This window comes from Thamnophis elegans, chromosome 1 (genome assembly GCF_009769535.1).
Source record: "Thamnophis elegans isolate rThaEle1 chromosome 1, rThaEle1.pri, whole genome shotgun sequence".
Taxonomy (NCBI): Eukaryota; Metazoa; Chordata; class Lepidosauria; order Squamata; family Colubridae; genus Thamnophis; species Thamnophis elegans.
In genome coordinates this window covers 146847349-146919437 of record NC_045541.1, presented here as the reverse complement: position 1 = coordinate 146919437, position 72089 = coordinate 146847349, and positions in this window count along the sequence as shown.

The window sequence follows — 72089 nt, the reverse complement described above, 5'->3', positions numbered from 1 at the left end:
TCATCCTCTAGTCCTTCTTTTCAGAACTAGTGGTTAAAACACAGAAACCAGGAGACCTAGTCCCATTTTAGGTGTGAAAGCCAGCTAGATGATGTTGGGGCAATCATCTCTCTCAGCCCAGTTTACCTCACAGGTTTGGGGAAAATAGATAGAGGAAGGAGTTTTAGTTTCCTCCAGTCCTTCTTTTCATTAAACTAGACATATCTAATTCCTGCAACCATTCTTCATATGTTTTAGCCTTCAATCCCCTAATATCTTTGTGGATTATACACACTTTGGAATCAGTTATCTAACATTTGATTTGAGAGTCTTGGTGGTGCAGTGGTTAAAAGCCAATATTGCAGGCAAACTCTGCCTACAACCTGTAGTTCAATCCTCATGGGGGTCAAGGTTGACTCAACCTTCCATCCTCCTGAGGTCAAAATAATGAGGACCCAGATTCTATAACATATATTCTACATTGCACAGAGAGTACTCTAAAGTAGTATGGGGAAGTATATAAGTATTTAATTGCATTAAATGCAATTGCTATTTAATGAAAAAAACAGCTTTTTCTTGCCAATCATGTTTAAAGTTGATTCTATGATTAGATCACAATACCATGTTGTTTATTAAATGCAATTATTTTCCCAAAACATTTCTTTGCTATGATTGTTATTCTTTTGTGTCCTTTTAGCAGAAGACAAGCAGTATGCTTAATAAATGTTTTTCACATGTTACATTTGTGAAACAGTCTGATATCTTTGTCCACTCCTCTGTTGTCTCTTTCATGAAATCTGTTCCTTTAAATCTAAGAAGAAAGAAAATGCAATTATTATGAATCTAGTGTTCACATCTTTGCTTTTTTTGGAAATGAGAAATATGAATCAAAACACTTCAGCTTATTTCTTAAAAATTATCCGATGACACTTCTTTCAAAACAAACGTGTAAATATTTGGATATTTGGCTTCACTAACTTGATTAAGTCAAAAAAGTACAAGATTCTTAACTTTTTAAGTAGTGTAAAAAGAATGAATATAACCGCAAGAATGTGGTTAGTCAGCAGGCCGAGGACAGACAAAATAGTAGTTGTTCATTTAGTACATAATTATCCTGGATTCATTATTGGAGGAATGCTGAGATAGTATAAGCGATGTATTCAAAGATTATTAAAAGCACAGAAGACACTAGTTTTCTTTTGCTATAAAACCACCATATTCATTGGCAATCTATTTGATACCTAAATGGATATATTAGGATGATTATTTTTCCTGGAGCAATGGCTTCCCCAGTTTTTGAGAGTGGTGCTTCAAGCTGCATTTCCAAAAACGTTGAAAAGGTTAGGTCAAATGCTATATTTCAGTAATGGCAAACGTTTTAGACACTGAGTGCCCAGTGGTGGATTGCTAAATTTTTTACTACTGGTTCAGGTGTGTGTGCAACGCTTCTGTGCTTCTGTGCATGCGCAGAAGCATTCAGATAGGTAGGCAGACCCTCCTGCTGCTGCTACTACCAGTTCGCTCGATCCGGGCCAAACCAGGAGCAACCCACTTCTGCGAGTGCCCAAACTGTGTGTGCATGCATGCCCAAACTGAAAGGTGTGCATGTGCATGCGTGGGCATGTGCAAATGTGCACAGCAGAGTCCCGAAGACCAGCTGGCCACTGAGGCAAGGCATCTCAACACTGGCTGTGCAGCAAGAGATAGATCATTTGCATGGAAACAGAAGCTCCCAAAAGAAATACCATGGAGATCAGACCTGGGGTGATGGTGCACATGCCAGCAGAGAGGGCTCTGCGTGCCACCTCTGACACATGTGCCATAGGTTCGCCATCACAGCTATATTTCATCTGATTAAAACTAAATGTTGTTAATGTGATTAATTGTTGTCATGCATATAATGTTTTTCCCTTTCAGTCCCATTAAAAATAGCACCTTTTGGAGGTTCCTCAGGGCCATACTCAAAACATTTAATTGGTATAATGTGCAGTTTTGATTTTTTGAGAAATGATTTCATGGTTCCTATTGCAATAGCCAAGGAGAGAGAAGAGTATCTGCCACACTACAGTGTTTCTTCCAAAACTCCATCTAAGCAGTTCCTTAATATACACAATTCACTTTTACTGCTGGCTGCATAACATTTGGCAGATTGTCCAATATTTCTAAACTTTTTCTGTATAAAGAAACTGCCTGGATTGTTTACAGATTTGTTCTGTTGCCAGAGTTGTATCCACAATCTCTGACATTGAAAGTAACTGCAGTTTATAAAGGAATGTTGTTAAGGGGAGGAAGAGGTTCAGCTGTAGGACCACTCTGTTTTCTTTTCGAGGGGTGCACCCTGGAGAAATATGTAACGAGAAGAACAGAGTATTTTTTTTTGAACTGTTAGAATTGCAAAGAAATCATAAAAAGGCAAAGCTTCCCCTTGCACACATGTGCTAGTTGTTCCCGTCTCTAAGGGGTGGTGCTCATCTCCCATTTCAAAGCCAAAGAGCCAGTGCTGTCCAAAGACGTCTCCGTGGTCATGTGGCCGGCATGACTAAATGTTGAAAGTGCACGGAACGCTCTTACCTTCCCACCAAAGGTGTTCCTATTTTTCTCCTTGCATTTTTACATGCTTTCGAACTGCTAGGTTGGCAGAAGCTGGGACAAATAACAGGAGCTCACTCCATTATGCAGCGCTAGGGATTTGAACCACTGAACTGCTGACCTTTCTGATCAACAAGCTTAGTGTCTTAGCCACTGAGCCACCGCACCCCATTTAAAAGAATCATACTTTTTCTATTAATGTTCTGCATTCTTAGACAAAGAAAAAGCACTGTTTGGTGTCATGAGAATGATGGAGTTGGGAGAAGACAGCTTTGGAGCTGCCTTAAAGCAGAGGTGTCAAACTCGCGGCCCATGGGCCGGATGCTTCACGTGCTGGCCCTGCCTCTGCACAGTTTAGCAAAGGGGAAAAAAAGTCCCGATACATCAGTAAGGGATCAGATCATCAGCAGAAAGTGCAGAACAAGGATTTTCTAGCGTTGAATAAAATGGTAAAATATTGTTCACTTAAGGTTATGGTTATACAAATGTCATAACATTTGTATAATGAATTGGCATAATGCATGTTTTTAAATGCATTTTTGTTTACTTATGAAAAAAATGTAAAAGAACTAGTGGTTAGAACACAGGGAGTGATAACTATGGTAGATAAGAGCTGTGGTGGTGCAGTGATTAGAACTGTAATTATTGCAGGCTAATTCTGCCGACTGCCAGCAGTTCAATTCTCACCAGCTCAAAGTTGACTCAGCCTTCCATCCTTCCGAGTTTGGGTCTTGTTTAGGATGGCTCAAGTCCTCTTGGGAAGACGTTCATGTACAGAATAGCTTGGTGGAATATGCAGGAATCACTTGGGTTCATTTTCAATTGGAGCGAGCTTTGATATAGGTCCTATGGAGTGCCCTGTTATCTGGAAGGAGTTTGAAACTGTTGAGCCTCTCAACACTGTGAACTTAGTCATCAGTTTATTAAGCTCATACCTCTCCTTGTTAGTGAAGGCTCCCTGAAAGATAAAATGTGATTGATTCTGATGGTGGCAAATTCTTCCTTGAGAGAGGGAGTGGTTCCATTACCTCTTAAAGAAATGGTGCAATCAGCATACATCCTAGTTCAATATGAATTCTATAACACCCTTGCGTACTTTTTTTCATACATCAACTTTGCTGTTTCTGTTTTATCCAATTCACAATCTGCCCAAGCAATTTCATTATCCTTCTATTTTAATCATTAAATACAACTTTGGGGGAATCTCAATCAAATCACTGTGTTTTCTAGATTTGGCTTATTTACGTTCTCAATGAATTCTGAATAAGAAGCAAAACTAATCTGTTGCTGTTTTTATCTGTCAATCAATGTAAAGTTTTAATGTTTTGGCCCACTTTATATGTACATGTGTGTTAGCCTTTTGCGTTTACCTCATAAGTGTAGCACCACCTTCTATTTAAATCCCAAATCTCTTTGATGAGATGGAAATCCTCCAAAGATTCAAATCATGCCAGAGATTCAAAAGTTTCCCTGTGCTCCATCTTGGCTTAAGATTGCTTTCAGGGAAGGAGCACACCTCACTGACAGTGGATGTCTCTTTTGCAAATGTTCCAGGTTCAGCCCTTAGCATTTTCAATCACAAGGACCTCAGGTAGCAGATGATGATAAGGACGAATTCTGCTGGAGACCATCTTCCAGGCCAAATAAACAGTGTTATAAGAGTAGGTGGATAAACAGCCACACTTGTAAAAGGCTGACTCCTGTACTTGGTTTTTTTCCATGTTACCTAATGTGCCCCCATCTGCTGCTTCTTGTTTATATCCTCCCTATGGTTATTTTCCATCTTACTTTTTCACAAATGATTTAACATTTATCACTGTCCATCTAGCATTCTTTGTCCAGTTCTTTCTTTCTTTCTTTCTTTCTTTCTTTCTTTCTTTCTTTCTCTCTCTCTCTCTCTTTCTTCCTTCCCTCCTTCCTTTCCCTTCCCTTCCCTTCCCTTCCCTTCCCTTCCCTTTCCAAATAAGGAATTTTGCAGACTAAAGGAGGACTCCATGAACTGGCCCATACAGAGCTCTCGACCAATAGTTACTATTGTTCTCTGAAAGTACATTTAAGGTTTTGGGAACAAATAATAAAACAAACAGCTGAACAATTTTAAGCCTGGCCTCATTCCTACTTACAATTATTTTTAAGCTATCCCACCATTAGCCTGACTCTGACTCTTTGGTAAGAAACATTACATAAAATAGAAGGCTATGCTTCTATAAAAAAGGCATTGTTTTCAAATGCCACATGGCTTCTGTTCTGTATCCAGCTGTCATTTCTCCTTGTAATTTATGAGTAAGCAAATATAGTTTAATTCAGTCCCCTAAATGTTGCCCAATTGCTTCCTGTTGCACACTTTGAATTGCAGCTATGCTAAAACTAAGCAAGTTTTAAAGAAAATATAACAATACAGAACAGTAATTAACTATATTCCTATTTTTTCCCAATTTCAGAATACTTCAAAAAAGGAAAGGTACAATAGCCTATACCAATTGTTTTAATGCATCTTCTTAAATTGCTCAAGACTATTCTTAATGGAGAAGCTGTTGTTTTGGAAGGTCCCCATGCACTAATCTGAAAGACTATGTATTTGCGTTACCGTATTTCTTAAAGGAACAAAAGTTATTATCTCAGGAAAACTGATATAATATTCAAGCAGAATAAATGTATTCTAGGGTATAGGCAATTAGATTCAGATTTTAAAAGAGCATTGGCTCATTGTTATCATTGGAACTTAGGCATAATGAAAACTTTTAAGACCCAACTTTCTTAACACATTAGAAAGGATTTAATGCTCAACAAATAGCCCTTCTGATATTTATATCAGAGCTGTGGTGGCACAATGGTTAGAATGCAGTACTGCAGACTACTTCTGCTGACTGCTGGCTGCCTGTAATTTGGCAGTTCAAATCTCATCAAGCTCATGGTTGGCTCATACCTCCATCTTTCCAAGGTGGGTAAAATGAGGACCCAAATTGTTGGGGGCAATAAGCTGGGTCTATAAACCACTTTACAGAGTCAGTATATTATGTAGTATAAGTCTAAGTGTTATTGCTATTGCTATATGGTAGACTAGATCATATCTCCTTTGCAGATGGAAACATTAACCAACTCAAGTTGATTAGAAATAGGATAGGAAATCACCAAATAATCCCAGGCTCAATATTGCAATGGCCAACCACTTCCATATGGATGGAGGGAAAACAACATGGATTGATCCACATGATCACTTGGTGTTCAGCTTGCCTCAGTGGAATATTTTCTTCACCAACTGTTAATTATCTCTACTCCAGTAGAATAAGTTCCAAATATTTATTAGCACTCTAATCTCTATTTTTGTCCTTCAATTTACTTTAAAAAGGTTAAACGACATAAAACCTGATATGTTTTTTAGAACATAAATAAATCCAGCCATTGTTTGTCTTCTCATTCAAATAACTGCTAGGCATAAGTTGAAAAGAGTGGTTTAAATGGCAAATTATCTTATTTTCCCAAAAGTAACCACAGAATTTTACCTTAAGACATAAGAAGAATTAAAATACACTTTGACATTTGTCAGCTAATAGCAGGATATCATTTCATCAAATCTCCAATTGCTCAAGATAGAAAGGTTTCACCCTCAGCTTCTAAGTCACAAAAATCTTGAAAGCTGGGGATAAAATGCATCTGCTTCAAGTGAGTCAAAAAATGATTAAAAAGTGTGCCACTACAGCAGGGGTGGGTTTCTTGCCCCGTTCCAACCGGTTCAGTTGGAACGGGGCCGGCGGCATCCTTGTGCACGCACGCAGTGCACGCATGCGTACTAGCGTCTGTGTGATGCTCCAGCTGCTCCTGGAGGATCGCGCAGGTGCTGTATGCGTCCTGCGCATGCGTGGAAGTGCAGAACTCGTCAAAACCGGGTAAGAAACGCGGGAGGGCGGGTGGACACTTCGGCGTTCCCGGAAGTTACTTACTTCCGGGTTCGCCGACCAACCTGAAACCTGAAACCCACCCCTGCACTACAGCCCAAAAAATGTAGGAAGTCAAGATGTAAGGGCAGTCTGGCAGCAACATTAATTACCAGGGTTGATTCAGCTGGTCTGGTTGGCTATGCGAGTATTCCCTTCCTCCCTCACCACTCCATGCGCATCCCTCACGAAGCTGCACATTCAGTGGAAGAGGATGACCATCCCAGACTGAAGGAGCATGCTGATTTTTGGTCAAGGGTGTCCGATAGCAAGTAGGATGTCAGAGAAAGAAAAATAGTAATAATAAACTACTATTTCAATAACCTGTTTACAAGGCAAATGTTATAACCATCTTGCTGTAACAACATTTATTGTGAAGATTGAAAAGCATCTGAGATCATGGCAAGCAATGATTCAATTAAAGGAACATACTTGTCTCTGTAAGGGTCTGGCTGCAACAAACTGAAGCACACTATTTACAGAATAACAGAGTTGGAAGGGAGTGTGGAGCTCTACTAGTCCAACTTGCTGCTCAGTCAGAGACCCTATACCAGATGTGTTAAACTCAAGGCCCGGGGGCCAGTGCTTAGATCTGTCCAGTGACGGACCGGCCTGAAGTGCCTCTACCAGCAAAAATGGAGCTCGGGAAGGCTGCAGGTGGCTCTTGCAAGCTCCATTTTTCCTGGCAGAGGGTTGCAGGAGGCTGTCACAGCTGAAAATGGAGATCAGGAACCCGTTTTCACTGGCAGAGTACTTGGGCCACCATAGCTGTCCTCTACACGAGTGATGTCAAGCTGGCCATACCCACCCAGCCATGTCCACCCTGGCTCCCTAAGGTCAAACACAATCCTGATGTGGCCCTCAATGAAATCGAGTTTGACACCCCTGCCCTATAACATTTCAGACAAATAGTTGTTCAATCTCTTCTTAAAAAACCTCTAGTATTGAAGCACCCATAACTTATGAGGCACATTGTTCCACTGATTAATTATTCTAACTGTCAGGAAATTTCTCCTCAGTTTTAGGTTGGTACTCTTTTTGATTAGTTTCCATCCATTGCTTCTTGTCCTGCCTTCACGTACTTTGGAGAATAGCTTGACTCCCTCTTCTTTATTCCCCTTAGATATTGGAAGACTGCTGTCAGATGTTATCCCTACTCTTTCTTTGCATTAAATAGCCCTTCTTTTCATTAATCTAAAAAAAGACAAGTGACTGAAGTGTCATAACATGCAAAAAATTTGAATACATAAGAAATATCTGAGCATTAATATGACAGTATTTGCGGGAGAAGGAACCTGAAAGTTTGAACTAATTCTGAAGAATGCAAGAATTATTTACTACTATACACATGAATATAATTAAAAATCACAATAATTAAATGTAGAAAGGGTAATTCTACTGGAGAAGATAAAACAAACAAACAAAATAAGACAAAACACCAGTCCCTTCTCTTTCCCTGAATATCCAAACATAAGTGTTAAAACAATTCACCAATACTTAAAATATGGCTTCTAACATCCTGGTAAGACCTTTTTTCCCCTACCTGCATTCTTTCTACTGGAAACCAGTCCAACCCAGGTCTAGGTTTTGCCATAACCATCAGAAAAACAGAAATCTATTTTAAAATTCTACAAAAATTAAAGCTAGTCAGAGTGGAGCATGTTTTCCGTTTTGGAGTTTGAGGTTTTTATGTGGGCCATGTAGTAAAAAAGGACAACTTTTTAAAACTGAAAAACATTAGAACCAGATGCCTCCTCAAAGTGCTTGCCTAGAGCAGGGAGGGGGAAAGAGGGAGAAGGATATTACAACTCCAGCCACTGTGAAAACATCGTGAGATGTCAATTTCATAAAATAAAGAAATCTGACTTTCTTCCTAATCAAAGGGGCAATAAAATTATATTTGGGGATAATGTTCTCTAACCCTGTCAGAAAACTCAACTTCTTCCCATTTTGAGAGCTGTAAAGAAATATATTGAGAACCAAGCCACATATTTAATAACAGAGCATAGATGAATATATGAAACATATTCATTTTTAAATGAATGTAGCTTGAATCCAAACACTGTAATGCTTAGAGAAAATCACATTACTGTCAATGGATAATTAATTGATGATGTGCTACTAAGTCATTGTCATCTCATAATGACCACATAGATTTTCTTCATGACAATCTGTCCCTAATCTGTTTTTTTAGATCTTTCAAAGAACATCCATGACCACAATAACTGAATATACCTTGCTGCTGGTTGTCCTCTTCTTCTTTTTCCTTCACCCTTTACAGGATTAGAGCTTTCTTTAGGGAACTAGCTCTTTGCATAATGCTTCCAAAGTAGGATGATTTGACTCTGATCATTTGTGACTTGAGTTAAGAATTCTGGATTGATTTGTTTGATGATCCATTTATATGTTCTCTTAATATTCTAAGGAATATTGTCCAACATCACAATTGAAAAGCATAATTACTTCTCCTATCTTGCTTCTTCAAATTCTGTTTCCATAGAGCAGGGGTAGGTTCCTGCCAGTTCTAACCTCTTCTATAGAAGAGATTCCAGAAACCTACAGTGCCATTTAGAACCAGTTCCAGCTCCCTCCCTCCGCCCGTCCGCACATCATGAAGATGAAGAGCGAGAGGAGGAATTCTGGGAGTGGAAGTCCACAAGTCTTAAAGCTGTCAAGTTTGAACACCCCTGGTTTTTTTTCTAAAGGGTTAGGGGTGCAAGGGTCTTGTAACTTGACAGCTTTAAGACTTGCGTGCTTCAAATGCCAGAGTTTCTGAGCCAACATTTTGGTTGCTAAGCAAGAGCATTGTTAAGTGAGTTTCACCACATTTTACAAGTTGGCCACGCCCAGCCAATCATATGGATGGCAAGCCACTCCCATCCAGTCACATGGCTGGCAAGCCACTCCCACAAAGCAGGCCACACCTACAGAAAAGGTTCTAAACATTTTTGAAACCCATCACTACCGTAGAGTGTCACAGGGAATTCCATGGTTTGCATCATCCTGATCTCTCTAATGGATCAGCACAAATTAATTGCTGATTAATTGCTACCCCAGTGAATTCACTAGGCAAAGTGGAAGGCTTCTGTTTAATTAAGCAGTAAGCCAAGTGAGTCAGAGACAAGGCCACACAGAGCCCATGCCACGTTTAGATAAGACTCCAAGGAGCTACATATGTTGATAAGAAATTGGAAAAAAAATATTGCAGTAAAAGAGGAAAAATATTAGAATCAGAGCTAAAGAATACTGCAGTGATCCCTTGGGAAGATAAATTTTCTCCTTCAGTAGATATGAATTAGATGAGGATAATAGAAAAAACTATTGAAACTAAGAGAAGGAGATACAGATATCAACTGCTGAAAGTTGCCCTATCTGGGAGATGAGTGGCATATGAATTGAATGAATGAATGAATGAATAAATAAAATGTATTTATTAATAAACAAATAAATAAATAAAATTTATTTGTTAATAAATACATATTAACCATCACCTGAGAACAACTGAAAGTCTGATGAATTCAGCTCTTGCTGTAATAACTAATTAGGGACTCCTCTCCTCTCTCCTCCCCTTTCCCCTTCCGTTTCCCCTCTTGTCCGCCACCTCCACTTCCTCTCTCTCCCCTCCCTTTTCCCAGGCCTCATTTCTATATTTTTCCTTTTCCTTCCTTCTCCAGTTCCTCTTATCATACTTGTAAATAAATACAAAATTATGCATATGCCCACATATATAATATGACACAGAAAAACAACACAGCCTAGTTCGGATGTATACATGCACATGGTGAGAAAAACATATCTTGCAAGTTTACCAGATAGATGGCATAGGGAACAAGGCTGTCACAGAATCTGGTACTCTTGCTAGAAATACTTCAAAACCTCCTCCGAGAGGGGAGCAACAGATGCAGACCATAAAGTGTGTGTGTGTATGATATCTAACAATACTTTGAGCTCTAAGCACATAGTGCTTATAAGCAGTATCCTGAATAACAGGAAGTGAGCTTCCTATAATCTTCTTGGCTCTCCTTACCACTCTCTGTATGGACTTTCTATCTGATGCACTGCTGCCACCAAACCAAACAGGGATGCAGTTGGTTAAAATGCTCTCAATCGTGCCTTTGTAAGGAGAAAGATGTTCCTGACATAGGAAATGCAGGCGCTGGTTTGCACGCTTCACTAAGGATGACTTGTGGAGGGACCAGTTCAGATTATTAGTTATCTGCACCTCCCAGATACATAATACTGTTGACCAGTTCTACAGCTGCATCCTTAATACTGAGTGGAGTATGATCTCTTCTGCTTTATTAACATTTAGAACCAGGTTACTTTTATTGCACCAGTCCACCAGTGCCCTGGGGGCAGGAATTCTCAAGGTTAATCTCAGCTGGAATCTAGAACCTTAAATTGACAGAATGGGGAAGCAAGACGCAAGGATGTGCTTCTATAGCTCTTTTACATATTTTGGGATGAGGAGGGATTTTAAATTCCTGCTTAATGTCCTTCAAATAATTATGGAAATCAGATTAACCACGTTTACTTTTAATTATATTCAGACTTCAATGAAATATTGTTGTCATGGTTCTGTCCAAAGATGGTATTCTGCTGGTTCGCCCTGGGCGAACTGGTAGTGGCAGTAGTGGGAGGCTCTCCCACCTGCCCAGATGTCATCACGGAGGCAGAAGCACACACTCCCGGTTCCAAACTGGTAGTAAAGGCAAGAAGATTTCATGCCTGGTTCTGTCTCTTACTTTGTGGACAAGATAGCCCTTAGCCAGGGAAAAGTGAGGCTTTTCTGTCCTTGATTTTCTATAGAAACTGAAGGTCAGTATAAGGAGTTGTGGGAATCTCTTCCCTCTTGAAACACAGAAAGAGGTTCTGTTCTCCTTCAGTGTCAGCAGATATGGAGAAGTTTGTTTTGAAAAGTGGCTCAGAACAACCTAGGAAGGTTTCTCTTGGAAGCTGTTCAGCAGTGTAGGTGGGGAGGAGCGTTGGAAGGTTCTTTTGAAGATCTACAAATGGAGCTCTTGAGCATCCTTTTTGCCTGTGTCCTTTGAAATTCCCATAATCAGCAAACCACAAGTGGGCAGCCAATGACTGACAGATTGAGAGAAATGTTTGTATGCTTGTACCTGGTCCTATTTGCAGTTTTGTAGAAGAAAAACAGTTTTATCTCTTTAATCCAGTTTTTGGCACCTAAGCCATGAAAAATGTACGTAGGACACTGTTCAATTGATTGCTTTGCTTTTTTTCCATAGCCTCTAGCCTTGAAGTTTAAGACCGGAGTGGGAGAAGATGCTCACATTTTAAAGGAAAAAAAAATATCCACCACTGGAATAGACCAATAGAGCTGCATCTCAAACGATTTGCCACAAATGTAATGAGAAAAATGTGTTCTTATTCATTTCAATTGATTCTCCTGATTAAAAGAGATTGGCACAGCAAATAAAATTTCAAGATAAATCAAATGACACATTGTATTTGCATTTAAATGGAGTAACCCACATCCCACTATGAATTAAGTTTGCAACAGTTCCCTACCACCACCAAATATCAATCTTTCATAGTTTCAAAATGATGCTTAGACCTATGTAGTTGTTAATGGTGATCTAGATAAATAAGCCTAATAGAAGGTATCTAAACTTTTTAAAAAATAGAATAGAATAGAATTCTTTATTGGCCAAGTGTGATTGGATACACAAGGAATTTATCTTTGGTGTATATGCTCTCAGTATACATAAATAAAAATAAAATAGAATACATTAATCAAGAACCACAAGATACAACACTTAGTAATAGTCATACATTACTAATAAGCATTCAAATTATACTAAGAAACAAATAAAACAATATAAAATTTGAAAAAATACAAGCAACATGGTTATGGTTATAAGTGGGAAGAGATAGGTACTAGGAAGGAAGATAATAATATTAATAACAACAACAACAGTTGAAAAGAAAAAAGTATGGTTCATTGACATTGCAATATCTGGGGATGCAGAAATTGAAGATAAACAGCAAGAAAAAATCACAAAGTACCGGGACTTGCAAATTAAAGTTGAGCGACTGTGGAAAAAGAAATTGTGTGTTGTCATGATTGTAATTGGAGCCCTTGGAGCAATACCTAAAGGGCTACCTCACTATTTGGAAATTTTAAATTTATCAGACTTGTACATTCTGATTCTACAAAAAAACATCCTATTTGGAACAGCTTATATCCTCCAACGTTACCTTAACAGTTCCTAGGTCCTTGGTTAGGACTCGAACTGTTGAGCTAACAACCAGCCCCAAAGGCTGTGAATCTCATCAAAGATTAACATAATAATAATAATAATAATAATAATAATAATAATAATAATAATAATAATAATGCAAAGAAAATGAAGCCTACAAATACTTAGGCATTCTGCAGTTGGATAACATCAAGCATGGAGAAGTAAAAACTATTGTCAGGCGAGAGTACACCAACAGAGTTAGGAAAATTTTGAAATCTAAATTGAATGGTGGAAATACAATCAAGGCCATAAATACCTGGGCAATACCAGTTATAAGATACACAGCTGGTATAGTTAACTGGACACAAGCTGATTTGGACCTTTTGGACCGAAAAACCAGGAAACTAATGACAATGCACTACAGTTTACATCCACGTGGTGATACTGATAGACTGTACCTGCCCCGAAAATCAGGTGGCAGAGGATTATTACAAGTGAAGCAAACAGTTGAAGAAGAAAAACATGCACTGGCTGATTATTTAAAAGAAAGTCAAGAACATCTATTAATTGAAGTAAAGAACAAAAATCTACTGAAGGCCCAACAGATAAAACAAGAATACAGAAAAGATGTGATAAAATCAAGAATGGAGAGTTGGCAGAACAAAGCACTGCATGGCCAATTTCTGGGAAAAATAAAAGATAAAGTGGACAGTGAACAAACTTGGTTATGGTTAACAACAGGTACATTAAAGAAAGAAACAGAGTCACTAATCCTGGCTGCGCAAGAACAAGCTATCCGCACAAATGCCATTAAGGCCAAAATCGAAAAATCCTCTGATGATGCCAAATGCAGACTTTGCAAAGAAGCTGATGAAACTGTTGATCACATACTCAGCTGCTGTAAAAAAATCACGCAGACTGATTATAAATTGCGGCACAATTCAGTAGCAGAAATGATCCACTGGAATTTGTGCAAAAATTATAATATTAAAACAACAACAAACTGGTGGGAACATAAGCCTGAAAAGGTCACCGAAAATCAGATGGTCAAGATCTTGTGGGATTTTTGCATACAAACGGACCAAATGCTGGCACATAATACACCAGACATCACACTGGTTGAGAAAAATAAGGTTACAATCATAGACATCGCAATAGCAGGGTCGCCGAGAAGGAATATGAAAAAATTGCAAAATACCAGGACTTAAAAATCGAAATTCAACGATTATAGCACAAACCAGTAGTGGTCATTCCAGTGGTAATCGGCACACTGGGTGCTATTCCAAAAGCACTGGAATTACATTTGAAATAGTTAAAAATTGACAAAATCACCATCAGTCAAATGTAAAAAGCCGCACTGCTCGGATCTGCATGCATATTACGAAAATATGTTACGATGTCCTAGGCCCCTTGGTGGGGCTTGACTAATTAATGTCAAATCCGGCGAAACAACTGGCCACTGTGATACAATTCTGTTGTTGCGATAATAATAATACAGTCTTAGTAGATAATATCACAGTGCTGTAGGAATTAGTTGTTTAGCAGAGTGATGGCATTTGGGAAAAAGCTGTCCTTGTGTCTAGTTGTTCTGGGATGCAGTGTCCTAAAGTGTCATTTTGAGGGTAGAAGTTGAAACAATTTATATCAAGGATTTGAGGACTATTTTCATAGTCCTCTTCTTGACTTGTGCAGTATGCAGGTCTTTGATGGAAAACAGGTTGGTAGCAATTGTTTTTTCTGCAGTTCTAATTATCCGTCAAAGTCTGTGTCTGTCTTATTTGGTTGCAGAGCCAAACCAGACAGTTATAGAGGTGCAGATGACGGACTCAATAATTCCTCTTTAGAACAGACTCATCAGCTCTTTGCTCAGTTTGAACTTTCTGAGTTGGCGCGGAAAGAACATTATTTTGCTGTGCTTTTTTATGACATTTTTGATGTTAGGTATCCATTTTAAGTCTTGAGATATAAAAGTTGGATGTATTCAGAAATTAGGAACAAAGAATGCAAAATAAATCCCAACCCAAACAATAACAGAAAAATAAAGATAAGGAAACACAATAATATAATATTAAAAAAACCTGTTGTTTTTAAAGATGGCATTAAAACTTTACCACACATTAAAACACAATTTTTTATGTTTTATAATGCATACCATGCAGAATCACTTATCAAGTTGGAAATCAAACAAATACTGTAAATAAAGAAATAAAATAAATAAAAAAAATATTGGCCAGACTTTCCACAATGTTGGTTCATAAGCAGAGAATGAGCTCATATCATCAATGCAAAACTGTCAATCCAGGTGACACTGCCTTTCTGTTGCAATAGAATAATCTTTGCTTCTCTCCATGCTCAAGAAATCAAAAACATTTTAAAATGTTAATCTAAATAAAATTGGACAATAATGAAACAGAGCTATGTTGCGGTGGCGCAGTGGTTAGAATGCAATATTGCAGACTAATTCTGCCAACTGCCATGAGTTTGATTCTGAATGGCTCAAGGTTAACTCAGCCTTTCATCCTTCCAAGGTCAGAAAATGAGGACCTATATTGTTGAGGGCAATATGCTGACTCTGTAAACCACTTAGAGGGGGATGGAAAGCACTATGAAGTGGTATATAAGTCTAAGTCTATTGCTATTGCTATTAAGCATACTCTTCCTCATGTTGTTTCTTACACAATTAATCCCATTTTAAGATAATACAAAATATAATTTTTAAGACTCATAACCATTGATTTGTTAATCAACAGGATTACAGTTCATTATTCCAAAGCTCATGCAAATAACCAGTATGAACTTTATTTATACTCTTTGTACATCATTCAAGATATCTGCATTAAACTGGAATCAAAAGTGTTTTAACTGAAGGTATAGTCAGCCTGCAGTTCTACACAGTCCAAATTCCTTTTGTATATTTCAAAGGGTTTGAAAATTTGAATAGCAATATATTAGCCTAAGATTTTCGTTCATAATGAGTTCCTGTTAGTCCATGATTACCAAAAAAGTATTTACCTATGATTTTCAAATAGAGATTATTCCAAATTTTTCAAAACTTTATCGCAAACATAATGAATAGTTATATTGTATGTCTAGGATGGGAAACTGAATACATTATTGACATGTAATTTTACTGTAGTTTATAGTCTTGATTTGCCAGTTTGATTGTTGAGGTTTTATTTTCTTGCGTTATATTCTTTGTAAATGGTTTTAATTATTCAATAAGAATAATTTTATTTTAAATTTTGGTGATAAAATTCATTTAACGCTATCTTGCCTTTTCAATCAAGATAAATATTCTTTTTTTGTGTGACAAAAATGGGGTCATTGTTAATTAAAATCATGAATGCAAAAGGACATTCCAAATTATCAAAAGCTGTTTCTTTATGAAGAAAAACTATAGCCCCTGTTTAAATTTTCTGATTCATATGGCATCCAAAATGAGATTGTTTCTGATGCATCTCTTCAGGACAAGACCAGTTTCACTAAGATAAATTAAATCAGTTTCAGGGCTATTTAGCCTTGTTGCATGTGTAGCTATGCAGAGTTTATAATCTATATTCAATAAAAGGATAAACTTGTATAATTCTGTACAAATTGGATTATTCTCCCTCCTAGCAATAAGAGCCTTCTGCCACAAAGGAGAAAGTATTTGACGCTACTGTTTCTCATTCTTTATCTGAATTTACAGTTTTGTCACATTTTTAAAAAAATCATAGAAGAAAAAAGCTATTTCCTAGAACATATATAATTTTAATTGTGGTATTCTTTATTTTCTTTCAGCTCCTCTTATTGGTTTTTTCAGAGCTCACTTTAAAAAAAAATGTACTTTTCATTATCTATGTTGTATTTAACTACTCTGAAATATTTTTCAGAGTTGATATCTGTTTTCTGACTAATTGAGAATAATATTTACCAGATTGATTTATCATCTTTTCTGGAGTTGAGGCATACCTCTTTTCATCCCAAATTGAAGCAATAATTCTTTTTTTTCTAGTTCTTTTTTCAGTTAATAGGCCAACAATTTATCTGGTTTATTACCTGTCAAAATATTTCTGTTTAATGAAATCCATCTTTTTATACTTCCATTAAATCCAGTTGACTTTAAATCACTTTTATCTTCTGTTCTAGATCCAGTACCAGAATCTGTTTGCATCTTGAGTCTAACAAGTTTAAATTTGTCCAGCAAAGTTTTATTTTTATTTCATTTTTTTTGCATGGCTTTCTTTTTCATTTGCTGCCAAAGAAATGAATAATCTTCTTTACTGGAACACTTTATTGGACACCCATACTGTGAATAAAGAACTATCAAAAGGTAAATTAGTTTGGAAGAAGCTCTTTAACTCAGATTGGTACTTTGATATTTTCTTGCAACAGTAATCAACCACTCAATATTCAAGGATTGTGACCTTGAGAACATATGCAAAATCTGATGCAAGATTGTGACATTACAACCATTGTAAATAAAAGTAGTTTTAGTCTTTCTGTGGAAATGACCTCATGGTCTGTTCTAGCTAGTGGGGATAACATTGGTCCTCCTCCTCCTCCTCCTTTCTATAATTCACAAAATTAAGAGATGTTTCTCTGAGCACCAAAATATTGACTTAAAATATTTTTCTTCCCTGATCACACTATACTGGATCTTTCATAAGGTCATCTTCCTTACTCTCTTCACCATCTTTTTGAGCCAGACATTCCTGTTGGCCATATTACAATTGTTGGATTATGATTTATATTATAAGTGCTGGAAGTTCCATGATTAAAAGTTTAATTAATAATAAGCTGGACATCTAACACTTGAACTGTTTTATCAATGAAGGAATAATAGGGATACTGTTTTTAAAGGGGATATTTTAATGAATCTGTGAGAAAAAAAGCAATGATGCTCTCTAGAATATTTTGGAGGAGTTTACCAGAATTTCCTTTCTATGAGCAAGATTTAGGAGGGAAATAAAATCTCCATTCACATCCCTAAGAATCAAAACATTTCTCTCTGTAATTTGTGATTGAAGTGATTGTGATTGAAAACATAATTTAAGTAATTGTGATTTTCCTCTTGTTTAGTAGGAAACCACAGTAATAATAATCTTGCTACTTCATGCGGAATCTTTTCTTTTCAGTATAGTGTTTTTTATACTTGGCCGTCGAGATCAGCATATGTGGGACTGATTGGGGTAGACTGTAGGTGACTTAAAATATAATTTTATCATATTTTATTTATCTATATATTAAGTTATTGTATTTTATTCCATTTTAAATAGTGTATTTATTTCAATTCCATTTTAAATTGTTTTTATTGGATTTTAGTAATAATTTGTGTTTGGAACTTTGCACTTTGATATGGCCCATGGGTTAATCAATAAAGTAAACTAATACTTGGCTGTTGAATTCCACAAAGAAACCAAAATCAGTATATATGCTAAGTGATGGAGTTGAAAATTAGGAAAGTTCAGAACCTTATCATTATAAAATAAGCATAATTTGGACAAAGAAAGCCTCTCTTCTATTAAATATTTCTTAATAACTTAATCTGCTCTAAATATCTTAAAGGGATTAGCAATACTTTTAAATATGTATATTGATCTTGAAGTAATGTTTGTTTATACAACATTATTCCTTCCCTGAAAACTCACTGGAAAATATCACTAACAATAAGTGATCATTTACCATATTGTTGTACCACATCTATACATTTTGACATAAAGTACTGACAATTATTTGTAAAGCATTACATATATTAGCATATAATAACTCTTGATGTTCAAATTTAGCTGTTTTTAATACCCAAAGCATCCTTTCATTTATTGATCAAACCAAATATAACAGGAAATAAAGAATATCCTTTATCAGTTGCGTAAACTATCTTAATATGTGAAGAAATAATTCCATTTGCAATAATCCAGGCTGAAAGGTTAGAATAACAGATCCAGTTAATGAGAAAAGAAAGAAATACAAATTTAGCAAAAATTTAGCTCCCAAAATTTAAACTTACAGCATACCAGACCTCACATAGCAGACCAATGTCCAGACTCTTAGTCTTGCTGAATATACAGGTATTGTTGAGTACCTTTATACCTCTCCAGACCTGGCTGAAAATGATGGGAGTATATTCTGTCACTTGGAGATCCTCATATTCCTTCTAATGGTTAATATTAACAATACTGGACAGCTGAGATCCACGATATTAAACCAGTGTGGAAGGTTTTAGAAGAAAAACTTCTAAATGTGAACATTTAAAAAATAAAGGGTCTAACTTTCAGTATATACATCCATACACATCAGTGGTGGGATTCAAAAATGTTTACTACCAGTTCTGTGGGCGTGGCTTGGTAGGTGTGACATGGCTTGGTGGGTGTGGCTTGGTGGGTGTATCAGGGGAAGGATACTGTAAAATCTCCATTCCCACCCCAGGCCAGGGGAAGGTTACTGCAAAATCCCCATTTCCTCCTGATCAGCTGGGACTCCGGATAGAGGTGTGTTCCAAAATCCCAGTGCTACCAGTTTGCTCGTGCTCATGGGCACGCTCATGTACAGAAGTGTCCAGGCAGATGGGCGGAGCCTCCTGTCGCCACCACTACCAGTTCTCCCGAATTGGGCCAAACTGGGGGCAACCAACCTCTGACTCCAGAATCAAAGAATAAATGGGGCCGGGGCCGATCAGAGGTGGTATTTACCAGTTCTCTGAACTACTTAAAATTTCTGCTACCGGTTCTCCAAAATTGGTCAGAACCTGCCGAATACCACCTCTGATACACATCCACATCCACATAGAAATACACACAAATGGGGTTCCCCAAACCTGGGCCTATCACCCAAGGTCAACATCAGGAAGTTGAAACCAGCCAAAGGTGACAGCCTATTCAGATAAACATTCCTTTCAGGATCCCCAAAATCACACCTATTAATAAACAAAAGATCCCTTTCTCCAGGCGGCTGTCATCTCCAGCTGCAATATTAATTAAGTAGGAAGCTATTTGATAAGGTTAGTCAGTGGAGAAAACTCACAAAATCAGCGGAGTGCACACATTTTGTTGTGTACTCTTAATAGATGCATACATTTATTACAGATAGCAATAGCAATAGCAGTAGACTTATATACCGCTTCATAGGCCTTTCAGGCCTCTCTAAGCGGTTTACAGAGAGTCAGCATATTGCCCCCAACAATCTGGGTCCTCATTTTACCCACCTCGGAAGGATGGAAGGCTGAGTCAACCCTGAGCCGGTGAGATTTGAACCGCTGACCTGCTGATCTAGCAGTAGCCTGCAGTGCTGCTTTTAACCACTGCGCCACCTTGGCTCTTTAACAGAGATTAACAGAGTTGGAAGAGATCTCTTAGTCAAACCTGCCATCCAAGCAGGAGACTATACAGCATTTCTGACAGATGGCAGTCCAGTCTCTTCTTGAAAGCTTCCAGTGATGAAGCTCCCACAACTTCCGAAGGCAAGCTGTTACATTGGTTGATTGCTCTCACTGTCAGAAAACCTCTCCTTATTTCCAGGTTGAATCTCTTCTTGTTCAGTTTCCATTAATTATTCCTTGTGTGGCCTTTGGGTGCTTTGGAAAATAGCTTGACCCCCTCCTCTCTGTGGCAGCCCCTCAAATATTGGAACACTGCTATCATGTCTCCCCTGGTCCTTCACTATAGTAGCCATGCCCACTTCCTGCAACCGTTCATCATATGTTTTAGCCTCCAGTCCCCTAATCATCTTGGTTGCTCTTACTTGTATACATAGTTAGCAGAATTCTGTACTTTCGTTCTCATGCTGATTATTCATTGTATTCAAGAATACACACCACCTATCTAGTATGTTTCTTTCTTTTGAAAGGAGACATCAGTGAAGTGGAACCTGAAAGGATGGGTGGTCTTCCATATGTTTATGTGTGCGTGAGAGAGAGAGAAAAAAAGAAACAATCCCATAGTTCAAGCTCACAAATCATTCGAGGAAATTCAACTAACTGACCACAGAAGACCAAAAACTTGCCTCCGAGTCTTTCACATTCATGTTTTTAGTGTCAAGGGATGTGGTCAGATATGATTAGTGGAGCAAGACCAACATTTGCTTTTTCATCTAGCTTTCCATTTTGACTCAGATTTAGACTGAAGATTTAATGTTGTGAACCAAATACTTGACTAAAATTCTGCCTGCCTAAACAGCATCCTCAGCCACTAAATTGGACTCACTAAAAACCTATGGTGCTAATCTTTCCCTATGCTTTGAATGTATCCTTCATGGTACATAGAAATGATGCCTGTTCCTTATTTACCACTCATCCCTTCCACAATAATGTGTAAAATAAATAAATAAAGTAAAGTAATTACAAGTTTCACCAAAGAGACTAGCAGTAAAGGAACAACTGTGGAGCCATAATTCAGTAAAATCTGAAGCACCATCTATTTCCATCCCTGCTTTAGGAGGTGATGGGCCAGTCAACTGGCAATGTTTTCCTTGGGAAAAAAAGAAAGATAGAGTTTCAGATATAAGCAGCTATCATGTATCAATTTGCAAAATTCCAAACCTTTTGTTTTTATACTTCTTTTAGCTTACAGTGAAATTGTTGAGAGCGGCAATATTCTTTCATGCTACCTGAGGTGATAAATGGAAATTAGTGATTAGAATACCAGAACATCTGGGGAGATGTATTATAAATAGATACTTGGCTGCAAGTTGTTGTATGCTCAATAGAATCATGGAAAGAAAGATACATTTTGGAATACTAACATAGACTAATTCTGTGATGTTTGGAAACTACAGTAAATATGTATTTAAAATCAATCCTCACTCCCAACATATCCAAAACAGATTTTGCCTCAACCAGATCAGAAACTATTTTGCCATTCAAAGATAGAATTTGGGTTTTATCCCAAACAGTTGGAAAGTTCTTTCTCATTGTTGTTATGATAAATATGCATGTTTCATTCCAAACCTTCTTTGCCTTTCTGTGAAACCACAGTGGATTCATGCCTACAAGCCAAAACTGAGGTCTGGCTTCAAACTATCAAATTGCCCTTGCCAAGTGGCCTCCTAAAAACATACTCAGCCTAATTTATAAAGCCATTTTTGGATAAGGGAGTATTAAAAAGATAAGCTTTTTTAATGTGGTTGTCATGCCTGCAAGCCATCTTTTTCTTTTTGGACTTCAGGCCTGCCACACTTTCTATTATGGGAAAATGGGAGGGGGGATTATATGGAGTTGGGTAATATGTAGCCATAATAACATCCTTCTTAGAAAGTCAAGGTCATCTTTGTCTCTGCACCTGGCCTGAACTGGATGGGTGGAATCTGTCTTCATGGCAGTGGAAGATTGGACCATGTGATGAACATGTGGGTGTTGGGGCAGAATTTTGAACTTTCAACTGGGTGGGAAACTTGGAAGCTTTCAGATTCGGGTTTTCCCAGATGTGCCAACATGGCTCTTTTAATAAATTGGAACTTTGAGGAACTCTTGCCTTGGATTCTTATTTTATTTTGGATGCTATTTGGACCCTGACAGTGATATGATGTAAAAACAAACAAACAGCCAGGTGGCTCATTGATGACCACAACTGAGGTTGAAAGCACTACAGGACATATACATAAGATAAGTTGTAACTATATAATGTTCAATGACAGAACCGTGTTGATTGTTAGATTTTGTCCAGTCAGGTCAGAGGTGGGTTCCTACCAGTTCACACCTATTCGATAGAACCGGTTCGTCAAATCTACCGAACCGGTTAGAAGAGGTTCCACCAGTGGATCCGGAAAGCATGCCACACCTACAGAAGAGGTTCCAAAAATTTTTGAAACCCACCACTAGCAAGGATCTTGTAACTTGACAGCTTTAAGACTTGCATGCTTCAATGCCAGAGTTTCTGAATAGCTACTTGGACCAACCTAAGTACTAATTCATAATTTCATATCCGGTCACATGGGTGGCAAGCCACTCCCATCCGGTCACTTGCGTGGCAAGCCACTCCCAGAAAGGAGGCCACACCCACAGAGTAGGTTCCAACAATTTTTGAAACCCACCACTGAGTCAGGTATACAACTTAACAAAACATTACAATACTGTGAGTATTTAATACAAATCCTTAGTAATAGCAGTATTTTACACAAGAGTCTGAAAATGACATACCTGTAGTGCTTTTCTTTGGTTTTATACTCTCCACACACAGAGCTTGCTTCTGAATTCATTTATTTTAGTTAGTGTTTTGGGCCTCTTTTGATGTGATCTATCACTTTTCAGTATTTCCGAGTCATGGTGCAAACATATTGTTCTATGTAATGTAGAACTTTCTGCAATCGTTCAGGGATGGCTCACTGCCCCATTTAGTCAGGTCTCACTTCCTGCAATGTTATATATGAAGCGAATTTGTTTAACTAAACATTCTGATTTGTATAAACAACATGATTGAGACATATTTCCATAAAGTTGGTTTTGTTTTTACTGCTCTGTATTCCCAGTTAATTTTCATTAATGTGCCTGTTTCAGAAAATGGTAATTGATGGGGGTTGGAGATATGAGAATTTCATGCCTCTGCTTCTCCTCTCATTTGATAGCTTATTTAGACTTCTGAATAACTGCCTGCTTCCAAAGGGATACTTTTTCCTCAACAGTTTTCCTGCTTCTGTGCTGGTTGCCTTTGCATCACCCCGCTAGGTAAGGTGAGACATACGTGTTCATTCTGGATACGTCATGCAAAGATGAGAAGCATTTGCTGACTAAATAAAGTTCTTAGAAAGTTCAGAGTCTCTTTTACTGTGCTTACATTTTGTAATCTGTTTTGGTGAGGACTGATAGCAGTATAGCTTATGCTTTGCAAATAAGCTTTTAAAATGACATAAGTGCAATTATCCATGAACAGTCATCCTTGCTACAAGCATCACACTGATATGAGCTTGCTCTACTGAGTAGAAGAATGCAGTTCAACTAAGGTAATGAGGTTCATTCCTTTTCCCAGCAATCAGCTTGAATCTCAGCTGTCATCTAAGTACCTCTAACCCATCACATTACCAAAATAGCAAACTTCTTAATCCTCGACTGCCCAGAACAAAGGTTTAATTCACTCAGCAGGACTGAAAAAGGATCTCATGAATCTGCCAGTGGCATAAGTGTTATTTTTGTGAGAAAACAGGGAAACAGGAATCTGCTGATATATGATAGATTAAAGAGTTTATTGTTTTGAGGTTAATCCTCCACGTTTAGGGACAACTAAATGAAAGACTCTTTCTCCAAATGGCATCAACTACCACAGCATGTGGACCTCATTTGTAATCCATATCAAAGATGTCCTTAAATGAGAAGTAAACTGCTTTGTGAGTCACAACTCAATTGGTCAATGGTGACCTGGGAGAATAGTAATGATAATTCTCAGTGTAAAGTGAAACATTCTTCTCTCTTACAAGTTGATGGTAAATTGATGGAAGATTTGGCCACCAAATCTTGTCTGTTCCTCCTCTACTAAATTTTTATTGTTTTAGTGAGCCTATAAACTGCTAATGTATGCATCTAATGTAAAACATTTTAACTGTACTAAGCAGGCTACTGGAGCTTAGATTGTTGAGTCATCCTACTTTGCTTTTTTGAAAATAAGAATTGCCATTAGCCCATAATCCCCTAAGATGTGATCTTATTTATCTGTAGTTGTGGATAGTGAGGCCATCAAACTCCCATTAGTTTGATTTCTATTACGCTTAGAGGAATTTAACCACTGCCAGGGGATTTTCTGGGTCTTCACTGAGCAGTTAAATGCTTGCCTTATGCAGTCATTACTGATGACCAGGTTGTCAGATCTTACGCAGCATAGTTTTCTTTCTTTATTTTTATTATTTATTACAATTTTGTCCTGCCTTTATTACTTTATAAGTAACTCAAGGGAGTGAACCTACCTAATATTCTTTCTTCCTCCTATTTTCCCCACAGCCACAATCCTATAAGGTAGATTGGGATGAGAGAGTGTGACTTGTCCAAAGTCATCCAGCCAATTTTTCATGCCTCAAGTGGGACTAGAACTCATTTTCTCCTAGTTCACAGGTCAGCACTTTAACCACTAAACCAAACTGGCTCTCAGTATACTTCCAAAACACTTCAGGACCAGAGAAGACTCATGCCACAAATATAATTAGCAACTTTTGAATGGCTTAAAATAGTAAATAACAAGCAGAGGAAGATAGAAACAGTCAAAATCATGACAAAAGTTAGATGGGAGAATAGCCATTTGTCTCTGCTATGATCCTATTCTGGATCAAGTTTTTCCAGTTTGAATTTGCAAAAAACTGTAATTGATGTAGGAAGGGTGCTTTCTTCAAATGGAAAGGTCAGAAGTGGGGGAACTCTTCTGTAAAGTGGGTCTACCCTAGTTGCAAAGGATTGAAAACTCCTCATTATTGCTGCCAAATTCCAAATTCTGGCAGCATTCCCATTTTTTATTTCAGCTTTTGCAAATAGTTAAGGTACTTAAATGCATAAAAATTAAGGTCCATTTTGACAGATTTTGGGGTTTTTCTTTCCTGTTGTCATTTCAAAAGTAGTAAAGGTTTACATCAGTGGTTCCCAAACTTGGTAACTTTAAGACTTGTGGACTTCAACTCCCAGAATTCTCCAGCCAGCTCTGCTCTGCTGGCTTAAAGTTGCCAAGTTTGGGAACCACTGGTTTACATTAATCAATCAGAATAGAACTAGAAGGGACCTATACCATTTCAGACAGGTGGTTGTCCACTGATGAAGCACCCACAACTTCTGAAGGAAAGCTGTTTCACTTGTTAATTGTCCTCACTGTTAGGAAGTTTCTCCTTAATTCCAGGTCTCCCTCCTTGATTTGTTTCCATCCATTGTTTCTTGTCTTGCCTTCTGGTGCTTTGGAAAATAAGTTGACCCACTCTTCTTTGTAGCAGCCTCTCAAATACTGGAATACTGCTATCATGTCACCCCTAGTCCTTCTTTTCTCTAGTCTGGCATACCCAATTCCTGCAAACATTCTTCATATTTTTTGTCTCCAGATCCTTAATCATCTTAGTTGCTCTTCTTCACAATTTTTCCCAAAGTCGCAACATCTTTTTTTGGTAATGTGGTGACCAAAACTGGATGCAGCATTCCAAGTGTGGTCTTATTAAGGATTTATAAAATGGTACTAATACTTTACATGGTTTTGATTCTGTGCCTCTGTTTATACAATCAAGGATTGTATTAGTTTTTTAAAAAGAAATTATTTTATTGTCATGTTATATTATTAAAATTATTGTGCATTGGGCTTATTTTATTAAAATATTTTATTAAAATAAGACCAAGACATTTCCTCCCCAAAGAAAAAAGTCTAAAGTTATTTTGTCATTTGAAGACAGTTTTTCTTCCAAACATCAAATTTATTGTTGATCTGCCAATTGCAAGGACATTCTTTGCAAGGATAATGTTTAAACCATTTGTTAAAATTCATAAATATTAGCCTTGACAGTCTAATTGTGTCATCTCTTCTACTTTGGAAACAAATTAACTGGGATGAGTCTTGAAAAATGAAAGAAAAGAGACTGAACATGGTCTTGGAACACTCTACTCACTAGATTAATGCCAACTGTTACCATCACAGACAACTGTGTTTTTCTTTAAAATCCCACAATCATTTTGTGTTCTATGGAGAAACCTGTCTGGCTGCCATTTTTGATAATTAGCAATGAGTGTGGCTCCAGCTATCCCATTTTGAACTCTTGCATTTCCTCACTACATGTCAGAATTTTGTAATAATCCACTGGTGATCTTTCAAAAAGACTGACAATTGCTAGAACACTGAAACAAATCAACTTCTGGGTGTCCTCAAGTTGTATTGGGGCAAAACCGCTTAGAAGCCGATGACTGGAATGATCATAGGAATTGCTTTAGGCAAAGGTATGCAAACCCCCTCAAAAAGTTTATTTCTTTATTCTGTATCCTACCTTTCAGAGGTGGAATTCAGCCAGTTCAGACAAGTTCTAGTGAACTTGTAGCAGAAATTTTGAGTAGTTTGGAGAACCGGCAAATAGGCTGGCCCCACCCACGAAGCCTCCCAGCCTCCCAGCTGATCTTCTTTTGTTGCCCTGAACAGGAGAGCAGAGCTGGAAAGCAGGTTAGTGGGGTGGGGAGAAAATGGGGATTTTGTAGTAACCTTCCACCAGGAGTGGGGAGGGAATGGGGATTTTGCAGTATCCTTCCCCTGCCAGACCCACAAAGCCACACTCACACAGAACCAGTAGTAAAACATTTTGAATCCCACCAGTGCTACCTTTATTGTTTTTATAAATAACTCAAGTTGGCGAACATATCAAATCCAGCTTCTCTCATTTTCTCCTCTCATTTTCCTCGCAGCAACAAATCTGTGAGTTGAGTTGGGCTGAGAGAGAGTGACAGGCCCAAAATCACCAGCTGGCTTTCATAGCTAAGAGTGGCCTTTAATTCATAGTCTTCTGCTTTCGAGGCTGGTGCCTTAACCACTAGACAAAAAATAAAGGGGTTTTTCTTGTTCTCATAAAAAGAAAGCTAATGGCTATTATTATAATTGCTAGTATTAGTAGCAGCAGTCATATTATTCTATCCGGCATGAGGTATTTAGAAGCTATTGTCTTGGTGTCAAAATATTATATACAACAGCCTTGATTTGGGAGCTCACAACTTTAACCTTCATAAGAGAAAACAGGAGGAATAAAATGGGACTTTTCAGGAAGCTGAGGAATGTCACCCAGAAGGTTGTGATAAAAAAAAAGACAGGTTCTTTTCAAATCATGTTCTTAAAGCATTCCAGCTGCCACATGCTGTGCTACTTGTTGATACCATCTTCAAAGACTAACTCAGGTATAGTGCAATGCAATTAGCAGTTATTGCTCTATTGGTTTAATGTGAACTGTTATGCTGAAGAAAGCTGGAGGGAAACATTAAAGAATAAAAAAAACTAAGGGCATTTGAGTATTTCAAAAATGTTTATTGTTACACTACATACCTCCTACTACTCAGTGCAGTAGGACTTCATGCTATTAAATATTACAGGTTTCCTTTTCTGTGATAGACAGTAGAAAGTAGTAGGATTCCCAGAAGAGAAGGAATACATTCCAGAGGAATAAGAGGCAACTTAGTTCAGAAACTTTGTGTGTGAGAAAGAGGTGAAGACAGCCCCTCCTTAATAGTTCCCTAAGTATATGGTCCTTGTGGGTACAGGCAGTCCTTAACTTATGAGCAGAGGTGGTATTCAGCAGGTTCTGACCAGTTCTGGAGAACCGGTAGCAGAAATTTTGGATAGTTCGGAGTACTGGTAAATACCACCTTTGACTGGCTCCGCCCCCATCTATTCTCCCAAGTTCCAGCTGAGGAAATGGGGATTTTGCAGTAACCGTCCCCTGGAGTGGAGAAGGAATGGAGATTTTACAGTATCCTGCCCCTGCCACACCCACCAAGCCATGCCCACCAACCGAGGCCATGCCCACCAAGCCACAACCACAGAACCAGTAGTAAAAAATTTTGAATCCCACCACTGCTTACGAGCACAATTGAGCCCAAAATTTCTGTTGCTAAACAAGAGAGTTGTTAAGTGAATTTTGCCCCATTTTACAAGCTTTCTTGCCACAATTGTTAAATGAATTATTGCAGTTAGTAACATGGTTGTTAAATGAATCTGGCTTCCCCATTGGCTGAGCTTGTCAGAAGGTTGAAAAAGGTGATCACATAACCCTGGGACACTACAACTGTCATAAATATGAATCAATTGCCAAGCATCTGAAGTTTGATCACATGACCATAGGGATGATGCAATGGTTGTAAGGGTGAAAAATGATAATAAGTCCCCTTTTTCGGTGCTGTTGTAACTTTGAACGGTCACTAAATGAACTGTTGTAAGTTGAGGACTATCTGTAGTATGTTGCTTTAGTTAGGCAAGATTTTGTTCATAGGTATGAAACATTAAAGACATCTGCTTGTAAGAATCATTACATGCCTTTAGTTTCTGGACCCTGATTTTTTCCAACTCTTGTATGTTTTGTTTTGTTTTGTTTTATTTCTCAAGGCAAGCCATTCTGATCTTGGTACTAAGCTGTTCATTTATCTTAGTTAGAAGAAAACCAGAAGTTCTTTAAATATTCCCTTTCCAATGGAAATGGAAGCAGTAGTAACAAAAGTCCATACCATGATGGATCCTCCCTACATTACTTCCCACTTGATCCTACTTGTGGGTGCAGTGGGTGGGAAGATGCCATACCGATAATCTTTGGAAAGTATAGGCTGGGAGAGACTGGGTAAGAGTGCCTACTCTGAAAGAAGGAAGGAAAAATATATGACAAGCATAAAGTAAAATTGATGAACTTAAAAACACTTAGACACAGAGAGTATATTATGCTGCAATATAATTTGCTGAAATAAGGCACCTGGAAATTATCTAGTTTTCACAAATGTAACATGATTTTCCCTAAGGCTGGCTAAGTCGCAATTTTCTTGCATTTTGCAAAACAGTGTAATTTGCAGAGGAGATAGGGAATAATATGATCTGTATAAAAGATGCTGAAATGTTATTTCTCTTAATAGACTTATTTATGTAAAAGAACTTGGAGATCTGTATTCAGGTTGGCCAAGTCATTTTGTAGAAGGTGGGAGTATCTGAGCACTGAAAGCAATGCCTCCAAGTGGGAGCTAACAATAGCTTAAAATCTAAGCAGCCTTTTTTCATCCAAAATTTAGAAAGCCTTATAAATAGGTTTTCTGTCTGCCTCTCTAGAAAGGATGTAATAAAATGGCCAGAACCATAGATAGATAGAGATCTTGTGCAATGTGAAACATTAACTTTAGAAATCCCAGCAGGATATTACGGACCAACAATGGATTAATGGACACAGGGAAGACTTAATTTGAACCAGTACTTAACTTGTTTTCAGTCATATTTCAGAAACTCTGCTCTGGAAACATGTGGAGCAATAGGAGAAGATGGAGATGAAAATAAATTAGCCATTAGCCTTCATCCATTATCTAGTTTCCTACCCCATACCAGGTTTTCCAATAATAAAAGCAGATCTTTAACCCTTGTAGAATCTGAAATGAATTAACCCTATAAGCACTTTTCTTTTTTATCTTGCCTATGAGGAAAAAGGACTGCTTCCATTTTTCAGTGTTAGTCCATAAAGCCATAGTTATGTCAGCTTATGAGCAGGGCCAATTATTTCTTCATGGAAGGCTTCTAAGTCTTTCGATCTACATTTTCTGAAACAGGCTGTGGCCCTTAGAAAATACTTTTTGTGTCTTTTGCTTCCAGAAAATATGGGAGATAATCTTCAGTAAAATTTGTAGGAAAAAAGAAATTGAAGCATCCAAATAAAACGTCTTTGTCAATTGGCATGTTTCTCCGGTCAACCAAAAAAACTGTAAGTCAACTATGTCAAGTTGAGGAAATTTAGCTCAATGCTTCTATTTGTCCTCAATCCCAAAGGTGCTTTTTCAAGAGGCAACTGGACTTCCTTGTTTTTCTCTAAAAATGTTTTGCTTCTCATCCAAGAAGCTTCTTCAGCTTTTGGATGAGAAGCAAAACATTTGCAAAGAAAAACAAGGAAGTCCAGTTGCCTCTTGAAAAGCACCTTTGGGACAACCATGACCTGGATGACTGAGAATCTCCATAGACATTTGCCTTCAGTCACACATGAATTTAACCTGTACTGTGATTTTTTTTTGAGATGAAAGACATGTGGATATTTTCCTTCATATTTTCTTTTCTCTTTATGATAAATTGTGCAATCTGGAGCACCATCACCATCCTAATTATCACCATTGATTAAAGTGGCAAGAAAAATGGACTGAAAAGCAGCATAACTCCTATTATTGTTTTCAAATATTACTTCAAAGATTTACAACAAATTGCAAATTCTCCAAATATTTCTTGCTTCCTCTTTTGCTCACCAATTTTCAGTAATTTGAGGTATCACAGTATAAATTAATATATTTTTAAGTAAAACATGTGGTCAAAACAGATTTTTATTCAAAGGAAAGCTGATACAGAACCAACATTTCCATCAGGATGTTGGGCACGACTGGGCCTGTAATAATGTGAAAGCAGATGCCATGAAGGTTTGTTATTTACTTTCATGACAATGAGGCAAAAAGTGTCACAGACTCCTGATTAGAAGAAAACTGTGCAGTAAACAGATTCTTATGACATGTATCTGAAGATAATTTTAGTTTTGATCAGCACCTGAATGGAAGATCGCCTAAAGCCCTATATCCCATCCCACAAATGAAAGACATTCTTAAAATCAGACACATCAAGTTTATTAAGAAAGTAAATAAATTATTAACAATATCATAATTTTCATTGCTCAAAGATGGAACAGGTTTATTAGGGTTGATTCCTGTCAGCTCAACAGAAATAACACTTAAAAGATTTTTTGAACTAAAACTTGAACCTGGATTTATTTTGCCTTTCTGTCTCTTTTTCCCTCTTGCACTGGATACTTAAACTTTGTCAGTTGCTCTCTAAAATATTCCATATGCATATTACAGCAAAAAGGCATCACAGTCATGTAGATAAGAAAGCATCAATAAAACCGGTAGACAGTATGCATGAACCAACAAAATTAAATTAGCTGTAGCCCCATATAACCCTTCAAAACTGAGCTTTTGCAGAACAAAACAGAGGAGATTTCTTTTTGTAGGGCCAAATAGTAACTCTTTCTCTTTACTCGTATAAACAAAGGAGGCATTCTGAGGTTACTTTTGCAATGTTGAAGTGTTAAGGAGCATTCTTTCATGCTCCTTATGAATAATAAAAAAGGCCAGTCTACATGGGAGGAAACCTTGATGTGGTTTCCTCCTATACCAATCGTATCTCAAGGGGAAAATCATTTTTCATAATACTAAAAGTCATGATCATCTAATGAAAGACCAAAGGAAGTACTTCAAATGACAGATTGTTAAATGGTGAGTGAGATGTATTATTACAAATGTGTTGCACAGAAATATTTGTCTGATGTTTTTCTACCACTTCTCATTAAATTTGATGAGAGGGGAACTGATGTCAAAATGTCTTTCAAAGGGAAAGAGAATTTCAACAAACCATAGGCACGGATGCATTTATTGACTAGATTTGTAAGGCCACCCAACTCCAACATGGTGACTCCTAAATAACAGAAAATAAATACATTAAATAAATATAAATCATTACTAGTGTGTGTTGTTCTTACCCTTCTTTAATTAAAAAAATAGCCAAAGGAGACATGGACCTCCTTATCTTTCACATTTAATGTGTTTGCTCACTGTCTAATGGTGCTTCAATTAAATCTTAAAGGAAAGCATCAAGAAAGAATTGCTTCCAGTAGGTGGTGTTTCTCAACCTGGACTGGTTTATGAGGTGTGAACTTCAACTTCCAGAATTCCCCAGCGTGGGGAATTCTGGGAGTTGAAGTCCACACCTTAGAATTGGTCCAGGCTGAGAAACACTGCAGTAGGCTATTTCTGATTGAGAAATATGGGCAGACAGGCATGCTTCAGAGCAGTGAAACATACCGAATACCCTATTTCCCTGAAAATAAGACCTCCCCGGATAATAAGCCCAATCTGGCTTTTGAGTGCATGCACTAAAATAAGCCCTCCCCTGAAAATAAGCCTTCCCAAAAAATATTGCAACACAGCAACAGTCCTGAGGTGACTACACTCGCTGCCTCCTGCTCCTCAAAAATAATTAGTCCTCCCCAAAAATAAAGCCAAGCACTTATTTCGGGGGTCAAAAGAAATTGAGGAAACACAGTAGAAAACAATAATGGCAGTGGCAGCAACAGCATCCTTCCCTAATTCCAAGAATACCTGTATTGTAAAACTCTAACAAAATAAATCCAAAAGAAACTCTCAAGTATAAGATGTAAAAAAGAAACAAACAGCAGCTTCTTTCACAGTGGAGGCAAAGTGCAGATTTTGGCACAATATGGTCTAATCAATGCAACTCTCTCTTCATAGAGAAAGGTCTGAGGAAGTCAAAGTTGGTATAACTACAACTATGAAGCTATGATGGCTTTACACTGGGATCAGAGGCAATATGTTCTTGAACAAAATCTGCAAGTAAATATATCAGAGTGAGCGTAACATAAAACTGTTCTGCTTTAGATGTTAATCCCAGAGCTGAGCAGAGAAATATGCCTTTCTCTGCTCTGATGGAACTGAAAAAAGTCAAATGTGGAAGTTTCCTTCCTCAAAATTACCCCTGAATGAAAACACCAGCTCTTTAATCCTATTGGAAATTTTGAGGATTTCATTTCCATTTTGCTTGCTGCACTAAACTGGTCAAGATTTGGTGAACTCTGATAACCAGAGTCCTCCTTTTTTAGCTCAGTCTGCCCCCTTGTGGGTTTGAGCACAGTCTGAAGGATAGACAGGTCTTGCATGCTGGAAGGGTAGATATGAAAAGATGAACAAACGGTATCAAAACTTGCACACTGGAGCAGGATACATGAAAAGATGAATAAATGACATTATAGCTCTTAGGCATATATCTTTGTTGCTTATAATTGTTTATAAGATGGTTATCTGGCAAGGAACAGTCTATGGAGGAAAGGTGGTTCAGAAATAAGTGCTAAGATAAGCCTCCTCCCATTTTTTTCCTTATGCATGTTACTTGTGTTCAACCTGCTTGCAATATTCAAATGCTTTGAGAATATAGCAGTTTTAACCCCATGTCTTCACTTCACTTGTACCCCGTCTGTGGAGATTAGACTTGCAGTTGCCTTTCTCCACTGTTCAGTGATATCACTAGCTGTTAGCTGTTTAGTTTAGCTTAGTTTATTTGTCTTGTATGCCGCTCACTCCCGGAGGACTCCGGGCGGCTTACAATAGACAAGGGAAGGTGGATAAATAGACACAGACAACACTTTAAAAAAATGCAACATTCACAGTTTCTATGGGGCTGGATGTTTCACAAGCCCCCCGGCCTGCTGGAGCAGCCAGGACTTGGTGGCTTTGCGGAAGGCCGGGAGGGTAGTAAGGGTTCAGTGATATCACTAGCTGTTAGCTATTGGTAGGTGTTATTTCAAAGGTATGATTCCAGGGTTTGTGCATCAGTTATACCTCCTCCTGCAGTGTTTCTCAGCCTTGGCGACTTTAATATGGACTTCAGCTCCCAGAATTATCCAGCCAGCCTATACATGTTAAAGTTGCTTAGACTGAGAATCAGTTCTGTTATGTGCAAAAGGGAAACTCATGATTGAGAACCAAACAATGAAAAGGAAATTTATCTGAAGGTCCAGAAAAGATGAAAAATATTTTGCAAGTGGATAAAATCTATTTTCCCGTTTCCTGCCACTCTTTTTTTTTATCATTGTCACCCAGAATGTTTCATGCTACGTATATACAACTATGCTGTTTACTCCAGTAAACCTATAAACGAGGTGGCGCAGTGGTTAAATGCAGCACTGCAGGCTACTGCTAGATCAGCAGTTCAGCGGTTCAAATCTCACCGGCTCAGGGTTGACTCAGCCTTCCATCCTTCCGAGGTGGGTAAAATGAGGACCCGGATTGTTGGAGGCAATATGCTGACTCTCTGTAAACCACTTAGAGAGGGCTGAAAGCCCTATGAAGCGGTATATAAGTCTACTGCTATTGCTATTGCTATTGCTATATTTCAAAATCATTGCTGCTTATGGCAAAAAACTAGAAGAACTGGGTGCATGATATACTCTGCTGAATTTGATTGCCATTACATTTTAGTTTGTCACATTTGATACTTTTCTGGGCAAGGATTCACACACTAGGTGCCTGACAGGTGTATAACAAAGTATAAAGTGTGTGCTCATTACCTATTTTATTCTCTTTCTCTCTCATCCATTGATCCTATATAGGCAGTGTAACAAACACACATATCTGTTTAGAACCCACTTATACTTGTCTTCAGTATTTAGTCTATGACATTTTATATATTACAGCTAATATATCAGTTACTTGTGTAGATAATTGCCAAGTGATTCCAAACAGCTTTCATAGTGTCCATTATGTGATAGTTGATAGATAATGGCATAAGTATTAGCAATTCCTACACAGTGGCTTACCTGTTAGTTGATTGAAGTGCTTTTAGCCTAATTTCTTACATAAAATACACAAGGTATTTGAGTATTTTATGTAGTACTCAAGAACACTTCAGTACATGTGGCTGATTTATACATTAATGAATACAGTAGTTTGGGCAGCCTTATAAATCAGTTGGGTTTGCATGTTTGCATGTTTTATCTTCCACTGAAACTGTGCAGTTTCTTCAGTTTCATTCACAAAAGAATACCATGCAACATATTGAATCCTATATGATAACAGAAGAATCTAACTACTGCTTGTGAGAATCAATTGCTGATAGACAGAACTTTTTAAGAAATTAAGTATGTTAACTGGGATGTAGATTTTTTTTTCACCATTTCATTGACCAATCTTTGTTGACATTTTCCTTAACATGTTTTGATTATACTCTATTTTTAATGTATTCTATGGTATATCCTTCCTCCACTGTATTTATGCTCCAATCCACTCATCCAATATGGCTACATTTATTACATAAAGCTGTTTGTTTTAAAAACATGTTTATTATTATTATTATTATGCAAATGACTTTGATGATTTTATATAAAAGCAGCTTACAAACACTGTTAATGGATATACCTTAAATATGTAAAAGGATAGTCTAAAAATATCATGTAAAATTCTCACAATGGATATCTGTAAAGGGTTATGCTTGATGCTGAACTTTACCTGGGATTGTACAGTAGCTGGGTAAACCCCCTCCCCCAAATGCACAGCAGTTGCAGACATGAACTACCTGAAAGGCTCCTGCACCAAAAGCATCTTTTTGTGTTAGAAACTGAAGAAACTGCACAGTTTCAGTGGAAGATAAAACATGCAAACATGCAAACCCAACTGATTTATAAGGCTGCCCAAACTACTGTATTCATTAATGTATAAATCAGCCACATGTACTGAAGTGTTCTTGAGTACTACATAAAATACTCAAATACCTTGTGTATTTTATGTAAGAAATTAGGCTAAAAGCACTTCAATCAACTAACAGGTAAGCCACTGTGTAGGAATTGCTAATACTTATGCCATTATCTATCAACTATCACATAATGGACACTATGAAAGCTGTTTGGAATCACTTGGCAATTATCTACACAAGTAACTGATATATTAGCTGTAATATATAAAATGTCATAGACTAAATACTGAAGACAAGTATAACTGGGTTCTAAACAGAACAAAACAAATCTAGTTCAAAATAATTGGAGAATATGTAGAAGCCAGACAGCATTTGACCTTGGAAATTTTTCCAATGAGAATTTGTTTTTTCAATGTTTTTTTTTTTAAACAAGCTCTACATTTAATTCATGTGTACCAATATTTTTCATGGTGTTTAATGTTCTTTTATAAATCATTTTCTACTTTTTCTGGAAAGATCTTACCAAAACCATGAATCAAATATTACTGCTGTGAGATGTTGTTTAACTCAAGGGAGACATAAAAAGAAGTTACATTTGCACTGCAACATATTTTTGCAGCAACAACATTAATGTGGATTTCATCTTTTTACCAAAGCAAACAGCCCTTTGGAGGCTTGTGTCATACATGCACGATCTCTACTTTATGATACAAATTGAGCTATACGTGGGAGACATGCAAACTTCATGGCAGTTCTGTTCCATGACCCACAGATGAGTGTCCATAAAATGAAATGAGCAAGACACGTACAGTTTTGGTTTGACTTTTTTTCCTTAATTCAAATGCCAAAATGTCTTCAGCCAGCAGTAGTAGAAAAGTAAGATGCTGATGGCATCAGTTCTCAAATGCGGTTAGAAAAACTGCCCAGAATTTTACTTTGCATGTATAAGAAATGGAGAAATTGGAAGGGAACTGGGGAAGGAGGAAGAGGAGGAGGAGGAAGAGATAATAAGGATTGCTTATTTAAATAGAAAGGCATTAGCAACTGTACTCAAATAAGCGGATGTGAACAGATTCACAGAATGAGAGAAAGGCTTATTTAATGTATAAATGACATTAAAGATAGGGAGCACTATCTGCTTCACTTTTAGGTTTAGGTAAGCCTGATAGTTTGGACTAACAGCTAAGCTCATCAGTACTCTTCCATATGATTAGGATATTGCAGAAATGCTTGTATGGTAGCTTATAGACAAACAGATGCTCATTAATAGACTTCTTGCCATTCAGAGTCTACCTGCAGACCCATTTAGCATCCCTGCAGAATTATTAGGACTGTGTAAGGCAGCACCACTGCCGGATCAACTCCGATTGCTGGTGCAATCCGCTTGGAGGAAGAGTCTTAGTAAGGTAAACTGAAGTATTCAGCTTCTATACTTCCAGATGAAAGTATTAAAATGATCCATTTTGCTTCATCTGTTTTATTTTGGCATATATTTAATCCATCTATCTACCAACTTACCTATCATCCAATTTATTCATTTGATCTATAGAGTTGCGCAACCCAGAAAGTGTGACTCTGGGCAGGGTACTGTAAAAAAAACAAACCCAAAACAATTACATAACATTAAACACACATTCAATATATGATATATAAAATGATAACACATTAATGAAGAAACTGCCAAAAGGGGACTTCACTCTATTGGACCTGAAACCTTGTGGGAAAAGCCAAGTCTTAACAGCTTTCCTAAATATGTGGGACTTGTTGTATACCAGAAAGTAGCCACCCAAAAGGCACACCTCCTAGGTCATATAAGATAAAGTTTAAAAGAAGGAATCTGGAGCATGCCCTTTCAATGAGAGCACATTGGACAGGCAGGTGTTCCTGGAAGCAGGTGGTCCCACAAATAATCCAGTCCATTATGTGTTTTGTTTTCTGTGTATTTTGCTGAAAATCCTGTTCCAACAGAGATGTTTCAAGCAGAACCACTGTTGGAAAAGTGCTGGAAGCTGAACACCATCCCCTCGTAATCACCTAATGATCTTTTCAAAGCATTCACATGTGAGCATATGGATTCTTTGAATGTGAGAGTAGGCAGAAAAGAGAGAGAGGTCGGATTCACACATTATATAAGCTGAAACTGGTAAATGCTGACTGACATTCTATCATATGACCTCACAAACATACAAACTATGCCTGAAGAAAATAAACTTTCCCTAGGGGAGAAAGAGTGGAATGAGTGTTTCACAGAGAAGGGAAAGTACATTGAAGTGGGCTAAGGAATTGGCAGAAAGGATCCGAGCTGGTGAAGGTAACTGGTGAGAAAAGTTGAACTTAAACATCACGGATGCTGAAGAAATATCAATATCAATAGCACTTAGACCAGGGATGTCAAACTCACATCATTACGGAGGCGTCACATGATGTATCGGGACTTTTTCCCATTTCACTAAACCAGACATGGGCATGGCCAGCATGTGATACATCTGGCCCATGGGCTGGGAGTTTGACAACCCTGACTTAGACTTATATACCCATCCACGGTGCTTTACAGCCTTCTATATGCGGTTTACAGAGTCAGCCTATTGCCTAGTAGTGGGTTCCTACTGGTTCGGCTTGTTTCAGGCCCCCAAACTGGTTCTCCGGGTGGTGCCATAGGCACTGCCATCTTGTTTTTAAGTTCTGCACATGCACAGAATAATTTTAATTGCACTGCTCATGTGCTCGCGCGGGCGCAGCATGCACCAAGCATACTTGCACAGCAGCATGCATCAAGCACACACAAACATGGAGTGCACACACAAGTGAACTAGTAGTACTGCCTGCCAGAACCCACCCCTGCTATTGCCCCCAACAATCTGGGTTCTCATTTTACCCATCTCGTAAGGATGGAAGGCTGAGTCACCCTGAGCCTGGTTAGATTCGATCTGCCAAATTACAGGCAGTCGGCAGTTAGCAGAAGTAGGTAGGATAGTGGGTGATGGAAATAACAGAAAAGGGGTTTTATTTATTTAATTAAGTTAACAAAGCCAAGCTCAGAGAAACCAATGCTTTTCTATCTTGAAATGTAAAATATGGGGGAAAAATTGGACTTTCACAATTCACTGCATCTTATATTTTGTTTGCCTGGTTCTGAGATCCCTTTACCTCTGATATCAGGTTTATTTAAACTATGGTTTGTTGAACAAGCTACATATCATACAAAGATCTATTCGCTATGACCTCAATATCTTTTCTGTGCTTAGAAAAAGCTCAGCTCCTATACCCCAAATTGGGATTTGTTTTACCCTGATGTGGATCAATTTAGGCTTACTTAAATCGAATTGCATTTGCCATTTGATTGACCATTCATTAGTTTCAGGAAAGCTTTCTGGAGCTTTTTCCAGCCACTTTCAGTTTTTGACACTGTGAATAATTTAACACTGTTTGCAAATTTGACAGCTCAGTGCTTATCCCCAATTCAAGACTGTTTGTCATTAAATTTAAAAGGACAATTCCAATGTCACAACCTTGAGGGAATCCACTTCTTACTTCCTTTCTTTGGAATAATTGCCCATTTATTCCTGCACTTTGCTTTCTGTTTTTTTTTTTAAACAGTTAGCATTCACTGAAAGGACAGGTTATCCTACCTAATGACCACTAAGTTCCCTCAAGAGCTTTGCCAAAAAAGTTTTGGAAATCCAAGTACAAAGTATCAACAAAATCATGTTCTCCCATCTGCTTCCTCTCACACTTGAAGATTTCTAAAAGGTTGGTAAATTCTACCCTTACAAAATTTATCCTCATTTTCTTTCATCGAGGTTTATTTTTCTATGTGCCTGGTTATTTTTCTTTTATTTCCATTGCTACCAGTTTGCCTGGAACAGATGTTGAGCTGACTGGCATCCAATTTCCTGCATCTCCCCTGGGCCTGTTTTTAAAAACTGATGTCACATTGGCTACCTTCCAGTGTTCTTGTACTGAAGGCTAAGTTACATAATTTGCTAGGAAGTCAACAATTTCATATTTGAGTTCCTTAAGGATTATTAGAGGGATGCTATCACAGCTCATAAATGCTTAGTATGTAGTCTCACAAAATGATCTAGAATATCATCTCTTGTTGCTTCCACCTGGAGGGCACATTTGGCAAGGTTAAGCTAAGTGAATAAATCAAGAAAATAAATAATAAATAAGAATTCTCAATTTTTAAAATTAAGAATAACAGATAGTAACTCTATGTTTGTGTAGGAAATCCATGGCCCTTACTCTTTGACTACTACTTCCCATCAGTCCTTGTCTGCATGTTAATGAGGAAGAGGAGAATGGACTTTCCCACCAGTAGTATAAGTGTCCAAATGACAAAGTTAATCCTTGGCTCAATTTCCATCTTTCAATTTCCATCTTTCTAATAGGTGTGGGAAAGAATGTACATCATCTTGAGTGACTTAAAAGTATGTTGTGGTAAGAGTAAGCAAGTAAGTAATTTAAACAAATAATTGCTGCTGAACTGATGGAATAAGCATTTTAAATCTTTCAGTAGGAAGAAAAGAACTCCAACAGCTAAGGAATATGTTGTGCAACTATATATATATTTTTCTTTCAACAGTGACAATTATTCTGTTTGGCAATGGGGAAACACCAGAACAATTAACTTTAAAGTAAAGGCACCAAAACGGTAGTGGAAACATTGGATAGCCACTAGATAGCAGCAAAGAAATGGCATTTTCTGAATGTCTTTAATACCTTTTAGTGGTCATCCAGAGTTTTGCAGCTTAGCAACTCTATTATAAAGGCCAATATTTTCCATTCTGTTTTCATTCCCATTGATAACCAGCAGTCAGTGCTCTTTTAAAGAATACCAGTAAAAAACCCTGTCCTTGGCAACAAAGTAATTATCATTAAAAGGTCAGCAAAGATTCCCTAGAAACTTTGTGTTCATGTCAACATGAATTTATTATTTTTAACTGGTAAATAAAAGAGAGATATATGTAGCAATTTATATTTTGAAGACATCAGACATCCCAAAACATTTCAACGTTAAAACCTCAGTAATTAGTGGAGCTAGTATAAATTTATGGCACACCAAAAGCAACTTCTTTTGAATGTCATGAATACATTGATTTTATCCTGATGTAATTCCGACTTTGAAATGCCACTAAGGCATCCAGTAGCAACAGCAGAACAGAGTAAAAGGAAAATAATCTTATAAGGTTCATCAGCATGGTTCCATGAAAAGTCTCTTCCTTTCTGCCACAAAATATTAATAGGAAAGACAGCGCTCATTCACTGGAACTAAGTCCAGAATCTATTTGAACTATGACCATGAGCTGTGATGCGGACCAAATGATGCATATGATGCCACCCTGATGGTCACCTTCCTCTTCCTGCCCTGGCTCTTCTGTTATCTAGATCAGTGCTGGGATTCAAATTTTTTACGACCAGTTCTGTGGGCATTGCTTTGTGGGTGTGGCAGGGGAAAGATATTGCAAAATCCCCATTCCCTCCCCACCCCGTGAATCAGCTTTCCATCTCTGTTCTCCTGTTCAGGGCAACAAAAGAAGTTCAGGTGGGAATCTGGGAGGCAGCAGGGGTGGGGACAGCCTATTTGCCGGTTCAAAATTTCTGCTACTGGTTCTCCAGAACCTGTCAGAACTGGCTGAATACCACCTCTGATCTAGATGCCTGGTGCCATGGCAAAGTAGAATGCCAGGTGAGATGTCATGTTAAGTATCTGGTGTATATGGATTATTTTTAAGTAAAGTAAATATAGGGGCTCAATTCACATCTGGAAGTTTCATTCTTGCCCCTATACCAACTGAAAAAAAGGGAGCCACAAGGAATGTTTAATCCAACATATAATTTGTTCCTGATTCTACTAAAAATACAGACTCCAGCCACACACAGGAAGTGGTAATCCACAGGCTTCTTGTGGCACTCCGGCCCTTGTTTGCAGCCCATAAGCTTCCTGATGAGTTACAGAAACACATCTGCAAAATGTTAGGCTTCAGCCTGTTTTTAAAAATAAAAACATAAATCAGATATGTTAAAACTCTTCAGTTTGCCCACCTGCAGGGGGATCCATAGATCAAAAAGGATGGGCTTTCAGAGCTTCAGAGGTCTTTTAAATGGAGCCTTTCCTCAACACGTTTAAAAACTTTTATTTTCACCCACACGGACATGTTTAAAAAAGGAAAAAATGATATTCCATACTTCAGTGACATTTCTTTTCTTTTTGTCTCACTTTTCCTTTAAATTAACATATTTAAGTTTTATATACTGTTATGAAGAGAGATATTATATACCAGTGTTGGTGAACCTTTTTGGCACCGAGTACTGAAATGGGAGTGCACGCATAGGCGCGGAGGAGCACTGGAAACCAGCAGAGCAGTTCCCCGGCGCTCATGTGTACGCTGGGAAGCTGAGCTTCCGGTTTCTGGCATGCACATGTGTGCTGGTCATTTGGTCTTCTGGTTTGGACATGAAGACCAGCTGGTTGGCACGCATGTGTGCACCAGGACCCAGAAGAGGAACGGACGACAGCTGGCATGCCTGGAGAGATGGTTCTGCATGCCACTTCCAGCACGTGTGCCATAAGGTTTGCAATCACGGTTATAGATTATTATGAAGAGGAATCTAAATCCTGTTATGAAGACTTTCTAAACAGATGTTTCCAGCCCTTGGCAAAATCATGCTTTCTCTTCTTTTTAATGATTCAATCAGGAAATCCATTACCAAGATCCAAGAAGATTTCATTTATATATTAGAAAAATGAAAAAAAAAATCATTTTTCCAACAACCCATTTTTTTTGCAGGAATATTTCTCTACCCTTGAGACTGGCTGCAGTTAAAGTTGTTGCAAACCAGATGCCTTTTGTTGCTTTGTTCAATGGGGAAGTCTTGTCATTAAGTAACTGAAGCAACTATCTTAGGGAGCATATTTGCTGCGGCTGGGCTGGGCAGTGGGCTGGGAACGGGGCTACTATTTTGGAGACAAATCTGCATATCATTTGCTTCCTTTGCTGGTTCGTTGCTCCAAGGGCAGTAGAAAATGCTACTTCTTCTGCAATGTTGACAACAAGCCTCATTCATTTCAATGCACTAAATGGGAACCAAATGCTCACCATATGCAAGGAAATGGTTTGGGCTCTTGGTGGGATCAGTAATTCCTCCTCTTATAAACAATTAGCACATTGAAGGGTTTATGTCTTTAAAAGACAAACACACAGAGGAGAATTTCAAGTGAATGATATTTGCTCTAAATGTGATCACTCCCCTAATGTTAAATTGCTACTCTCCCTCTCTGGCTTAATATTATAGTCTTTTTAAAAATAATCCCCCAAACTTTGAAAGGGAGGAGGATAGCAAGGAGACAGGTAGGAAATGATGCTTGGTACATTAATGTATATCATAAATGAGAATTTGGAAGAGAAGAGTTAGGAAAATCAACAGCATTGTATTCATCATACAGTTGGATATAATTAAAAAAAAAAACTTTCAGTTTGGCCGTAAGTGGCCCACATCTCTGTGCATTTGCGAAATCACACACATAGTAAGTGATTTTTTTTTCTTTAAAGAGTCACGGGGTGGACTCTGTCCAGGGTTGATCTCAATTCCTTGTACCAGGTATGAATTGTTTGTTATTTTGCAGGAAAAATAAAATCTTTTTGGAACAAGCTGTCTGTTTCCTGTGAAGGGATAGACAAATATTTTGAGAGGGCAAATGCCAATTTTCCACAGCTTCAATACTTGGCCAGCATTACTAATAGAGGTATTGAACAAACCTGGCACTTTTGTACTGATGACCTTCTTATATTGGTTTCTCCTTCCCTTGGCAGTTGAGTGAAGGCCACTGAAGTAGTTCACGCTGGAAAAAAAAAAGACACCCAGGAAGAGTGTCACTTGTGTTACATCCAAGGTTGTTTTCTCTGAAATGGCTCAAGCATGCTTCCAGGAAGTGTCTCGATCTAACAGGATTTATCCAACATAGATGTGTACATAGATGTGTATCAGAGCCCTCAAAGAAACAATCTTAACCAGACATATGGGTGGAAACTAATGAAGGAGAGAAACAACTTAGAACTGAGGAGAAATTTCCTGACAGTTAGAACAATTAATCAGTGGACCAACTTGCCTCCAGAAGTTGTAAATGCTCCAACACTGGAACTTTTAAAGAAGAGATTCGATAACCATTTGTCTGAAGTGGTGTAGGGTTTCCTGCCTGAGCAGTGGGTTGGACTAGAAGACCTCCAAGGTCCCTTCCAACTTTATTATTCTATTTTATATATAGGAAGCTTTCTTCAGGAGGAGCTAGCAGCATACTAGACATGAGATTCTCTCCTCTACCTGCTATTAATATTTTTCATATTTTTGTTTTTTTTAAATAGGGAATTGGTGTAGTGCATAACAAAGCTTTCCTCCAGCATCCTTTTTCTTTTAAGGAATATTCTGTAGTCCACCCTTAGGGTTCTTCCTTACTTGCCTCTAACCACTGCTTCTTTTCCACCAGGAAATTTCAACTTGTCATTAACTGGCCCGGTTTTAAAATAACATTTTTTATTTTTCCCCATGCATCATCCCACCTCCCATCCCATGGGTAGGATTTTACTTGCTTGATGGTCGATAAGACCAGGGGTTGAGATCTGTCCAACAGCTGCTCTTGGCCAATTTAAGCTGCTGCGAGTATGTCCCTTCTCTTCCGGTCACTGGGCGCTTCATTCTGTGGCCAGTTTGACTTGACTTAATAGAGCAAACACTTGCCTTGTAGAGAAGCCTTAGTTCATTGAGTGCCTGATCAGCATTTTCCATAGCATCTGAGCAATCTCATGTGAGATCTTTACTAAGATAGGCTTAGCACACTTTTAAAGATGGGTTTAAGCAGGTATACCATGCCCTCATAATAGGTTGCACACAATGTTAATTTACTTTGGGATAGACAGAGGTTTTGCCAGATGTCCTTTGATAGTTTGGTCACATGTATGTGTTTCATCAAGGTTTTTTTTCTGCTTCCACTGACAAAGGTTGCAATTGCAGAGTGCCAGTTGGAAGTAGCCAACTTTTATGAATCCAACAGGTACTCTGCTTCTTCTATGGCATACTTAACAAATCTTTGAACTACTTCACCATCAATGGGCCTTTGCTGCTGCTGTCCTTGAAGGCCAATATAGGAAGATTCCCTAAATAGATAATGACCCTGTGAGTCTGGACATGTGAAAAAAACCACATGTATTTCTTCAGTATTTTAATTTTTTTAAAAAAATTGGTACCTTACCCTCTTTATCCTGGCCCTTGCTTGTAGTAAAGATTGATTTGTTTTGAAAAAGGCTTTTACATGGCTGCATTTTTTTACTGCTGTTATTTTATTATTATCGTTAGATTAATATATTAGGCCTCCTCCGAGTTCCATCTGCCAGTCAGTGTCGACTGGCAACCACACGGAGGAGAGCCTTTTCAGTAGTAGCTCCGACCCTTTGGAACGATCTCCCCGTGGAGATTCGTACCCTCACCACCGTCCAGACCTTCCGCACAGCCCTTAAGACCTGGCTAGCCCGTCAGGCCTGGGGATAAAGATAATCTGTCCCCACCCAAATGATGAATGAATGTTGTTTACTATTTTACTTTTATGTATTGTTTTGCGTTTATTGTCTTGTACCCTCCCTTCCTTATTTTATGTAAGCCGCACTGAGTCCCCTCAGGGAAAAGGGCGGCCTATAAATACTAATAAAATAAAATAAAATCAAAATCAAATATATACCAACACAATCTTTATATGTGAAGCCTTTGCTGCTCTCTAACCTTGGTTGTATTCTTGTTTTTGTTATACAATATTTACTATTATCCTTAATGTTACTGTATTATTTTAAGTATTTCTGCAAGACTTTAATTAATCAATACTTCAATAGTATACCTGGTTATTTATCTCACCCTTGGTGGGGTGACCTGGAAACATTTCCCCTATTACATTCATACTTTGTTAGCGCTAGGAGCCATGGTGACGATGGCTGTCATTTTTCAGTCCTGATCTGTGACTTGTACATCTAACCCAGTTGGAGGGATGGAGATAATTTGTATTGTTGCTAAACCCAAATAAAGTCTCTCTCTCTCTCTCTCTCTCTCTCTCTCTCTCTCTCTCTCTCTCCCTCCCTCCCTCCCTCTCTCTCTCTCTCTCTCTCTCTCCCCTCTCTCTCTCTGTCCATCCATCTATATCTATCTCTATCTCTATCTCTATCTCTATCTCTATCTCTATCTATCTCTATCTCTATCTCTATCTCTATCTCTATCTCTATCTCTATCTCTATCTCTATCTCTATCTCTATCTATATCTATATCTATATCTATATCTATATCTATATCTATATCTATATCTATATCTATATCTATATCTATACCCATACCCATACCCATACCCATACCCATACCCATATCCATATCCATATCCATATCCATCTATCTATCTATAATCCTGCTTGCATTTTTTTCTGTTACTATGGGAACAGAGACAGAGTAACAATATATAATATGTTGGCTTTTGAGCAACAGCAGTCTACAGTTGCCTGGCTCATAGCAAGTGAAAGTTTCCATTTGCATTTTATCATAATTGTTCTTCCAACATCCCTAGGAGAGTTCCCATCCATGTTTCTTTTGTTGGTCACAGTAACAGTCCAGGAAACTTACCAGAGCAATAGTTATGCAACTCCAATGAGAACTTTGAATTGGTATACAAAAGGGTTTGAATATGGGCCATTCTGTGCATGCTTGGGTGATTTCCAAGGTTCAGTGCTCTTCAGGTTGGTAATCATCCAAATCACAATAGCAGATAGGAGAAGAGTGGAGCCATGTCTGGGGATCATCTTATATCTCATGTTTTCTGTATTAGCTCATTGCAGGAGAGACTTGAAGTAGTCTTTTCCCAATATAAAGATAATCTCATAAGTCTCATTTTCAGGCACAATAATGCTCTCTCCTCCTTTACCACTTCTTAATGCAGGTTTTCCCTATCTCCAAAACTTGGGTAATAAATCAATAGAGCTGTTCTGTTAGGAACCTCTACCAGTAGTTGCAAATCTCTTGGCTTCCAACTGCCCCCCCCTACAGTCATTTGGTGGAATTTCTATTTAGATCTGTGGGCACAAAGTTCTCCATGCAGTATGACCTATTAAGTGTTTACATCTTCTATCATTATGGCAGAACCCCAATTATACCTATCTCTCTCTCCTTTCTTCCACAGTTCTGGGTGATTTGGGAGGATATTTTCCCCACTGTCTTGGGGCAGAAGCAGACACTATATTTCCCTATATGCACTATATCAGTGTTGGTGGGCCTTTTCAGCACTAAGTGCCGAAACAGGAGCATGCAGATGGAGAGCAACAGAAACCGGAAGAGCAGCTCTTCGGTGTGCATGCGTGGGAGCCCCGGAAAGCAGAAGAGCAATGGGCGATAGCTGGCATGCCCAGAGAGATAGCTATATGTGCCGCTTCCAGTAAATGTGCCATAGGTTTACCATTGTGGCACTATATGATCAGTAGGAGGACATATGAACCAGAAACAATTTGTCTTAACTACTCCAAGTTGAATTCTATTGAAGTTTGCTACAGTGGAATTCAGCATGATTCATTTCTATTCTGCATGCAGCACTGCTATGGGTTCCAGTCAGCCAGTGTTCCAAAACTCCAAAATTATGTATGAGAGGGTCAGGGGTGGGTTCCTGCCGGTTCTAACCGATTCGGTAGAAGAGGTTCGTCAAATCTACTGTACCGGTTAGAAGAGGTTCCACCCGTGGACCCGGAAGTAAGTTCCAGAATGCCTGCCCTGGCCCTGTCGCTCACTCGCCCTGCCCGTTCCGTTACAGCTTGCTTGCTCTCCCGCTCATCCGCACTAAACTAGCCCAGCCTGCTGCTCACTAATTGGCTGGAGTCCAATAGAATTTTTTAAAATCGTTTTATTTAAAAGTATCGAGTATAGAATTTTTAAAAATGGTTTATTTTAATTTATTGTTGATATAATCTTTTTAAAAATTTATTGTGTGTAGAATACTTTAAAATGGTTTTATGTTAAATTATTGTGTGTGGAATACTTTAAAATGGTTTTATTTTAAATTATTGTGTGTGGAATACTTTTAACTGGTTTTATTTTAAATTATTGTGTGTAGAATCTTTTTAAAAATTGTCTTAGACTATTTTAAAAAAATATTCTATCAACAATAAATTAAAATAAACCATTTAAAAATATTCTATATTCAGTACTTTTAAATAAAGTGATTTAAAACATTCTATCCACAATACATTTTAAAGTATTGTGGATAGAATATTTTTAAATTGTTTATTTTAATTTATTGTTTATAGAATATTTTAAATGGTTTTATTTTAATTTGTTATGTATAGAATATTTTCAAATGGTTTTAAAGGGTTTTTTTCTTATTTAAAGAATATCTTTTTCAAAAAATATTTTTAGGGAATTTTTATTTATTGTTTATAGAATATGTTTATTACAAGAAATGTTATTCCTTTTTGCAAATGTTTTATTTATGATGCAATGTGTTGCTTTTAAGTGTGCAGGTTGGTGCATGGTTATGTGTCTCAAAGTGGCTGCTTTTCTATGAGTTGGTGCAAGGCAGCTTTGCCAGATTTTGTGTGTGATACCTGGTTGTTTAGGTAATGGTGGCTCCTGGTTCTGTGAGCTTCCTGGCACTGTCCTTTATAATTTCCCACAACACCTTGATGGTTTTTATTCCAGTGGCTTTGTCTTTCCTGTCCTTGGGGTTAGGGGAAAAAACTGATTTCATCTGCAGTCGTTTTTTTTGTTGGGGGGTGGGTGGGTGGGTGTTTTCCTAGCACTGTCATAGTTTATGGGTAACTATATGTATATGGTTATGTATAACCATATACATATAGTATGGGTGTGTAATGTTCCGCAGTTATCTACACATTAATAATGATCAAGTACTAATAATATTTCCTTATCCTTTCCTTACATAATTGGTGTTTTCTTTCATACTTTTAGATTACTAATTTCTGTTTCTGTTAGCAATTGATAAAACAAATCTCACATGAAAAAGTATTTGATTTTAATTGTCAATTTATTTGTTCCTGCATATTCTAATATTTATTCATTTTCATATCTTTGTTTTTCCACTGTTGTGCAAACACAATTCCAGCAGCTGTTAACATGTGTAAAAATTAAATATGTATTGTATTTCCTTTGAAATGCCCAACCAAATATTACTGGTTTTAAATCCATATCTTGCTTTACCATTGCTTCTAACCATGACACACCACTAACTCTTGAATAGCTACTTGGTCTGTCCTAAGTACTGAACCTAATTCATATATTCCTGTTTTTTGAACTGAGGAATAAATTTCAAAAAAAAAAAAAAAAAGAAATCTGTACTTCTCTGTGAATCTACCTATGACATTCATTCTTGATCTAACTTCTTAGATGAAAAACTATATCTTTCCTATTTGTTTGGGGACATCCTTCTTGAAAAGACTGTACATTGTTGGGTAAAAACAGAGGTCCCTTCTGTTACCTGTAGTGTAGTCTTCAGTTTACAACCACAATCAAGTCCAATATTGTTTTATCTCTTCTGCAGTTAGTATTATTTAACAGGCAACAGAGTATGAGCGCTAGGACAGTCATCTTTTCTATGTAAGTAGCTGTTTTATTGATTTGTGTGCTTGTTTCATCCTTAATATAGTAGTGCTAGCAATTAAAGTCTTCCTTTCTGTATCTCTTTGTGCAGGCCATTCATTGGAGCAAGGTGGTCAGTGGGTGACTTCAACACACAAAAGGACAGTAATCTTCCTTTTCTATTATTTTGTGTGCTGGTTTCATCCTAATGCAGTGCATGCAATGAAATAGTTCATTTCTTCTTTGTGCAGGCCATTCATCGGAGTCAGTGATATTGAAGACTGGCAAGGACAGTCATCTTCCTTCTGTAAGTAGCTATTTTATTGTTTTGTGTACTTATTTTAATCTTATTTAAGTAGTAAGTACGCAAAATAATAAATTTCCTTTTTTATATCTTTTTGTAGATCATTCATTGGGGCAAAGAATTCAATGACATCATCTTGGCAACTCCCATCTGGTCACATGACTGCCAAGCCACTCCAACTCAGTCACATGGCCGGCAAACCACTCCCACCTAGTCACATGGCCGGCAAGCCACTCCTGCCTGGTCACATGGCCGGCAAGCCACTCCCACAAAGCAGGCCACACCTACAGAAGAGGTTCTGAAAATTTTTGAAACCCATCACTGGAGAGGGTCATCACTCCATCATTTATATCTGAGGATAAAACTTACCGTATTTGAAGATGGCTAAGGAAGTCATCATGGGCCATATCAGACCCAGAGAAGGAATATATTTAATCAGTGCAGTATCACGAAGAAAGCTTTGAATGTCTAAACACATGATGCTTCTGCCTTTATGCAAGACTGCAACTGGCTAAGAAGAGCGTTGACAGTATAGTAGACATATACACTGTGCTTCACAACATGGCATGACTCTGAATGCAAGGGTGTGTTCTCTTCTCAAGAAAGCCCTGACTGTCCTCACCATCAGCACTGCTGGCTCAAGTGCTGATGCTGTATGGACATGCCAGTAATGGATGGAAGCATTCTGGGTCTCCAGAGTTTATTTCTTGGTAGACCTAAAGGCAACACAATACTTTTTAGGTGTAATTGCATTATCCTACTATTTTCATCCTCTGTGATTTTTCTCCCATTCCCCACCTCTCCTGCACATTTAAGAACAATGACAGTGGGTCTCAATGTAAAAATCAAGAGGTCCTCTCACAAGGAATAGGTGTAGCTGGATTGGCACCACAATAGAGGGGACAGGGCAGTTGACAAGAGCGGTCATACATGGACTGTAATGGCAGAAAATTAGTTGGCTGACGTCTAACAATCATCAGGAGATTTGTAAGCCAGATCTGGTTACCTTATCTTGACTTTTCCCAGCAGCTGACCGGATTAACCAGTGGTAACTAGTCGCAGAGAACTAAAAGCATGACTATCTGGTAAGAAAAAGTTACATTTTAAAACCAAATGTGAAGGAAGGGATTTATTCTTTGGACATGTAGATGTGAATCTTTCCCACTCCTGTCGCCCCTTTCCAATTCCAGCTACTGCATCATTTTCAGGCAATTTGTAGGTTTCTTTTTCCAAGAGTAATTCCTGTTTTTCTTTCTGCACTTGAGGTTTTGTGTTTTGTTTTATTTTAGAATGCAATATTAAAACACTTTCTAAAGAAAAGCCCACCTCCCTCCTTCCTTCAGCTGAATTCTACACATTTCTACCTCCCCTGAGATTCTTCTCCAAGCAGTAGATTTGACTGAAATCAACCCTAACACAATTCTACACTCTGCCAAAATGTCATTGCTGGATTTTGCTGTTTGTTTTTTTGCACATGCTAACAAGCTGGAGAGAACTTCTTGTACAGGATTTCTTGTAATTGGTGCTTACCTCCCCAACACAAGTTTCTTTCCTCCCTCCCTCCCTCCATCCCTCCCTCCTCCCCACCCCTAAAATTTGTTGTAGGTGACTGCCTCTTTTCTCTCTTTTCTCAAATATTTATTTCAGAAATCCATGCTGCTGATTAAGAATTTTAAATATTTCTCTTCCAAGGAACTCAGGATGCTAGTGGTTTGGGTTTATTTGTCATGGAGTTCTTGACTCTTGACTAGTATTTTGCTGAGTGTTTACTAGGCAAGAGTTGAAAGAGAAATATTCCTTCTTTATTTCAGTGAACTTACTTGGGCTGGCTGGTTTTCTGCCAAAAACATGGGCAGCAGCCTATCTAACAGAGCATTATATTCTGAGGTGAATATAAAGTGAGCCTATCTGGATATGACCAGAGTGAGAAGAGTTTCTGAAGCAGCCGAATCTGGATAACCTGAAAAAGGCAAAAACTGTTAGATCTTTAATATGTTATTATTGTACGTATTGTTGTCCAGGATGGGCAGAGTTAATTACAGGAGTTTTGTTCTCTTGTGCCAAAACAAATTAACTGTTAATTCTGTGACCTGATTGACCAAAAAGGAATACTTAGTATTAAAAAGGAATTTGCATTAAAGGATAGCGATCATGTAATACTGGAATTACCAATTACCTCCCAAAAACGCATTAGATCGCACAGGGTCAGCCTCCTTCGAGTCCCGTCTACCAGCCAATGCCATCTGGCTACGACCCGGGGGAGGGCCTTCTCTGTTGCAGCTCCGGCCCTTTGGAATGAACTCCCTGCGGAGATTCGGACCCTCGCCTCTCTCCCGGCCTTCCGAAAAGCCATTAAAACCTGGCTATGTCGGCAGGCCTGGGGTTGATGAGCTCCCTTCCCCTTTCGACAGATATGGTTGATGGTTATTTTTTAAAATTTGTCTTGTTTTTGTATGTTCCCTTCCCCGTTTGAGTTGTTCGCCGCCCTGAGTCCCAGCAGGGAATAGGGCGGCATATAAATAAAACAAAACTTCAAACTTCAAACTTCAACTTATTGATATTAAGGGAAATTTGAAGCTTCTGTAGTCAAAAGAAGCCCTTGGATTTTGGAAATGTAGTGAATTCAAGTCACTAAAAAATATACTAAAACATGTAATTGTTTTCTAACCTGGAAAATAGCAAGAGACGCCAATGTGGCTTCAAAGAAAGTTTCGCTTCAATCCAAAAGTAAAATGAAACAAAAAAAAATAGAAGAAAGTATTTCAGATGTGGAAAGACAAGTCATCAAGGAAGAATGCATGCTGGGTAAAAGAACAATCTGCACCAGGAGTAGATGGGAATACAGAAGGGAGTTTCAATGATCAGGCTGAATGAGGATCCTGGCACAGGAGTGAAGAGCCAGATGTCTGAAAAAGGGAAACGTTATTTTACCTTCAAAAAGAATGAAAAGAAATATTTGTTTACTATAGACTAAACAGTCTGACAGCCATACCTGGGGAAAGGTTGGAGCAGATTAAAAAAAACATATTGTTCTCTACAATGCACTGAACTTTGAGCGAACTAATCTTGTTTATGTTTCAAATGGGATATTTATTTATTTATTACTTATATCCCACCTTTGTTATTTTTTTTAAAAAAATAACTCAGCATGAGGGACACAGCCAGCAAAACCTCTTCCTCCTATTTTCTTCACAACAACAACCCTATGACATGAGTTGGGCTGAGAGAGAGTGACGGGTCCAAAGTCACCCAGCTGATTTTCCTGGCCAATTTTCTTAGTTGATTGAGGGAGTGCTGTAGACAGAATGTAAAGTCAATATTCAGCAAAACATGATATAATGCCCTACAATATCCTATTTAGCAAGTTATTTAAATATGGCTAGATGTCATGCTATCAGCTGTATAAGACAGAACAGACTAAGAAACCAATGCCATAGAGATCAGGACTATTTTTATGCTAACTACTATACTAACAGAATTTTGCATGTCTGAATGTACTTTCCCCTCCCTCATCTTATCTTAGTATGAACTAGGCAGGGGTCTGTCTGATATTTACTCAAACCAGTTTGTTGGAGTGAGCTCAAGCCTCACCAGTTTTACCTTTGCCTTGGCTGTCTTTCAAAGCCATTCCTTATGCCCTCTGTCGCTGATGTTTAGTTGCTAAGTTATATCTGACACTTTGCAACCCCATGGACTATAGCAGTGATGCCTAACCTTTTGTTGTTTCATGCTGAAACCTATAATGCAATGCGGGCCTGACACACACACCCCGCATGCCCCACCCCCTGCGCATGCATGCGACTCGATGCTCCAGAATTAAATTTAAGACAAATGAAAAATTTTTGATTTAGAAACCAGAAATAAAATGAACAGATATAGGAAAAGGATACTAGAAAATTATTAAAATGTACATAAATTTGCCATTATGCAAGGGATTCAGAAGTGGAGTGTTTATTAGATTTCCAAGTGAGTCAGACCTTTTTATGTGTACTCCATTCCATTATATTTCAGGACCAATGAGATTAGTGTACATTAAACTGTATCGTGATAATTCTGCATTATTACTCTTTGTCAAATGCAAAGGGTAGGATTATTATTTTTAATTTTTTTTATCAGAGTGTATTGGAATATAAAATACAAATCCAAATAAAAATAGCAATAGCACTTATATACTGCTCCATAGTGCTTTATAGCACTCTCTAGGCCATGATGGCAAACCTATGGCATGCATGCCGGAAGTGACACGCAAAGCCATCTCTCTAGGTGTGGTTAATCTTCCAGTTTCTGGTGCATCAGCCAGCTGGTCTTCACGCATCTGGGAGCGCTGGAAACCAGAAGAGCAGCCACCCGGTGTGCATGAGCATGCCAGATGGCTGTTCTTCTGGTTTCCAGCATGTGCATGCACACTGGCCACCTGGTCTACCAGTTTGTGGCATGCATGTGCGTGCAAAGACTAATTGGCTGATGTGCATGCATGCACTGGAAACAAGAAGATCATCATGCCAGCTAGCTGGTCTTCACCCACTTATAAGTGCCAGAAAACGGAAGAGTAACCACACTAGTGCATATGCACATGCCGGAAACCAGAAGAGCAGCCGCCCAATGGGCACACACTCATACTTCCGTTTTGGCAATTGGTGCCGAAATTTTAGTATTTTTTTTTTTAGTATTTTATTAATATTTATAGGCCGCCCTTTTCCCTGAGGGGACTCAGGGCGGCTTACATAAAATGGGGGAGGGAGGGTACAGACAATAGACACAAAATAGTACATGAAAGTAAAATAGTAAACAACATTCATTCATCATTCGGGTGGGGACAGATTATCTTTATCCCCAGGCCTGACGGGCTAGCCAGGTCTTAAGGGCTGTGCGGAAGGTCTGGACGGTGGTGAGGGTACGAATCTCCAAGGGGAGATTGTTCCAAAGGGTGAGATCCATGGGGAGATCGTTCCAAATGTTCACCAGCACTGCTCTAGATAGTTTACAGAATCAGCATATTTCCCCCAATAATCTGGGTCTTTATTTTACCGACCTTGGAAGGATGGAAGGCTGATTGAACTTTGAGTCAGTCATAATCGAGCTCCTGGCTGGTGGGCAGAGTTAGCCTGCAATATTGCATTCTAAGCCACCGCAGCTCCTATCAGAAAGGAAGGGGTAAAGGAGTGCAATATAAAGGAAAGGAAAAAGGAAAAAAAAAGCTGTGATTTCTGACTCTGTTTGATGCAGTAGAATACAAACTTCAAATTTTTGCTTTATATTTCTGGTAAATACAAGCCATTTCTATGACTACAAAGTTAAACACAAAAACAGTTTGGTAACGATAATAATAAATTCAAAGCTGTGTGACAACACATACACATTTTATTAAGTCTATTTCAGGAAGTTCACCTAAGTCCTTCAAACCTCAGGCATTTATGACATGACAATCACTTCCCTGACAATATTTTCTGTTCCCCGCCAGCCTTCAAATATTGTAAGCAAATAATTATGACCTTGAACTGTACTGCAGATTAATTACATGTTGAAAATATTTCTTCTTGAGTAGATAAAGTAAATGGAGGGGGGGAAAACAACTTTCCAAATGAAAACATTATTCATTAATTTGGGGATGCTGAAGTCTTTGGAAGCAGCTACGGATTTCAGAAGAAGAAAACTCCTTGCATGCTTAAGTTGTTAAGATAGCAGACAGAAGACCATTCTACCCATCAGAAGCTTCAGAAACAGCTTTATGCTGATAGACACTTATTCCTTTGTGCCGTTGATTTTGAATTATTGGGAAGCAGGAGCAAAAAAACCCCCCAATTATTGTCTGCCTCCCAGATGCCATAAGACCCAAAGACAGGGGTGGGTTGCTGCCGGCATTACTGCCAATTCAGTGTGCACAAAAAGTTTGTCTGCTTTGCTCGTGCGCATGTCAGACGCATGCTCCATGCATGTGCACATTTGCAAATAAAAAGGTCTGTGCATGCACAAAACCTTAAAAAATGAAAAAAAATTGCAATGAAAATTGTTCTGCATATACGCAGAACTGAAAAACAATATGGCGCCTCCATAGGAGAACCAGTTTGGTGGTGTAGCAGGCCTGGGTCGCTACCGGTCCCAGCGACCCAGGCTGCCAAGCAGAGGTGGGTTCCTACCAGTTCGTACCTATTCGGTAGAACCGGTTCGTCAAATCTACCGAACCGGTTAGAAGAGGTTCCACCAGTGGACCTGGAAAGCAGGCCACACCTACAGAAGAGGTTCCCAAATTTTTTGAAACCCACCACTGGTCCTTGGATATGATTATTCTACACTATCATGCTCATATCTATAAAACTCAGTGCCTCTGTGAAAGATAAGGATGACTACTGTGTTTGTGGTGCAATCAGAACATTGTGTGTGTTGAAGTTGTTTTAACGCATACCAAAGATGCCTTTTAAAAAGCACGTTTACATCATATTCTTATGCATGCTAGTGCTGTGTGTGAGGTAATTTAAGGTTCTGACAAGTGTCGTCAGCATCTTCATATCCGGTCACATGGGCAGCAAGCCTCCCCCATCCGGTCACATGGGCAGCAAGCCACTCCCACAAAGGAGGCCACACCCACAGAGTAGGTTCGAACAATTTTTGAAACCCACCACTGCTGCCAAGTTACTACCTATTCAGCCGAACTGGTCCGAACTGGTAGTAATTCACCTCTGCCTAAAGAGGAGGTTATTCCAGGAGGTCTTGGGACCCCATGGGACAGGTGAACGAGTGAGGCAACTCTGTTATTATTTAAAACTTCTTTGTCTAATCTTGGTTTTAGCTTGGTTTTTACACTATTTAATGTATTTATTCACTCTTTTAGCTCTGTGGTATGCCTCCTAGAATTGATTGGTTTGTGAGATGGACAACTGTATAAATTAGTTTAACAAATAAATAAATATTCTCAAAAATGGAAAGATTCTTAAATACCCACAATTGGAGGAGTCATTGGAGAAGAGTACAGAACCAGCAGAGATGGCAAAAATAACTTGGACATTTTGTTTGAAAAAAAGAGAAAACTACAGTTGTGATTTATGACTTGGAAGATTAGAAAGGGTAGCTTATGAAAAGAAGGAAATTATGACAAAATCTTAGAGAGAGAGGATAAAATGCAAATGCATTCATAACCACTGTTAAAAGATCAGAAGTTGCTTTTTTATCCTCTTTTCTTTTCATTTTTCTTCACCATTTTTTATTTTCTTTGTTTCTTTTCTACTAGTTGTATTGTTTTTAGCTTGTCAAAACTTTCTCCAATAAAAATTATATTTAAAAAATGACTGCTTACAAATGTTTCAGAACACTGCAAAAAAGGGGGGGGGGGGGTTCAGAATGACACCGAGAAATCTTTGACTTTATTAATTCAGTACTTTTTTTGCAATGGTCTATGGTAAATTGTTGTAAGAGGCAAATAAATCAGGCATTTTAAAACTGCAGTTAAAAGCTCTAAATCTTTATTCAACAATTTGAATTGCTGGATGAGGAGGTAATAAACTCAAATAATTATAACACTCAGAACAAATAGTTCTTGTGCATTGTAAAATTAAAGAAAAGACAACTTGATTGACAAATCATTAGAAACGAATCATGTAGTGCTAAACTCCATTATTTCAGAGAGTTTTCAATCTGGGTATTTATTGTTTCAAGACAGTCTCATTTCGTTATTGGTAAATAGCATTTTAAAAGAAGACCAGAAAATTTTATGGTTCAAAATAAAATGCACACATCTATTACAGCAAAACACAGAAATAGATCTTTGGAAGAACAATGGATATATCAAGAAAATTTTTGTTTCACCTAAACCTAGATAAGTATATCTGGTCAGATCTTCTTTGAAGCAGTTCCTAGGACCAGTGTATTCTGAGCAATGATTAAATTACATACATAGGAAACTGCGTTTTACCAAAATCAGATACACTGGTGCATTTTATCAATATTGCTGCTATTGATCGCCAGTATATATTGAGAGGTTTCATGCAGGAGTTTTCCCAATCCTGTCTGATCTTGAACCAGTGGTGGGTTTCAAATTTTTTAAGAACTTCTTCTGTAGGTGTGGCCTGCTTTGTGGGAGTGGCTTGCCAGCCATGTGATTGGGTGGGAGTGGCTTGGCAGCCATGTGACTGGATGGGAGTGGCTTGCTGGCCATGTGGCTGGGTGGGCGTGGCTTGCTGGCCATGTGACTGGGTGGGAGTGGCTTGCTGGCCATGTGACTGGGTGGGCGTGGCCAACTTGTAAAATGTGGTGAAACTCACTTAACAACGCTCTTGCTTAGCAACCAAAATGTTGGCTCAGAAACTGGCATTTGAAGCACGCAATCTTAAAGTTGTCAAGTTACAAGACCCTTGCGCCCCTAACCCTTTAGAAAAAAACTCCCAGGGGTGTTCAAACTTGACAGCTTTAAGAACTCCCAACTTAATAAGTACTCAGGGTCTGGAATAGATGATCCTACACCGTGAAATATTCTGCTATAGGGGTGCTCGACCCCATCCGTTCTTGTGTTTTGCAAATAACTAGAAACCCAAGTATTCCAAAGTGTATTCCCTAACCCTTTAGAAAAAAACCCCAGGGGTGTTCAAACTTGACTAATTTAAGACTTGTGGACTTCAACTCCCAGAATTCCTCCTCTCGCTCTTCATCTTGATGATGTGTGGACAGGTGGGGGGAGGGAGCTGGAACCAGTTCTAAACAGCACTGTAGATTTGTGGAACCTCTTCTATAGAAGAGGTTAGAACTGGCAGGAACTGTCTTGAACCTGCAACTTGGTGATGCAAGACTCCTGGCCTGAATGACAAATGCCTGCCTATGCTCTTTACGTTCACAGTTCCTTATGCAATGGACCAAACTCATATCCAGGCTTCTTCTCTTAGAATATTGATAAAATTGCAGTAGTTAGATAGAAAGAAGGAAATGCTGTACCAAGTTGGCCCTTGACAGTCTTTTTTGTCTTCATGATGACCTACGTGTTCATGCTGGGCCACCTCTGCACATTATTTTCCTGTCTGTTTAGCCGTATAACTACTGATCTATTCGTTTACTTAGTGTCCGTCCATCCATCCAACAATCCACCCATCATCTTTCGGTTGACTTGTTCATCTATCCATCTACCCATCTCTCATTTGGTGGATATCCAAATTTTTGAAATAATTCCTGAGATTTTATTTTAACTACCCTGTTTCTCCGAAAATAAGACCTCCTCGGATTATAAACCCATTTGGGCTTTTGAACACATGGGCTAAAATAAGCCCTCTCCTGAAAATAAGCATCCCATAAATATTTAACTGCATGTGCAGCCGGTCCCTGCCATTTCCTGGGGGGGGGGGGAGGAAGGGGGGGGAAGATGCCTTATGTGCCCCACATGCACCTGCCATCCATGTGGAACGTGGATGCCGCTCCCACAAATCCTAGCTCCGTGTTCCTTCTCTTACTGGCAGCTGCAAAAAGCGCAGCAGGCTTAGCGACTCTATGGCTGGCAAGAGTGTGCCAGAAGCAGAGACAGAACCTCCGGCCCTCTCTGGATCAGCTGATCCACAGGCCATGGCCCGAGGTTAAGGGGTCTCCTGCATCTCAAAAATAATAAGACCTCTCCAAAAATAAGGCCAAGCGCTTATTTCGGGGGCCAAAAGAAAATAAGTTCCTGTCTTATTTTCAGGGAAACACGGTAATTAATTTTAGTGCTTGAAGAAAGTCTATTGAATTAAAGTTTGAATGGGTCCCCTTTCATATGCAGGTGCCCAAATGTCCCTTTATCCTATAAAAAGGCTGTTTCCAAAATAAAATCTTTGTGTTGACAGATTCATAGTTTAGGAAAACCCATTTCAAGGAAAAACTTCATCAAGCCCAAATAAAGACTTTCAAACTGACATTCACAGAATAATGTATTCTTCATTACAGCTTAATTAACCAGAAAGTTCTACCCCAGTTATATGACCACTGAGTGAATTAGCATACCACTTTTCATGGTCTGTTAACTATGGCAATTGTCCAATGTACATATAAATATAAGGCAGTAAATTACTCTCACTGCAAAATTATATCCATAAATGATTTCTAAAGCTTAATGTTATTAAGGGATAAAATTGGGGGATTTATCCATTTTGCACTGACCTAACAATATATATGAAAGCTTGTCATGGCCTTGCCAGGTCAAATTATGTGTGCTTGAGTATGATCATAGCCAAGCAGAATCAAAGTATGGCTCTTTAAGCTGTAGCGTATGATTCATACTGGTTATTCCAGTCCTGTTTCTACACTTCTACATTTTATTAATGCAAGTTACGGGTGCCAAACTCTGATTTAAAGACGGCATTTCCAGCTAGTGCTTTTAAAAATGCACCATTTGACCAGCTGGAATTTTACAGTTAAAATTTCTGTTCTGGAATTTGGCACTAATATTATAGATCTGTAAGAAAAAGTAGCCAAAACAAACAAACAAACAAACACACCTCATCCACCCAATCCATCAAGCAAAAACAAAAATGCAACCTCTATCAAACAAGAAACATTAGCCTGGTTTGAAGTTCAGGAAATACAGCACAACAAAAATAGTTCATGTGAGAAATGCCCTCCTATCTCAGGTTGAATTCAGAGTATGAATTCAGGCACTGGATTAATAAAGAGCACAGAAACAGAGTTCTCTAAATGTAAGGTTGGCTCCACATGTGAAAACAGGTCAGAAAACCAGAGAGGGCCTCTATCAATTACAGCTCTGTCATTCATTATGCATGTGAAAGAGATTGTTTCCCTACACGGGGAATGTTTATAAGAATTTTTGCCCACCTGAAATACTCTAGAGGGCATAAACCTTGGGGAAGGTGGGTGATGGCTATATATGTCTTACAATGAAATGTACATGTAAATACTGAGCAATACAGAGAAACTGATTGTGTAAACTGTGGCTTTTCTGCCAGGTGAACCTTGCATTTCTGGAACAGAAGCACAGCATCCGAAATAAAACTCCTGCTGCCGCCTGGTGTTTTAAGAATGAAAAGGCCAAAGAGATATTTACTAAAAAGGTTGAGTCAGTGTGAAATTGTCTACCCTAGCAAGCACTCTGAAAAGCAGAGGCAGAGATATGTATTGATCAGTTTTGCCTTACCAACGAAAGAGAAGGAAAAAGAAGAAAGGCAATGGCAAAAAGTGATCCAAGAAAGTACAGATTTGCATTAAATGTTGGTTGTATGTATAGATACAGCTACAGGCATAATTATATCTGCTCTCCAAAGAGAGGAAGATTGTATCTTTCATTTGTAACTCCTAAGTCTGCCAGTATTATGGATGACACTTCCAAGGTCTCTTTTCTAATTATGTTTTAATCATTAAACTTGGACTGGAACAGAGAGCGCTTCAAACAGTTGACTGCTTGATGATCTTCAGATGCAAGCCCTAACAAATTGTGCACAAAAGATCTAGTATATCTTCCTATACTAGCTTTCCCTCAAACGAGTATCCTCAAGAGATGTTAGTTTGCACTTCTGAAATTTATAGTCCAAAATCTATATACAAACAAGAATTGGATAGAATTGAACAGCTGGAGGATGTGGAGAGAAACAGAAGACTGACCAAGACTGATCTTGATTTTATTTATATCAAAGAAAGGAAACATATAAAAACAGCAAAAGAGAAAAAAAAGATCTTTCATGTATAAGCAAACATACAGAATAAGTGAAGTGTGAAGTATCATCTTATGATATGATGCTAAGAATTATGTCAGCCTGAGTGTCCCAAAGTCATCCAGTAAGCTTACAGAACTAACCCATACTTTTATCTAGTCCTACTCTAATCTGTACTGTAATACTTAAATCATATGCTTCTGAAATGACATGTGAAATTAATTATATGCTACCTGGCTACATAAGCAGAATGTAGGTTTAAAAGTTAACTTGAAGGATGTCAACATGAGGCTTATCTAGTTATCTAGACATTATCTTCCTGTAATGTCTGGAAGCAGACAAAACTAGAGCAATTTATTTCAGTTCCGGGACCACTGATATATATGAAAGTCTCCAGGCTTCTCCTAAAAGCTACTTTTCTCTATGATTCCTAACTTTCCAAATGCTTGAAACCCAAACCCATCATTTTCAATCATGTTCCAGTCACTGAAAAGTTGTTTACAAATTGTTTACAAATCATTGTGACCATATCAGTTTGATTGTTTGATTGTAAAAATTAGCAATCCTCTTCTGATCTGTCATTTTCAAAACTTTTCAAAATCCTTTGATTGCCAAAATTGCCGGGATCACATTTTCCCTTAAGTTTGCTTTTTTGCTTTAGAAATCCAGGCAAACAAATAGAAATGTTTGAAATGTGAGTTACATAATAGTGAGCCACTGCAGTTTCAAAAAATCTTGTTTTAAGAAAAAAACCCAACTTTTAAAATAGCTACCTCTCCCCATACCTCTGGATTAATTAATTATTTTAAAAATCACCCATCAGTCATCTTGTCTCTTGATAAAAATCCTCTCCTAAATGCCCAGACATTTTTAAAATCTTTTTTTTAACTTAAGAGAAAGAGCATTTATGATGAACAAAGATAGTTGGTTGAAGAAGGAATTATTTTGGAGAAGATGTAAATGAGCACATATTAAGAACACCATCATTTTACTCAAGAATATTTCACACAATGGTGAGTACCTCTTATCCTCAGTTCAGTAGGCACAGGATTGCAGGCAAATTAGGGATTAGTGAGTTAAGAAACTGACTTGAGCTGACTTGGAATGAGGGACAAAAGAATTAAAGGCTTTATCTGGGAGTGATTTCATGGGAAACAAAATAACTTGTCCTCTGTGAAGTTCAAATTCTGCCATTTAATTTTGAATTAGCTTCTATACTTGGAGAGATGAATGGTCTCTGCTATGCATATTAGATATTCCCCCACCCCCCCGACAGAGGTTTCCACCAAGGTCCTTTGTTCTGGTGGGAACAGAGGTTTAATCCCATTGGTCAAAAGGTCTGACAGATCCCTTTAAAAGGGGATGCTGCCCGACCCTTCCTCAGCTGGATGTTTACCTGATTTGCAATAAAGAGCTGTTGTTACGGGACCTTTGTGTGCCTTCCTTTACTCAATCTAACACTGGTGATGAAGGTGAGATTGGAAGTCAACTAGGTGAACAAAAAGAGCCAACGTGATCCTGCAAGTACATCCATCCCGGAGTATCTTGTGCGGCATCGAGCAAGCCATTGCTGAACGACGAAATTGAATCAGGATGGCTATGCACGCCCCACCAACTCCGTATGATCCAGCCACTGAGCACTGGGAATCGTACAAGTTATGATTCGAGTGTTTCCTCGAAGTGAATGATCTCACAGGCGTTCCAGAAGCCCGTAAGAACGACATGTTCCTCGGTTACTGTGGCTGAGAAGTGTTCAAAATGGTGAAAAACCTCTTGGAACCAACCCCGCTCCAAGCGGTGTCCTGGTTTGCACTACAACAAATTCTGAAGCCATCTTTAAGGTGTTCAGGGACATTTTTGGCACCGGTCTGGGTGGATCCCCAATTTCCTTTAGGTTGGACCCCAAAATAGCCCCAATTAGGCTAAAACCTAGGAGAGGTTTTTGCTCTCCATCCTAAAATTGACAGAGAAATTGACAAGTTTGTGAGCCATGGCATCTTAGAGCCAGTTGATCACACATGCTGGGAGATGCCAATTGTGACACCTGTCAAGCCTGACGAATCTGTCTGCATCTGCATGGACTATAAGTGCACAATTAATAAAGCGTTACAACAAAGCACCTACCCTGTACCCATTGTACAGCACCTACTACATTCGCTCGGCCCAGGAAAAATCTTTGCAAAATTGGCTATGGTGCAGGCATACCAACAATTATCAGTACATGGTGCTATTGCGGAGGCCCAAACCATTGTGAGGCACAGGGGTGCATTCAAATACCACCGCCTGCAATTCGGTGTTAGTATCGCCCCTGGACTGTTCCAAAGCATCATGGAATGACTTTTGCAGGGGATTCCAGGAGTCATCCTCTATTTCGATGACATCTTAGTATCGGCTGCAAATGGGGCGCAACTTTTAAAAGGCGTACGGACAGTTTTGGCCAGAATCAGAGACAAGGGTCTCGCCCTCAAAAAAGAAAAATGTCAGATTAATGTACCAAAGGTTGAATTTCTAGGGTACCCGATCGATGGGTCTGGAATCCACCTGACCTCAAAAAAATTAAAGCTATTCAGGATGCCCGCACACCGCACAATCAGACCGAACTACAGGCGTTCCTCGGGCTCCTTAATTTCTACAATGTCTTTCTCAAACAGAAAGCCACCATAGCTGAACCATTACATTGCCTTCTAGCCAAGAACGCGAAATGGTCCTGGGGCAAAGCCGAGACGGCCGCATTTGCTGCAGTAAAATGACTCTTGTCAGTAGATTCTTTCTTAGTACAATACAGCCAGACCCTGCCATTAGTATTGACCTGTGACACTTCCCCATTTGGTGTCGGCGCTGTCCTCAGCCACTGTATGCCCATTGGAACTGAAGCCCCTATTGCATTTTACTCCAGGACATTGTCCGCCACAGAACGGAACTACAGCCAATTGGACTGCAAGGCTTTGGAAAAGGTTCCACGAATATCTCTACGGCCGGGACTTTGAATTGGTTACGGACCACAAACCATTGTTGGGTTTACAGGCTGGGGATCGCCCCATCCTGGTATCATTATCTCCCTGCATGACCAGGTGGACTATTTTCCTGGCTGTCTATTCCTACTGCCTCATTCATTGGCCCAGCTCCACTTTAGGCAATGTGTATGCCTTGAGCCACTGCCCATTGCCCAAAGTTCTTGCCAACCCCACCCCTGAGATGCTGGTCCTCCTCATTGACTGCCTGGAAACCGGACCCGTCTCATCTAGCGATGTTGCACGCCACTCTGCAAAGGACCCCAAAATAAAGCAAATTTTGAACTTTGAGCAGAGTGGGGGAGTCTTACTTTGTCCTGCACAAGGCAGTTTGAAGTTCCCAGCACGGACAGCCGTTCTGCCTTGGGCTAGCCCCCCTTTCCTTGCAAGCACAAAAGCTGCAAAAATCGAAGAGCATTTGCCAGCAAAACAGTTTCTTCTTTCCTTCTTGCCTGAAGGATAAGAAAACCTGATAAGACGTCAGATGGAAGATCCTCTAAACAGGTACGTAGCCAGGAATTCGGAGGCAGCTGATTTTTTGCTGCCACCACCAGCAAGCTCCTCCCACCCCTGCCCACCCCTGAGATGCTGGTCCTCCTCATTGACTGCCTGGAAACCGGACCCGTCTCATCTAGCAATGTTGCACGCCACTCTGCAAAGGACCCCAAAATAAAGCAAATTTTGATCTGGATGTGGAGGGGGTGGACCAAGGGGCCTGTTGGGGCTGATTTCAAAATGTATTTTGCCAAATGCAATGAATTGTTGGTTATTTTTTTTTTTTTAAATCAAAGATTCTTTTATTACATTTTCATTTTCCTTTATACAATCACTTAAATACTGTGCAGTTAAAAAAAGAAGAAGCAATAAACAACTCATAACACTTCTATCCTACATACACCCTTCCTTCTACCCCTCCAACTTTCATTTCTCCCTTCCAACAATCCCCTCTTCTACTTCCCCTCCCCCTCAGCCATTCCTTTCTCCCCTTCCCACCATCTCACCCTCCTTACGTTCCCTTCTCACTCCCTCTTAATTCCCCCCTCTTCTTTCCCTCTACACCTCGCTTCGGTGTATTTCTAGTATTCATTGGTCTATTTGTTTTGTACTAAAACAAAAGAAAAATAAAAGGAAAAGAAAGAAGAAAAGAAAAAAACAAAAAAAAACAACAGTATCCAAGTGCATTCATTGTTCTGAAAATTGAGTCTATACTTCCATCCTCCCCCCCACCCACCCCCTGAACCCCCCTCCCTGACCCCCTTCCGACTTCCCAGGTCCCATTCCCGGCATCGTTCTTTATCAAGCAAAGTCTGGAGTATATTGAAACCAAATAGATTAGAAGTTACAAAATAATAAAAAATAATAAAAAATAAAGAACAAAAAAGAAAAGAATAATAAAAAGAAGAAAAAAAGGAGGGGGGGTAACCCCCCCCCCAAGAAAGAGAAGTCAATATACTCTCTAACATTAAACTCAGCTTCTCATTATTTTTAAAATTTTAAACAATGTCTTTACCTGCTTCCGCATATAAATTCTATACCTCCCATCCTGCCTTTACCCGTGTCCGCATATATATTTTATCCTCCTCCATTGCTCCTCTCATATTTACTCCACCCTCGTGTAGACTCTCCAGATAATCTTTCTTAACCTTGTATTCAAATAACAATTTATACAAAAATCAGCTTACATTCTGGATCAAGATAATCTAATTGAACTTTCACTACCCTTCCATCTACCCCACGGACCCGACTCCATTCATCTCAAACCACAATCCAAGAAAACTATGATCTCCGCTCTCCTCGCCCCAAAGAATAGATCATGCGCAGTTTAAATTAAGATTCAAACAAGTCTTATATAAGTCCCATATAATATATGTCCAAATTCAGCACCGCTTCTTTCAGTCTCAATATCTCTTCATCGGTATACAGCTTTGTCATTTTATACCAGACAGGAGTCCTGAAATTTTATTCAAATTAAAAATTTAAGAAGTATTTTAAAGGCATAGCTGGATCTTTATTCTTTACTCTTCTGCCCTTCTGGAAAGGGAAAGCAACACCCGCCGCCTTGTAGCCACGTGTCCCGCTGCTTATCTTCTCCTTCTCCTTGTCTTTCTCCAAGTCCGGATGAATCAGGAAGTCCCGCCTTCAGGGTTTTGTAGTAAAAATCTCGGGCTTCGCAAACAGAATTGAGACGATATTTTTGGTTCTCAAATGTGACTGTGATACCAGATGGCACTTCCCATTTATATTGTATCTGAGAATCTCTGAGTTTTTCAGTTAAGAAAGTGTAGTCTCTCCTTGCTCTTAATATTTGAGATGGTATTTCTTTAAAAACAATCAAGTCCTGTCCATCGATTCGCAGCCTGTTATTGTAAAACTTCTGTATTATCGCATTTCTGGATTCTCTTGTGGTGAAATATATAATTATGTCCCTCGGAAGCTGTCGTTGTTTTGCTACACACGAGTTCTGGCGATAAATTTTTTGAATCTGCCAATCAAAGTTAAATCCCGGACTTCCCACCGAACGTCTGAAAGCTTCAAAAAAGGTCTGTTTCAAATTCTCCTGTTCCTTTTCACGCAATCCTCTGACTCTTATTGCAAATGCAGTCTTATTGTAATTTATCATAACGAGTTGTTTTTGAGCATTTTCAACTTCCTGTTGTAACGTTTGAATTTTAGATGTCAAATTAGAATTAGTTTTTTCCAAAAGTTCCAATTTGTCCTCCATTTCAGAAACATAGCCTGTCATAACAGTCATAACTCTGATCGTATCTTCCCTTGTTTGAGCAATCTTGGCGTCCAGTTTATCATATAAGTCCGATAAAAGTTGTTTAATTTCCTGTCTGAACTCTTTAAGGGTTTCAAAAAGAAATTCTTGCGTTAAGAGATCTCCAGTGGAGGGCGTGGGAGGCAAGGGCAGCGATTTTGTAACAATTTCTTGAGATGTATTATTAAGGAAACGCTTAGACTGCTTCGATTTGGGAGCCATTATAAAAAACGCACAAACAAACAAAGTCTCTGCTCCCCTCGGTTTTAAATGGGGTACTATTTATAGATTTTTAACAGTTAATAAGGAGAAGTCCTCAGGAGAATAGGGCTGATTGAGTGTGTCATATATCAAACGCAGAAGCTATAAAATCGCCATCTTGTAACGCAGCTGGATAAGAAAGCCTTTTACAAAATTGAAGCTGGTATTTTGAATAGTAATAAGAAAAAAAAATTTACAACTTCAAGTTAATATTTGGTTTTGAGGCCATTTCAAAATTTATCTGCCTGCAGTTAATAAAACTCTATTGCCTGAATATGCAGCTTTAAGTGAAGAGGCTGAATTCCCCTTTTATTTTGAAGTTAAGGCTTGGCAAAACTTTCAGTGAGTAAACATTGTAACAAGACCGTTCAGCAGATTCATCACCATTTAACTTCCAGATAAGCAAAGTTAATGAAGGAGTAACATTCTTGTAGAAATAAAGCTAATTAAAAAGCTTCTGCTGGCCTATTGTGAAACCAAAACATGTGATAAGCAATCTCTTTTGTTTTGGATTCTTGTGAATTCTTGTGAGGATTAACAAAAAGTGTTCATTATTACCGGAGAAACCAGCCTGCTCGGCGCCATTTTAAAAGCCTCTAAGTAAATAATTTTTCGGAGGAGAAAAAGAAAAGAAGCTAAAATGTTGATAAACAATTATTGTGCACGGAAATGGATTCAGCTCGTGATAAGATTAAATCAAACAAAACTTTGAGCAGAGTGGGGGAGTCTTACTTTGTCCTGCACAAGGCAGTTTGAAGTTCCCAGCACGGACAGCCGTTCTGCCTTGGGCTAGCCCCCCTTTCCTTGCAAGCACAAAAGCTGCAAAAATCGAAGAGCATTTGCCAGCAAAACAGTTTCTTCTTTCCTTCTTGCCTGAAGGATAAGAAAACCTGATAAGACGTCAGATGGAAGATCCTCTAAACAGGTACGTAGCCAGGAATTCGGAGGCAGCTGATTTTTTGCTGCCACCACCAGCAAGCTCCTCCCACCCCTGCCCACCCCTGAGATGCTGGTCCTCCTCATTGACTGCCTGGAAACCGGACCCGTCTCATCTAGCAATGTTGCACGCCACTCTGCAAAGGACCCCAAAATAAAGCAAATTTTGATCTGGATGTGGAGGGGGTGGACCAAGGGGCCTGTTGGGGCTGATTTCAAAATGTATTTTGCCAAATGCGATGAATTGTTGGTTATTAACGGGTGTTTGCTATGGGGGGACTGGGTAGTTATTCCCAACAAACTGTGCATTGCAGTATTAGAAGCATTAAATGTAGGGTATCCTGGGATCGCCAGGATGAAGTCTCTAGAAAGGAGTTACATATAGTGGCCTAATATGGACAGGGAGATCGAAGAATGGGTGGCCACATGCACACCCTGTTAGGAGTCCAGATTGGCTCCCTCAGAAGCACCTGCTAAGGAGTGGGAGTGATCACAAGCACCATGGTCCAGGTTGCACATTGACTTTGCTGGCCCGGTACATGGCTAAATGTTCTTCATAGTTGTGGACGCTTACTCAAAATGGTTAGAAGTAGCCCTGATGACTTCCACTACAGCAAAAGCGTTCATCAAAGTACTACGGAGACTGTTCTCCATGCACGGCCTACCCGATGTCTTGGTCTCTGACAATGGGTCCCAATTCACGGCTATGCCATTTGAGACCTTCCTAGCATCTCAGGGAATCAGGCACGTCCTGGTCGCGCTATTCCATCCGGCCTCCAATGGTCAGGCAGAGAGAATGGTGAGATCTGCAAAAGAGGCCCTCGCTAGGATGGACCCAGATGATTGGCAAAAACGAATCGACCACTATTTACTGATTCAACACATCACACCTAGTGCTTCCATTGGGAGAAGCCCCTCTGAGCTGCTCATGGGCCACCATCTAAGGTGTCACCTAGACCGGCTACATCCAAATTATTCCATGTCATCACCCCCGATTCCACAAGCAAGGTTTGATCTTTTACCATAGGTGATTCGGTATACACCCACAACTACACCGGGGGAATGCTGTGGATTCCTGCCACAGTAATTGGGATTACTGGTCCTTGATCATATACAGTAGAGCTTGAGGATGGTAGAAATTGGAGAAGGCATATTGACAAACTCCATAGCCACATTTCAAACTCCACGCTTAGACAGCCAACAGTAACTCCTGCACGAGCTAGTCAAAGCCGCACAAAACAAAATAGCAGTCCTTCCATGTCCAACTCAAGCCCAGGAATATCGGAAGACTTATCTGATGTTGACGCAGGCCTGCAGCAAGTTCCGAGTGAGTTAACTCCAGAAGCTCCAACCGCGGCCTGTGAAAAGTTCCAGGAGTTTCCATCAGGCAGAACTGCAGAGCAAACAAGTCCGTCCGACTTGTCTGAAGGAACCACTCACATTGAACTGCGCAGGTCAGGCAGAGCTACGCAAAAGCCTGCCTACCGGCATGACTACGTCACCAGTGGGATTGTTCTATCCTAGAGGGGAGGGGTGTTAGATATTCCCCCCCCCCACTAACAGAGGCTTCCACCAAGGTCCCATTGGTTTAATCCCATTGGTCAAAAGGTCTGACAGATCCATTTAAAAGGGGATGCTGCCCGACTCTTCCTCAGCCGGATGTTTATTTGATTTGCAATAAAGAGCTGTTATTACTGGAGCCTTTGTGTGCCTTTCTTTACCCGATCTAACATTGCACATTTAATATATATTGGTGTCCCTTTTCACCTCCTTTTTGGAGATACAGTATATACAGTATCTTCTTTATTGGCAGATTATAGGTGACCATTCTATGCCTGCTTTTGCTTGCTTGCCACAAGTCTTTTGATGGCCCAGTTGTGCTAAAGGTTTATGGAGTTTCTCAGTCATCCAAGTCATGGTTGTAGCTATGCACTTTGGGATGAATATCCTTCAAATGGTATGGGAGTATGAATGGATTTCCAGAAAAAATTGCAGACCACAGGAGCCATTTGCACTTCAGTTTGAGATACCGACAACACAAACTCAATCCCCAACAGCCTGAATCTGTCTTCAGCTGGGAAGGGATACAGGGCAGAAAACATTCTGCAGTCAAAAAGGCTCCACACCCATTTGATACAGATAAACCTCCAAGTAGCCTCAATGACTCTCTAAAAGGATGCAAATCGCCAGTTGTTTGCAAGGAATATGAATCCTTCCATTCCCCATTATTGTCGGGTGTGAGTCCCTGCTGGTGAAGTTGGACCTCAAGGGTCAAGTGGGTTTGCTGCTAATGTACCTGCCTCCCAACAGAGTTGCAGCAGCCCTCCCCTTGCTCTTCGAGTCGGTAGCCGAGCTGGCAGTTGAGTTTCCCAGGCTTATGGTCCTGGGGGATTTCAATTTGCCTTCGCTTGGTGAACACTCTGATGGAGCGCAGGAGTTCATGGTTTCCATGACAACCATGGGCTTGACCCAAGTAATTCGGGGCCCAACCCACTCGGTGGGTCACATGCTCGACCTCGTATTTCTATCGGAGCAGTGGAGTTGTGATCTTGGTCTGAGGGGTAGTGAGATCTTACCCCTGTCATGGTCGGACCACTACCTACTAAGGCTTGACTTTCGGAGACCAAACCCCCACTGTAGGGAGGAGGAACCGACCAGGTGGTTCCGCCCCAGGCGACTTATGGACCCCTCGAGGTTCCAGACGGAACTTGGGGTTATTCATGATACTCTCACCCGCAGTCCGGCGGAGACTCTGGTTGCTGCTTGGAATTCGGCAGCGACGGAGTCTCTTAACCGGATTGCGCCTCTACGGCCGCTCCGAGACAGGGGATCCAGGAGGGCTCCTTGGTTTACTGAGGAACTCCGGGAGATGAAGTGCCGAAAGAGACGCCTAGAGCACAAGTGGAGATCCAGTAAATCGAACCGAGCACTTTTAACATCTTGCATCAGAGAATACATCCGGGCAATCAGGACGTCCAAAAGAACTTATATTGCCTCTCTGATTGCTTCCGCTGAGTCGTGCCCAGCCGCCCTGTTCAGGATAACCCATTCCCTGCTAAATAGGAGGGATACGGGTGATCCTTTACAGGGCAGGGCTGAGGATTACGTCCAATTCCTCGCGGATAAAGTTGCTCGGTTTCGGGCGGACCTAGACTCCAACTCTGCAGAACCAGCCGAGGCACTAAGGGATAATTTGGTAGGTCATCGCTGGGTTGATTTTCAGGCTGTTACCCCTGAGGACGTGGACAAGGCCATGAGAGCTGTAGGTGCCTCCACATGCGTGCTGGACCCGTGCCCCTCCTGGCTGGTTGTCAACAGCAGGGAGGTGACACGGGGCTGGATCCAGGCGGTTGTTGCCGCCTCCTTACGGGAGGGGGTCTTTCCCCCCACTTTAAAGGCGGCGGTGGTGAGACCCCTCCTGAAGAAACCATCTTTGGATCCAGCCATTCTTAACAACTATCGTCCAGTCTCCAACCTCCCCTTTGTGGGGAAGGTTGTTGAGAAGGTGGTGGCCTTTCAGCTCCAGCGGCCCTTGGAGGAAGCCAGTTATCTTGATCCATTCCAGTCTGGCTTCAGGCCTGGCTACAGCACAGAAACCGCTTTGGTCGCATTGACCGATGATCTCTGGAGAGCCAGGGATGGAGGCCACGCCTCCATCCTGGTACTCCTTGACCTTTCTGCGGCTTTCGATACCATCAACCATGGTATCCTTCTGCGACGACTGCGGGAGGTGGGGGTGGGAGGCACTGTTTTACGGTGGTTCTCCTCTTACCTCTCGGACAGGTCGCAGTCGGTGTTAGTCAGAGGGCAGAGATCGACCCCCAGGCCCCTAGCATATGGGGTGCCGCAGGGTTCGGTCCTGTCCCCCCTTCTTTTTAACATCTACATGAAACCGCTGGGTGAGATCATTCGACGGCACGGGATAAAATACCATCAATACGCGGACGACACACAGTTGTATCTGTCCGCCCCGTGCCAACTCAATGAAGCGATGGATGTGATGAGCCAGGGCCTTGAAG